The following is a 72,089-nucleotide window of genomic DNA, read 5'->3' on the forward strand; positions in this document are numbered from 1 at the left end:
AATAATTTTTGCGTTTTACATGTGTTTGAATAGGCGGCGTCGGAGTTGGGCCCGAGCTATAAGCTTCCTCTTAAGATAAAAAATTCGTATATAGGCTACCTAGATCGAAGCCTTCTTATTCAATAATGGACGTCGTTCAGCAGCAGTAAACTGCCCCGTGTGTTCGCTCAGGAGCGTGTGCCTCGGCGCAACAACCTCGGCTCTCCTGCACCAGGATCACGTTCGTAATAGTCCTCACTTGAATTGATTTATCTCCTTCGATACTCCAGTGAGTGTTGGTACTTCTTGCATTCGATCAGTAAAGAATAGTCGACAATTTCGGGTAGTAAATTCCCGAATCGAATACAAATGAAATAGCAAGAACTGTTCGATTCGTAGTTGGAATTTCTGGCATTTGCACCACCCAAATTAGCTACGAAAGACTTCGCAGTTGAAGAAAGAAAAGTGGTGCGGTCGGGTGGATGACATTTTTTCCCATTAATGACACTGCCAATATATAACATAAGAACTTCTATCAGACATAGCACGTTTCGTACGTAAGTTTTACCATCAATGTGTCGCCCAACACTGATTCTTGCCACTCGTGTACAGCGCGAGTGGTCCAAAGGTCTCACAGGATGTTTCTGCGACGGCACCGCATTAAGCACATGACTTCACACTTACCACCCTTCGGTGATTAAATCGTCGCCGATTTCGCGAGTAATAAGACGAGCTACGCAAGCAAGATGAAATGCGGCGCGTGCTACTCAATGGACACAATTGTTGCTCCAATAAGGTGGACAACTGTCGCGCTGTAAAAGTGTTGTAAGTTCGGCTATGTAAGACGGGCTGCTTTTCCCTTCATTATCCAGGTATTTGGAGCCTTCTCTGTGCTCACGTAGCAAGTGACAGCTCACGTCACGTACGGTTAAATACGCTATTTATTTATTTATTTATTTATTTATTTATTTATTTATTTATTTATTTATTTATTTATTTATTTATTTATTTATTTATTTATTTATTTATTTATTTATTTATTTATTTATTTCAGTGTGCTGCAGGCCATACTCGGGCCCGAGCAAGAGTGGATTCACATAAAAAAAGGCACAGCCAAGGATGAGTACTGTCGATAGATGCACTCCAGTAGACAACACGCTCTGCAAAAAAAAAAAAAAAAAAAAGCAGAAAAAAGGAAATTTAAACAAAAAGCAGGGCACATGGTGAACGCTTTGGCGAAAATGAAAACAGTGTATGTAGTCCTGGCACAAAACACACCATATACAAGTGTTAGAAAGCCGTGAACAAACAACAAAAGCGTTGGAATCCAAGTGTCGCGCTAGCTTGATGCAAGGGTAGTCTGGCAGTGGTGTGACGAGCCACGCGCGATGTTTGAAGCTCATTAGCGGGTGAGTTTTCATTCCAGCTTTGGCGCGATGCTTTCTGTCGCCGACGAGATGCACTGGCCGGCGTCAAAAATGTCGCCAAAACGCGCCCTGCGGTTCAGCCATCGCATACACAGCACACGCACATAACAAGCGTTTTTAACAGCGAATTTGTTTAAACAGGAGGTAGTGCGGTGGTGTACGCCCGAGATGTGGGCCGATAATGGAGGTAGTGCAGAAAGGGTCCAAGGGCAATGGCACATATCTCTGTGAACTAGCGAAGCTGTTTAAGCTCGAGGATGGTCCGTCGAGTGTATTCCGCAAAACCTCCACCTGGTGATGACGTCACCATGCGTTGCCTAGCAACGCTTCGCTTCAGCTGCGCCGACCGCGTGAGCCTCGCCACAGCTGCGTCAGCCGTGACGTCGTCGCGCGCTCCGCATCGCTTAGCCTTCCTTTGCCGAGCCATGACGTCACCGCGCCGTGCGGAGTGGATGCCGCGGCTGCGCAGAGGCGCAGCTAAGCCATGACGTCACCGCGCCGTGCGGAGTGGATGCCGCGGCTGCGCAGAGGCGCAGCTAAGCCATGACGTCACTGCGCCGACCCACGGGATATATGTAGCTCTGCGTCGCCGCCGCGGCGACACAAAAACCCGGCCGTCTTCGCGCCGAGCACATCGCCCCGAAGTCGAAGAAGAGCGTCACTCCCGAAGAAGAGGAACCGCGGCGCGAAAGCCGCCGCGCCGCTACTCGAGAGCGAGTGAGACAACTTCGGTCCGATCCCGAGTATCGCGCCGCCGAAGCGGCGGCGAAACGTCGGCGATTCGCAGAAGATCCGGAGTTACGAGCCCGCGAAACCGAGCAAAAGCGTTTGAGCGTCCAGAAGCGTCCGGATACTATAATGACCGAGTGTTCGTTGCTCCTTGTACTGTCGATGATTTCGGGGTGATATTGCGCAAAACGTGGCCGAGACTGGAAGCATAACCTCGCAACAACTTGGCCGAACCGAGATAAAGCTAGGTGGGGTCGCCAGGTAAGCTGTTTGCCCAGTCTTCGCACCACTAGTGTGAAGATGCCCCTAGTTCTTTTTCTTTCTTTCTTTTTTTTTTCTTTTTAGCATTAACAGAATTTGGACGATCGCCTACAACACATAGCACAGTTCTACTTATTCAGCTGGATGACTCGAAGAGGCCGGACACTATTTGCACAAGAAATAAAAATGCATTACTGACTATTTCACAAGATTGCACTAATCAACTCTTTAACTGAATTACTTTAAGCACATTGCAATTTACAAACTGTATCCAGTAAGTTCTCAAGGCACATTCGCTTGAAGCTAGTCGTTAACCTGGAGCCAGTTTTGTGGTAAGCGCCGTCAAACTTGCGGTAAAAAAGCGTTGATCCAATGATTTACCAAAACATTTCTTTACGCATTAAACGTCATAAATAATTAGCATAAATAATTAGAACACCACTGTGTTTCTTTGCTTATTTTGGGAACGAATATCTTGATACTGGTGTCATCCTCCGAATTCATTTCAAATGGATATGGCTTTCGAACTCGCCGGCTACAATTCGTGAATTGCATGACGTGCGTAGACTAATCAATTTCAAAAAAGTTGATTAGCGATAGTATGACAATTAGTCGTTATTCATTTCACTTTGTGGCGCAAATACCGCCTCTCACAGTAGTCCAGCTCGAGGAGTAAAACTCTTCTACATGCATGGGTGATCAAAAAATATATTTAACTTATAAAAAATGCAGACGACCCTTATAGTAATCTTCACCCTGTTGGCTCCAAAGGTGTTTCCCTGTATGTCCCCTTTTACCTCACTTCTTTTCTCTCACTGTGAGCGTCTGCTCGGCGAAGTGTCTTGCCAAACGCGGAAACCATGCTCACTATGCCTAACTTCACACTTGTAGCCTAGAAAACAGAAAGAAATTCGGCAGAGACACTTAAGACTGCTTACGTGTGGTAATGCGAAAGCATTATATCGTTTGTAGACCTCGGGACATCACGAACGCGCTCATTTTACACACCCATGACGTGGCGCCACCTCCTCCCCATTGTCTCCGCCATCACGTGTGCAATCACGCACGCACTGGGCACACCTTTAGTAAGGCAGAACCGCGGAGCTGTTGTGGCTTCGGGGAAGCGCGCTCGTCTCGCACCCCGGAGGGCCGGATTTGATTCCCACCCAGACCGAAATGAACTAAATTTTCTATTCAGAGCCATTAATTTACTTTATTTGCACGAACCTCCCTGAGAGATGTCACCTCAATCCGAGCATTTTTGACGTGTTTTTACCCATTGCAGCGTCGGCCATTTTTGGTACCATCTTTCGGCCACGCCGACGCAGACGGATTTTCGCGTAATGGGGCATATAATGCTGTCGCATTAATAAGCTTCTTTCGTGTGATGCGTAATGCAGGTACGACTGCGCCTTAGCTGGCGCCGAACAGCGCTGTGGCATGCCCACGGCGCAGGCGCTACTTGAGGCGATGCGCTTCCTCGGTGTACGCCTGCATCGCGTGGTTCCCGGTCGCCATACCAACGTGGGCCTTCCTGACTCCAGAGGGCTGTTTCTCGGGCACACTGGGCGAGCTGCAACGCCGGTGAGCATTCACGAGGTGTGCGGCGCGGTGGGCACCTCGAGCGAGCCCCTAACTTAACTTGTCTGCCGTGGTCTCATTTGCACGCTCCGAGTGACATCAGAGAGGAAGACAGTCGCCGAGCGGAATGCTGAACAGTTTGATGATAGAGGGCGGATGAGGTTGCTAAAGAAGGTTGAGGTTGCTGAAAAAAGCAGGGTCCTGCATATTTCGCTTGGCGTGTTCGAAAAAAATAGTTTGCTCTTAGCCTCTTACCGCTGCACTGTTCCTGATAAAATTTTGCAGAAAGGTCACGTTTTGGCGTCCACGTCATTTAGTGCAACACTTGGAAGAATTACGCGCGTATTTTTCAAGACAAGAATGAGAAACTGCTTTCGTCTAAGCGAAAAATGGCGTCTGCAAAGCCGGCCCTATATATAGCACAGACTTCTGTCGCCTCCTGCCGGCAGTAGCAAAAAGGAGCGGCTACCGTGTAAGCGGCCGATTTGAAGATGCCATTTCGTCTGCTTTATCATATATGATCTCAACATGTCCTCGCTAGCTTTGTTGCAAAACGAACAGAATAACGCATTTCTAATCCAAATGAACTTATTTTGTCCGCAGATATTTCCTGCAATGGCTTTCGTGTCACATGTTTGTCTATAGTCTGTTTGTCTGTATGTTTGTCTGTTTGTCGTGTCGTCTATAGCGCCTACATGCCCCATGTGCCAAGGACGCAAGACGCCACCTCAATATGCCACCGGCCCCTTGCAACCTTTACCATGCCCCGCCCGAGCGTTATAGGGTAACTCCGATCGCGTCCGCATTAACCTATAGGGTCCGCTTCTCAGTATTTCAAGCGCCAACCGCTGGGTTATTAGAGCGTTACAGCTCAGCGGGTTTACGGGCCAGCGGAACGAGCGGGCGAACGGAGAGGGCAGCGAAGAGCCGCACGAAAAGAAGAGCTTTAGCTCACCGATCACTCGCTCGGTTGAACTCAGTTTCAAACTGAGTAAACTGAGTAGGGAGCCTACACACAACGCCGTTTTAGGGTGGTGAAAGCCTTTGTAAGGGCACTTGCCGCCGCCAGCTAAATTGGCGGGTTAAATCTGGGGCACAAAATGGCGAAAGACCAGGGTTGTGATAACTCCTGTTGGCAGAATAATCTTCTCTTCTGTTCTGTCACCATTCCCTGTTCGATTTATGTTGCATCTCGCGAGGCCGGGACTCGAACGACACATATTTTAAGCAGTAGAGAAGCTCCTCGGAAGTGGACGGTGCTTTCACCTGGACTTGTCGCTGGCAATCTTTTGTCATCCCTAATATCACTAGTGACACGACAGAGGAATATAGAAGCAGCCGAAAGACCACATTTCCTGCAACCCTTGATGACGTGAAATTAATTAACTTCTTTTATTAACTTTGGCCTCGGCAGCCAGAGACGAATGGCGCGTCTGAGCGCCGTACACGGCACGTCTATGTTTTAGTTAAGACTAGTAAGTACAGTCTTTATTACAGCACACTTCGCAAAGCACCCTATATATTATGTAGAATTGGAAGGCAACGACAATGCTTAATGCAGTTCACATTCTTGGCGTGAGATAATGCTACCACGAGCACGCCATCGTGCCTTATAACTTGTTGCTTTACATATGTCGCACGACATGCAATAGAAAAGTAAGTTTGATGTGTTAAAATAAAAGGAAAATGCAACTAGTATCTTAAAGGTGTATGCAGGTTTCTTGTGCGCATTGGCGCAAAACTAAATTAAAGAAATTTAGTAGATTGCGTGTCAACATGAGTACATCAGAGCGTGACAAAAAAAAAAAAAAAGAAGTCAGAAAGACTGGGGACCAAAATGGCTACCCACCAAATTTGGCGGTAAATAGCGGTCAAAATGTTGGTGTTGTCACCACCCTAAAACGGCGTTGCATGTAGGCTCCCTAAAACTGAGGGCTTTGCTGCGCCACCTGTCGAACAAGGTTGGAGTTAGCGTCAGCTCGGGGCCAAGCGCTCGCTTCGGGTTCTCGATCGCGGTCATCCACTTCAAGTCATCGCCAAACGGCCTTGTTGCTGAAACCTCTCGCAGTATACAGAGGTCCTTTTCAGTGGTGAACCACATCTGAGGCTTCTTCGCCTGGAGGCGAGCCAGCGCCGCGTTTGAATACGACGCCGACGACATGCGGCTGTTCGCGCGGTTCGTCGCCATGCTTGTTTCGCAAAAACGCTGGTCCGCTGCGCGCACTCCGCGGGGGGGGGGGGGGGGGGGAGAGAGGAGGAAACCAGCGGAGCGAAGGGCCCGCTCCGTAAATGCTGGCCGCCTCAGCGTATTAGCCATGGAGGTCAAAAATACTAGGAGTACAGTGTACTAGGAGGGAGTGTCACGTGATTTCGCTAGCCTCGGCAAGCCAACCTCCTCTGAAGCCACCCCTCCCTCTCTCAGGGGCCCCGTGCGCGGTGCCTTTTGGGTAGGAATAGGCCCACAAGGTTGCCGGAACATTCGTGATTGTTTGGTACGTGGTAACTTTTAGTGGCGCCTGCCGTCACAGGCTTGGAGGCCCGTATGCGGGTGGTGGTTTTCTGCTACTGCGCGCGTCGTTTTTCGCTTCAAATGCGATGCCTTGAAACGTGGAGCAAGACTGGGGCGTCTGACTCATGAAGACAGAAAATTTTCAAGGCGTCACTTGCGCTTACCACCGCGGTTAGTTGAGTTGCCAGCGCTCGCGGCTCGAAACCCGTCCAGACGCCCGAGTGAGGTCTATTTTTCCCACGTACTCAAGTTTCGTCAAATCAGCCGTTGTGCACCTTAAGCTGTGGTGCGTATTATCTTGCTAATTTTTCATCCCGCTGTCTTGCTCCTAGAAAGAAACGAGATGTTTTGAGGGACACTTTTTTTTGTCGCATTTTCGCTTAATAAAGGCTGGTGTGCGTGTTTTATTTTGAGAGAAATGATTTTTGTCACGCTACCTAGAAAGAAACGAGGTGTTTTTGAAGGATACCTTTTTGTCGCATTTTCGCTTAATAAAAGGCTCTGGTGTGCGTGTTTTATTTTGAGAGAAATAAATAGCATTAGCCTGCATTCTAAACGCCGAAGTGGTCGCCGTTTATTCAGATTTACGTGTACTATTTTGCAAGATAGTGAGGTGTGACGACGCTGTTGAGAGGCGCCTCGGGGATCCATTTTCGTTATATAATAAAGCAAATGGACGGAATTTATGCATTATCTGGAGTTTATCCAGCTGTTTTCGAATGCGAGTATAGCCTCACAGCATAATTATGTCCAAGATTCAAACACTGCCAGGGGGACCCTTCTTCCTCTGCTAGTGTGAAACGGCATGAAAACTGAATACATAGCGGCAAGGGAAAAATGGCAGCATTCATTTGCACTTGTGGATTCATTGTGTTGCTGGTGTACTTGTACTATGGAAAGCACATTTTTATGACAACAGTAATTGTTTCATTCTTTATTCAGTGTTTATTGCACCTAGAGAAGCCAGAAGATTTCACACAAATACAGAAGGAAGCCACATTTATAATTTAAATGAAGTACATTGCAAAGATAATACACAAAAGAAAATTATAAACAGCAAGTAGGAAAACTTATTGGGCCACTGCTCTTCGTTATCAGTATTAGCATACTTGTATGCCACAGGGCATTTGTATAATAATGTTATACAAAGTAAACTATATCACACGTAGTATTGATACCTTTAATAAAACTGGTCAATGGGGATCAGCTGTCCTTGAATGTAGCTGCAGTTTTGCTTACAATACCTTGTATGCAACGCCTTCAATACAGGGCTATAATTGTATAATATTTATATCTGCGCTGTCCTCACAAATATCGAAAGGCTTCGGTGATTGTGCTTGTCAGAAAAGTAAGTAATACATATGCAGAAATAAAAAAGAGTGGTAGTTCACAAAGTCAAATTTGAAAGAATTGATGTGAGGTCAGACACACAAATTAAGTATGTCAACATTAAAATACAATGCATTTTGCTGCAAGTAAAATGTACAACAAAGCTTATGTTGTATCACATACCTACAAAAAAGTTAGCACCGTCGAAGCTGAGCCAACACACCGCAAAATTAGGAGGCGACGGCTCCATTACGTTGTGAACCTCAAATGAATGAATATTTCATGGTATTTAAAACACTGTTTAAATTTTAGCGGCTTCACCATTTCCTGATTAGATTTATCTGGTAACTGCTATCCTTTTGACCATGTGATGTTTTCTTTGCTACGGTTTTTGCAATCACTTATATATATGTTTGTTATTCCCAATAAAGATTTAGTTGTGAGTTAGCGCTCGTCCTGTCTTCTTCCGCCTCCGTCCGTGTCTTCTTTGCGCTTTTATCAAGAATATGTTAAAACACTCATTGAGTGGTATACACCAAATATTTGTGGTTACAGTGAATCTGGCATCATAAAAGGCTATTGTAAAGCAAATGAACAGAGTGAGCACATTAAATTATTTCAAAAATAGTAAAACCAACGGTACTCCAGGTAACAGTGGCAGATTTCCACAAAGGTCAGGTAAAATATATACAAGATAAACATTAAAAAAACATTGTCATCCTCAAGCGTATACTTAGCTCACACATAATCCATTGAGAGCATTCACAGCATGTCCATGTCATCACACAGTTTGCTCTAGTGAAATGTAGGCCAGCTAACCTACCGTCATTGTCCACACTGTTTAGCTTGGGCTGAACAGAACAATTGTTAAAGCATAATTTGCATGCAGGTGATTCAAGCTACAGCATTCAGCAAGACAACAAACATGTACTTGCAGAATTTACAATAACGTATCACATTTTCCCTCTATAAAAGTTTAACATCTCCATACAACGCTCTTGAACAATATATGCACTTTACAAAGTAACTCAAAAAACAAATGCATTAACATAAAACCTGGTGGGACAGCTGAAGTTGATGGATAAAGGAATTAATTGTGTGGGCTATCATGAACATAATTCACCCACGAGAAAACTTGTGTAGCAATTCTTCCAGTACTGCGAGACACAGGCACCCAAGCTCAGACACCCTGCCTGCGTCAGCAGAGTAACCATGATCCTGTAAAATTGCTTCTGTGAGTGGTTCACTGGCTGCAGGGCTTCTCTGAGGGGCAGTGAGGTTAATTACATCGATGGAGTAGGATTTTTTCAGAGGAGCGTACAAAAAGAATTTCGATGTGTTCCAATAGAAAGCAATTTCCGCCATCATTGTCCTTGACCTCATTGCGAACTATCAGACGCTTCAATGCTGCTGCAAACTGCTTTGCTGTTGGGTTGTCATTGCAGCCCCCAAATGATTTCATTGCAGCAAAAAGTAACTCAAGGTGGTCCTGACTGAGCTTGGAAGTCAGAAGATATGCTAATAGGCGATTTTCTAGGCCAAGTGGTTGTATAGACGGTTGTCTAAGCACACCACAAAGCGAATAAAGCCTGTCTTTTGGTTGGTCCCTGTCATTAGTTTACCAGCTGCAGACTCCCTAAGCCAGCAAACTTTCTTTGACATATAAGTTCTTTCTTTGACATACGCAGTGACAGGAGCCACATTTTCAGGACACAGCAGTCCTTTCTATTCTTTTTGCCTTGGATGTCTTGAATTTAAAATGTCAAATGCTTTGTTGACATGTCTGATAAACTCTTCTGTTGGCAAAGAATTTGAAAATTTTGAGTTTTTTGAGCTCTGCAGTCACTAACAGCATCTGCTACTGCTTGACTAAACGTTTGAGCCAACAATGAGACTTTCATGGGCTGGTTTTTTCCAGGTAATATGTGCTTGCCTAAGTTTGTTTGCCAAATGTAGGCCCTCTGTGTACTGGATTTCATGCAGCTCATCAATGTGTTTCAACAATATGAACTGTTTGTTCGTATCACAATAGCCTTTTTATCAAACAGGGCGTGCCGCAGTAGCTTCAACATGTGACAGGGATCCAACATGGCAAGGAAAAGCTTTGTCACTGGATGCGGAAAAGAAGCATCCAGCTCAGTCAGGTCCATCTTGCAGCCAAGGCTGTGCAGCAATGACAAATTCGCTGCAGCGCCATTGCAGGTCAAACTCACAATGTGTGCACCTTTTTCGTGAGTGGAGCTAGTAGCTTGCAGCACCAAATTGCGCCTCTGCTCACCATCAAGGCCATGCACTAGAAAGTAGCCAATCGGCAGCTTCCGTCGGCCATTGATTGCAACAAGCATTAAAACAAATGCATCTTTGGCAACTGGAAAGCTGTCATAATCGACATCAATGCCCATGTCAACATATCCATGGAAGCTTTTCCCATCCCACACCACTTCTCTGAATGGCCATCTCATCCACAACCAGATTGCATAATGTGGAGATCCGTGCTTTACCTTGATAGCCAATGCAGTCATTGCCTCTTTTGAAAAGCCAGCAGCCCTATCAATGGATTTATATCATTTACACAGTGTCTTTGGATGCGGGAGGCATGTGTTGAAAACAGCTCGTACATATCTGTATGCTCTAGGGGAATAAAAATGCAAAGTCAGTGCAAATGGCCTTAGCTCTGGCGAGTAAGCGGGTGACATTGCTGGCACCAGACTTATGTGGCAGTTGACGCATGAGCAAGTCTTTTTGCCCCACCAAGACTCTGCAATATGGCGACATCCTCATTTCCTAGAATGCGATTGTCAGATAAAGCTTCCATGACATCTTCGAGATGAGCAACCTTTTGAAAAAGCTGTTGATGGGATTGCCGTAGAGTCTTCATATTCTTCTTGGTCGCAGTTTGTAATTATGTAACGCCATACTTCATGCCTCAGAAAGGCCTTTTCAGGTGCGTCTTCTGCTGGCTGTGGCTGCAAAATATCACACGCTGTAACAGGTTAATGAGCGACCAACATGACACAAAGCACGTACGCAGAACAAAGTCCTTATTGTTGTGGCATACACTCTTGTGCAACCTATGAATATAATGCTTAATTTTAGGTCATTACCTTGGTCACGACGGTTTCCGTTTACACTTTTGTGAACTTAAAAACTGTGGGAGCATAAAACTGCCATCCACACGAGCTTGCTAGTGCCAATTAATTTTGTTTTTTTATTTATTTGCTAAATACTGCAGGCCCATCTGGGCCCAGGCAGGAAAGGTAGAAGTACAAAACAACTAACACAGAAGAGGCCAATGTAGCATAGTTCAATAAGAGATGTTTCACAGAAGCCTTTAATTTGAGTGGGCAAAATATACTGAGCTCATATATCACCGCTCATTGTGACCGATCGAACATATAAAGAGCATAGAAAATTGTGAAAAACCTGTTGGTCTTCTAGTTATTGTGTCATTTGAACGGAAAAGAGAAATTTAAAACGGATTATTGACCGCTAATTGGTGTTTAATGCAAACTCTCAGGAAACTCATACCGCTGCGGACGAATATGAATGTTTCAGTATTTAATTAGATGGTTGCCATGATCATAAATGTTAGTGTCCAAGTGCGGTTCACTGAGTGACATTTATTATGCTTCAGCTATTAAAGAGTTGCCACAAAAATATATGCTATTTCACTTGCAGTTACCTAAGGAAACAAGTATGTAAAAATTGTAGTGGTCGAGTATTATCCTCACCATAGTATGCCTTGCTGTTCGAGGTGTCACTGGGTTGTGTGTAGGCAGTGCTGCAGAAGCTTCACCCTTGAGCGTCTTGGAGGGCCTTGGACTGGGAGACTGGACAAAATACACCAAGTGCGATGAGGAGGGACTGCTTACTGCAACATAACTTGAAATTGCTGACCGTGCAAACGAAACACCAGATGCACAGTTGAAGCTAAAACCCAGGACTAATAGCGACACCATTGGCTTCATTTAAAATTTAAGCACAATAATGACCAGCAAGCAGGAAATTGTTAGGGAGATCAGTGGCTGTGGCTATATACTGTATTCTTTATCTACTCTCCCAAAAAATGTTGATAAAACTTACCAGCACAGTTGGCATGTTATAAATTTTATTTCGGTTGCAAATGTTTGAGCCTAGCAAGGGTGTTAATAATGTGCGTAATGAGAGGACATGGCTGGAGTTTAATTCAGAGAAAGAGTGTGTTTTCCTTATTCCAACTTACTGAAAAAAAGTGGTTTTTCATCTTACATAACACTGCTTTGCTGCAGTTTGTTTTATTTTCCTTATCTTGTACTTATCCTAGATTGACTAAAATGAGATTATGATGTAGCATATATGGCTTTCATTCATTAGCACTTGCTTTTGCCAGTGTTAACAATGAAATTTGAACTCATTATGCTTGTCACCTGTGTCAAAAAAGGGCTGCAATGTAGCCAATGATAGGTTGAACAGTTCTATCTTTCTCTTCATTCTGAGGATTACTAATAGATCTTTTAAATCTGTCGAAAACATCTTACAAAAAGCTGTATGAGAGTCTCATATGCATTTTTGAAACTTAAATAATTACTTTAAAGGTGAAATACAAAATATATATTACAGGGAAACACCAGATTTTTGCAAAGCAGATCATAACATGAATGAACCAAGGCACACATGTGAGAAAATGTCTTAAGCAAGCTCTGTGATCATTACGACAATCAAACATGCCAGGACATGTTGGATTTCGGAAGGCTGATCAGCGATGTCTGAATCAGTCAAGGACGCGCTAGCAGATGTAGCAGTACCCTCTGCTAGCACATCAATCAGACAAGCCCTCAGAGACGTCCATATCCATTGTGGCTTGAGAGAGACCTGCCTGAATATAAGAAAAGCATATTTCACTTCAGGAATGGTGGGGTACATCTACCACAGTCATGAAAAAGGTAGGATCAAACTGGGAACATGCATTATGGCTGCATATACAGCTGTGCATCAACTTACTGGCTCAACTCGATGCTGTTATGTTCCCGTGGATGTAGCTGCTTCACTTTAAGGTTGACGCATTGCTGTGGCATCGTCCTTAAATTTGCAAGCGTCTGCAGTTAAAGAATAACCCACCAGATATTTTTAAGGTCCAACAATAACATTTGCTGTGGAATGCATTTACACAACCTTTGCAGAGTCATGCAAAAGACCTCGCATGATCTGTGCATGCTTTCCCTACACACCGCATCTCCTTGTGTAGAAAACTATGTTTGATCTAAGTGTGCTTGTAAAATACACATACAGCTAATTGAATCTTGGGGAAAATGGAGCTGTAGTAACTTTGCAGTGCATGTTTCACACAAAAATATCAAATATATAGCTGTAACACATACATAATGTAATGTAATGCCCCCTTTGTAATGCCTCCAGGCCTTCAGGGTACTACTAATAAATTAATGAAAATGATGTTCACTCCTGTAATTTAAAGTAAGAGTGTGTTATTTCATCTCAACTGTCATTTACCTGTTGTTTAAAATATGTCAACCAACATCATATCTTCTGAAAAAAAAAAAGAAAATGATATTTAGCCTCAACATGGGGAGTGATTGAACTTTGCAACATGATTTTTCAACTTTGCACTCACAAGCCGAGTCACTACGAGCAGAATATTCTCTACAAAATTATTGTTCTTGGTGACTATTGCAAAATTTGGTATGTTATGTGAAGACTAATCTTTCATGGTTTCTTCAATTAATTAGTTTTATTGCAAGTTTGATTGTTTTCAGCCACAAGAAATACATACAAAATTCAGTCAATAATAATTTTTATAGCAGAAAATGTAATTATTCGACAATAAATAGTTTCACATCGTGGGCTTTTTAGCAGTGTACGCTAGCTGATAAAAGTACTTTAAGGAGAAATAAATATTTAGCACTTAGTGGGAATTAAGACAAAGTTGGAAAAAAATGGCTTGAATAGTATTGCACCACTATTTCGTCAGTTATAATTCACACGAGCACGTAGTCACTAACGATCGCGAATATTGCAGTTGCATTTTCATAAATAACGTTCATTGTGCTTACCTATGGAAGGACAGACCATCGCGCAGTTTTTCTGTTCGATTAGGGCATCCTGGCACACAACACTTCATCATGCAGGTGCGCCTGCTGCTGACGGGAGTTCTCGCCGGTCTGCTAAGAGGCCGAAGGCTTTGAGCAGATCCCGAGCAACAGTGTCGACTGCGCTACCTTAACTACGGGCCGGCACAGCCCTAAGTATGTTCGGAGTCTCCGGCTCGCCAGTCCATCCTTGGGCACAAGACGGGACGAATTTTTTCCCGTAGGGAAACAGTCGCTTCGGACCCGGTACGCTCGCTTAATCGCCTGCACATTTTGCGGGGGCGAAAGGCATCATTGTTTCCCAGAAGACGTCGTCAAACGCAACGAATCGTCGTCGGAAAGGTGGCTTGGTTGCCTTCACACGGTTGGCGAAAGGTTCCCTCGTTTCCCTGAAACCACACCGAAACGCAATCAGTCGCCCTTGAGGTGGTCCTCCCGGGTTGTTGGGCGCAATGCCGGTTAACCGACGCCTTCGTTCGCAACAGCCTTGGCGCCTGTCTGCTAATTAAGCGGCGAGACTCAACTGCTTCACAAACTCGAATTCCTTCACTAACCTCGGCGCGCGTTTGCCACGCCGAGTATGTGCGCATATTCCGAAACCCCCGCAGCAGGCGAAACCGAAGCCACCGAAGCGAGCCGAGTAAAATCTACCGCTTGCCTATCACGTGAGGGCCTATTCCCCATCATCCCATTCCTCTAAATTTTTTATGACTAGGCTTCAAGATTGTCACGTGACGCTCCCTCTTTTTTTCCTCTTCTTCCATGGTATTAAAGGGAAACTGAGACATCCACCCAAATGTAGCAATTTGCTACAATGGAAACCCAACCGGGTTCCTCGAAAGAAAGCCTCGCTGTTGAAGAAAAATTCGTCCTGGTCCGGGACTCGAACCCGGAACCACCGCCTTTCCGGGGCAGCCGCTCTACCATCTGAGCTAACCAGGCGGCTAGCAGATGGCAGGGCGAAGTCGAATTTGTCGACAACTCGAAGCAAAGGCAAGTGTATGGTCCAACCAAGGTAAACCCAACCGAGGAACCCGGTTGGGTTTCCATTGTAGCAAATTGTTACATTTGGGTGGAAGTCTCAGTTTCCCTTTAATTACTTATCTCCACCTAGCGGATTTCCGCTGAACTATTACGCCATCCATGGTATTATTGGCGAGAAGTGGCGCCCTCTACGAGTGACGTTACGGCCAGGACGGCGCTCGCTTGGCTGCTGCGTGTGCTCTTTCCCTTCGTGCATGCTTGGGGTATTGGTGGCTCGAGCCGTACTTATTGAAGGATATGTCGGCTTCTTTTTACTGTCATGTCTGAACGGCAGTTTCTTCTTCAAAACCGCGAGTCGTGAAAATTTGCGGCGTGGATATCGCAAGCTATGTAACATTGAAGGGGTCTACCGGTTTTGCAATGCGTATATGCGCAGTGTCTGTCCATAAACTTTGCGTAAAAAGAATGTCTGAAATTTCAACACACGAAGTTTGTGTATGATGCTCCACGAAACACTTAACATTCCCTTAGTGCTTAGCTATGAGAGACATTACATTTTACAAGGAAGAAAAATCTTGGTATTGGTATTTGGCCAGTTTCCTTCCAACACGCATGTTATAAATGCGTGTTAGAAGTGAAGTAAAGATAACAGTGAAGTGAAGTAAAGAATAACAGGAGCCGGCACAGAAGTAGTTGAATATATATATATATATATATATATATATATATCATAAGAAGCCAACAAACAATGACACCAAGGACAACATAGGGGAAATTACTTGTACTTACTAATTGAACTAAAGAAATGATAAATTAATGGAAATGAAAACGGATGAAAAAACAACTGTCCGCAGGAGGGGAACGAACCCACGTCTTCGCATTACGCGTGCGATGCTCTCACCATTGAGCTACCGCGGAGCCGTTTTCCGATGCACTTTCTGGGGTATTTATGTTTTTACAGCTAGAACTAATCCGGCGAGTGTTAGCCAGCGCCACCACGGTTACCTTTCTTCTCGTATATACATATACCAGTGCAAACAAATAACAGGTATTTACAGACGTTTCGGCCGGGGTCCGGCCTCCATCAAGAGTGTCTTAACACCAGCGAAGGCCGGTTTTTCGTAAGTGCTTCTATTGTTTCAACTATATATATATATATATATATATATATATATATATATATAATACATACACGCTCTTCGCTCTACCTCTACTACGTGACCGGCTTCTCACACTTCGCATAATCTTTTTTTGCACTTTGACACGCCTAATGCTAACGTATTAAAAAAAGAAGACGAATATCAGCTAAGGCAGACACAAAGGAAAAGAGCGCTTCTGGTGTTTGTTCTGGACCTCACCTTTATTTGCATACGTCGGTTGCGGCGCTGTAACTGAGGTCGCATTCGGTGAGTAATCGAGTCTGTGCTATGGTCAACGATTGAAACGCGAACATCGGGGCTCGTGGTTCTAGAGGAAAGCGACTGGTGCGAAAATGTATGATCAATTCTGATTTGCCACGATTTATGTTCGTGACAAATCGCGGTTGGTCGTAAATCTTGGCTCCTTTTCATTTCTCCTTATAGGCTGCCCGAAAACCATGCGCTCAGCTGTTTGCCTTTGAATCGTTCTCTCATGTAGCCTTTCAAGAGATTGAAACAAACGACGGTCTAGCGGGCTTCTGTCGGGCAGCTTGAAGCCGCATGCGCCTCGTGTCACACGCAGGCATTTCGACGTGCACCTCAGCGACCTAGCCCTGGAACTCGGGCGGTTCCGTGCTTTTCTGTTCATGGAGGCGGCTTACCTGACTAGCCTTGACTTCGTGTACGCTGTGCCGGCCGCGGACTTCGGGCCGGGAGCCGAGCAGTTGGCCGCCATCCTACCGCTGCGCCTGTGGCTTTACGCCATCACTGCTGCGCTCGGTGTGGCAGCGATCACGACAATCCTGCGCGTTCCTCCGGTAGGCCGTGCCTTATTCTCTTGCCCCGTTGGACAATTTGATTGCAATGGTGCCTGATTTCGTCATAAGACCAGCAGATAGCCACTGGGGTTATATTAGTGAAATCCGATGTTATCATTGACGGGAACAGATAAAGAGGGTAGTGGCCAGGAAAGTTTTCGTTTTTCCGGGGGGGGGGGGGGGGGGGATGCCGACCAGCTTGTCGAAACCTACCCATATATATATATATATATATATATATATATATATATATTGGCCCATTGAAAAATCCAGTTACTACTATATATATATATATATATATATATATATACCCTCTATCTAACAATTTTCTATTTCTAGCTTTATGGCGAATGCACTTATATCGACACTTCAGGCAAATTGTCGCGGTTGTCGTCACCGTGATGTTCCGCATCAAATCCAAAAGCGATATAAATGAGCTACCCATACACTGTGGATGCGGGGAAAAAGCACGCAACAGTAAGCCGAAAAGGATGGCGGCTTGATGGCAATATTTCCCACCCGCTCAATATTCGGGTTAGTTGTAGGTCACATAATCAAACGCCAATGGGAAGGAGAGCACGCGTCTTCTCTAGCCCTGCCGTATAGCTGTGAATGACTGTGCGCGGCTGACGCTTATGGGGCCCGCGTGCCATATCTAATTGTTAGTAACCATTGGTGGGTGCAATGATAAAGGGCGACCAGAGATGGCTGCTAACTTCACGCGCGCTGTCTTCCTTGCCGGGCTGTCTTTCTGCGCCCCTAGGGTTGCAGAGTTAAGAGACAGAGGTCATCGCAGATCACTCACACAGGCCGTCAGTAGTGGACATAAAAATAGGCAGATAATGATGATGAATCTGATTTTCAGAGTTGCGGTGAATCGCGCGGCTGTACGAACCGTTCGCCTCCGCTGCCGGCGTTCTTCACAATGCTTGCGTTGTGAAAGCGATTGCTGGAGGTCATCCAGTGAGGTATTTACTGGTTTACATGGTCCGTGCATTACACTATGCCTCCTATTTTAATTTTAGGTGAATTTTTACTACAATTTATATGGTCGCTGTAACTAACGTATAGACTCGTGTAAGGGCCACACTTTTTTGTCGCGATTTTGACGAGCCTTTCATGGGACCGGGACAGTTGAGCTCATTTTCCAACTACGAGTATCAAATCCGCCGTAAACCTCCGCGATCGCCTCCTCTCGACATCCAGTAGCGACGCGCGAAAGAACGCTGCACGCAACAATTCGCTGTTGAGCCCGATTAGAATCGGCGCATGGAACGCAATTGCTTCTCGGTTAGATATCTTTTTTTTTAATATTGGCTGTCAAGTTATGGGTGCGGCCCTCACACAAGTGCGATCCTTACACGGATTTACACGGTAAGAATCTTCCTTCGTGTAATTGTCTTCTACTTCGCTATCACTAATACTGCTTCGCCTTCTCGGCCAAACTGCACTCCTTTTTATTTTTTTAGTACTTTGAGTCCGAGTATAAGCGCTGCTGCGCATGACTTCTAGACTTCTTTTATTCTGATTTTGAGTGAATCCGGCTTGGCATCATTTCGATTACTGAGTGAATTCTATATGCAAGGTGTTGCAGGGAACAGTTTCCAAAATTTTTAAAGGTGGCCTGTGGCAGATAGTACAATTCTAGTTCATGAGCTCGTCTACTCGAAGAGGCGGGCATTACGTGCACAAAAAATTGGAATGCATAATCGACTAATTTACAAAATTAACCAATTAAGTTTTTGGCTTATGGCCCATGGCCTCATGCCTTATGGACCATGTTGGCCCACCTTATGGCCCATGTTGCAATTTAGAAATTCTAGCCGTGGAGTGCGGATCCACATTGAACTAAATCTCAGGCTGACACCAGTGTCGAGATATTAATTCTCTAACTTTGCGGAGAAATACATTGGCGTGCCAGTCACTTTCTCAACAAACCGTCGTTTTATGCATCAAAACACAAAAGTATGAAAACAACACATTATGGGATTTTACGTGCCAAAACCACGATCTCATTATGAGGCACGCCGTAGTGGAGGACTCTGGAGTAATTTAGACCACCTGGGATACTTTATAACGTGCACCTAAATCTAAGCATACGGGTGTTCTAGCATTTCGCCCCATCGAAATGCAGCCGCCGTGGCCGTGATTTGATCCCGCGACCTCATGCTTAGCAGTCCAACACCTGTGGGGGTCTTCCCCAACCCGTAGCGCGTGTAATCGCAGCTACGTAGGGTTCGGGCGAATAAGGCAACCAGCGAGTCAACTCAACAACGTTTATTGCTGTCAGCAATAAAACACACTTGTAGAGGGAAGTCCGCTCTGTATAACAACTAATAAAATAGGCTTGCCTCGTCGCGTGTGGTAGTCACGCGAACGAGGTCACTCACGGCTTTCAGCAGGTAAAAATCCGTCCAGGCAGAAGGTCAAGCGAGGTCAGAGAGCCCGGGGGTCTCTCGGTCGCGCTCTTTTATGCCTTTTTGCCTTTCCGCGAGGGGAGTGTCCTCCTCGCCCGCCGGATGCTTTCCCTCTTCCCGCGCGGCACGCGCGTCGCGAGAGGCGAGCGAGAACCGGGAGAGGGCAAAGTGCATTTCTCCCGTGTTCGCCCGGCTCCCGCAGCGCGCGGTGTGCGCGCACGAGATGTCCACCCGGCTGCTGTCGCGGGCGCTCCGTGCGCCGGCGACGGGCGAGCGCCCGCGGGAGAAGGTGGCAGCGTGTGCTCCCCCACACACCATAGCCACTAAACAACCACGGCGGGTAAGCGCAAAAGTAACTGGAACGCCAATGCATTTCTCCGCAATGTTCGGGAATTAATATCTCGAAACTGGTGCCATCCTGAGAATTAGTTCCTAGTGCATCCGCCTTGCGAATTCCACGGCTAGAATTTGTAGATTACAACACGGGCCATAGGTAATATGTTAGAAACCTAATTGGTGATTTTTTAATTAGTCGATTATGCATTTCAATTCTTTGTGCAAGTAATGTACACCTCTTCGAGTAGACCAGCTCATGAACTAGAATTGTGCTATCTGCCACAGGCAACCTTTAAAAATTTTTTTGAAAGTGTTTGCTGAAACACCCCGAATTTATGGCCTCTGCATGCAAGATGCAATGTTTCCATCCCTAATGCGTAAATGTTGTAAAAAATTAGAAGAGCTTTTTTTTTCTTTTATTTTGTCGCCAGTCGTTAGCATTGCCTACTGGAAAGAGAATCAATATTGCGACACATATCACTCACGTGCTTTTTACACGCCGTTGATAGAAGAGTCTGCCGAAGGGGTCACTGAAATCTGCAGGTTTTTTTCAGGGTCAAAAAAGCGCGCCAAGTAATTTGAAGTGAGGTGAACATACATCAACATATTCATTCTCTAGGTATAGGCTATCCATTTAGTTGGCTACCTCCTTCTCTTTAAAAAAATATAATAAACCTTGTCCTTTGTATATATTTAAATGTATTGTGTCTGTGCGTAGTGTTCTTAGCGGAATTTTTAAAAAAACACGGATGAGGTAGCCGCCGCTGGTGCTTCTAATGCGCTTGTGCTCCTATTGTCAGGATTTGTCGAAATAAAGCGAAAGCATAAATTAAAAGCCGTACACGTCCGCGCCAACAATGGTGTCGTAAGCTTTTAGCCACAACAAAAGTGAAAATGTGGAGGCAACGCAAGAGAATCCTCAAATTATGTGGGTTACAGAACTCCGGTAATGACATTTTAGGGGCGGGGGGGGGGGGGTAGGCTACGGATCTCCGGGGGGGGGGGGGGCTCAGCCCCCCCCCCCCCCCGGGAAAATTCCGGAGGGGGCTGAGAAACTCTTCGCGAAGAGTTTCTTGAAAACTCTTCGCGAAGACAAGCATGCTAGCGTGGTACTTAAAGCCAGAGAGAATGGTGTCCATCATTCCCTGAGAGTGGCTGTAGCAGAGCAGAAGCCAAAAGGGTACACTCGAATTTCGTACAGACCGTCCGGAATGGCAGACTGAGTTTTCACGTGGTCTGGCTCGTCGACTTCAATCAGCCAGTATCCAGGGCTGCTGTTGTTCAATGGATGAAAAGTACTGAGCATGCGCCAACCGGTCAGGGGAGTAGCCGACGCGCGGCAGTGAGGAAACATCTCTTTTCATCACCTTATTTAGTTTCTAGCAAACGACACCGAAGCGTAATCTTTCGTCGAGATTACGAAGAGCTGAATGGCTGGATGACGAATATCAAGCACTTTCTTTATACTTGTGCCTGAACAGTCTCGCGCTATTTTGTGAAAGAATGGTCAGGAAAGGTGAGGTCTGTTTGGCAGAGACGAAGAGGCCAAGCACGACTTAAATTGTGTGAGAAACTCGTAGACTTCGGTCTTGCGGGAGTTCGAAAGACCTGAATAGAATTCGATGGTATCAGAGAACTGCAGAACGGAAAGTTGGGTGAGCTGGTAATTATTCGTAGTAAAATTAACTAGCGCGCACTAAGAACGAAGGATGAGCTATATTAGAAAAAGCGCCATCAACCGCGCTGAGATGCGAAACATTCGGTGACATCGGCTATGGTATTCCATGGCATTGCCGAAAAAAGGCACCGGTGTTATATTAGACAGTTTTAGTTTAGCGTGTTTATCGTATTAGCCGGCTTACCGGAATAGCGGGATCGAAATGCGCATGCGCAGAACGCTAAACGACTCATACCGTTTAGCGTACGCACGCTATTTCAGAGATTAGACAGTTTTAGTATTGCGGAAATGGCACCACGCTAAACGCAATAAAATAGCGGGGTCAGACTGCGCATGCTCAGAACGCTACTTCAGTTTTGCGAGTAGCGTGCGTCCGCTATTTTTCAAATATAGCGGAGACGCTAAACGCTCGCTAAGTTTTTAGCGTTGCAAACATCGTGGAACCCTCGGCCCGAGCGTTTGACATGCAGGCTCGTTTCAAGGCTTGGCGTGGATCCACACGGCTAGTTTGGTTGTCGAACTGCTCAGTTTGCTGCTTTGACTACTCGCAGCTAGATGGTTTTGCGCTTAGCGGCGCATCGTTGTCTTACGCTGTACTAAAACTCTATCGAACAGCGTTCCGCAAAGATTTAGCGTGCGTAACACGCTAACGCTAACGCAAGCATTTTCCGCAATACTAAAAGTCTCTATTTAACGTTACCGTAATTGCGTGGTTTACGTAGTTTGCGTTAAAACATGGCGGCGGTCCCGGTTGCCCGCTTCGATATGAATATGTCGTTGTTGTAGAATTCACTTCGTTCGTAGCAAATGACTGTGTAAGCGGCTTTCGCTTAGTCTCAGGCCGCTTCGACGACAGAGTATTATGGATAACCTTGAGGAATTTTCGACACCGCTTCTAGTTTCAAACGCGCCTAAGCCCAACGAGAGAAATTTTCTCCGAGATGCGAGCGCCACCTATAGGTAAAGTCGGGCGATAGGCGCGACGACGGCATATGGCCTCCGAGATCGGAAGATTTCGGAGGCTATGGTAGACAGCTTGTACTGCTTGTCTGTTTCGCTGCAGAGCCGCGGACATGGGAAGTAAAAATACAACCACTCCTGGCTTCCATTGCGCTGCCTCTCGCAGTTTCCGGACGCACACACACATAGAATTACTTAGGTGCTCTATGTTTGCGAAATTCAAAGCCTAATAGAATAGCGTCCCGCACGTAAACTACGCTATCACGCTATACTAAAACTCTCTTTCTGCAAAGCTCGTTTGCGCAACGCTAACGCTATTTCACGTAACCCCGCTATTACGCTAACGTTAAACTAAAACTGTCTATTGTTGTTTATTAGTAAGTGTAGAAAAACGGAAAGGTAGGCCTCTTTGGGACCACCTCTTCCAAAGTGCGAAAAACTAAAATATTACGGGGGAAAAAAGTAAGAAACATATTCACACTGTATTTACAAGAATGGCAGCGGCTGACAAGATCATAGTTAGCTCGCGAAGTCCAGAGCGTCATCTTCTTAATTCAAGTCATCTGAAAACGTCTTCTTCATCGCTCCGTCACATGACCTCCGGCGGCTGAAGCACCGACCCGGTGCTGGTTAGGAGGCGCTCGAATCATACGGCTTAAGACGTGCGACGTGGACTACATCGGAACGAGGCTGAGCAACGGTGGGGTCAAGAGGGGCGATTTCGTAGGTGACGTCGGTTACTTGACGCAAGACGCGGTAAGGGCCAGAGTAGCGGGAGAGGAACTTCTCCGAGAGGCCAACGCGTCGCGACGGAGACCAATGGAGAACCAGGGCGCCAGGTGTGTAGTGGGCGTCACGATGGCAGGTGTCATATAAGCGCCGCTGATTTTCCTGCGAGTCCACAAGTTGACGTCAGGCAATATGGCGTGTCTGTTGTGCCTGGAGTATGGCGTCCCGGGTGTACTCTGATGTGAAATGCAGGCTATCAGGCAGAAGGGTGTCGAAAGATAGCGTAGGGTAGCGGCCAAACAAGAGGAAGAATGGAGAGAAGCCTGCGGTATCGTGGCGAGAAGAATTATAGGCAAAGGTAACGAATGGTAATGCAACGTCCCAGTCGCGATGGTAAGCGGAGACATACATGGACAGCATGTCAGTAAGGGTCCGGTTGAGACGCTCGGTTAGACCATTCGTTTGTGGATGGTAAGCAGTAGCAAGTTTGTGTTTAGTCGCGCACGAGTGTAGAATGTCATTAACAACTTTAGAAAGAAAGTAGCGGCCTCGGTCGGTGAGGAGCTGTCGAGGGGCACCGTGGTGGAGGATGACGTTTTCTAGTAGGAAATCGGCGACATCGGTTGCACAGCTTGTCGGAAGAGCCCGTGTGATTGCGTATCGGGTGGTGTAGTCTGTTGCTACAGACAGACAGACAAAGAACTTTAATGGAGGTCCTGAGAAGCTCTGTTGCCCCCTCTCAGGGAGGCGACGAAGCCGCGGGCCGCACCCACGTCGGGACGGGGAGACCAAGCTCCAGCGCCGCATCGTGGGCTCTCTGGACAGCCCAAAATTGGCGTCTGTTGCTACAGCAATCCACTTATTTCCCGAAACAGACGTAGGAAAGGGGCCTAAAAGATCAATGCCTACACGAAAGAATAGTTGTGATGGCACGCCAAGTGGTTGAAGGTGGCCAGCAGGGAGTGTGGTCGGCTTTTTTCGTCGTTGACAAAGGTCACACGCAGCGATGTAACGATAGACGTCACGGTAAAGACCAAGCCAAAAAAAAAAAAAAAGCGCCGACGAACGGGGTCGTAAGTCCGTGACACCCCAAGGTGACCGGCAGTCGGCACATCATGAAGCTGGGGGAGAACAGTCCGGCGCAGATGCATAGGGACAACTAAGAGTCGGTGAGGTCCGTCAGGGCGCATGTTACAGCGGTACAATATGCCATCGTGGAGTTAAAACATTCGAAGGGAAGGGTGGGGCGTAGTTGAAGTCAGCCGGTGAATAAGGTCTTGTAAGAAGTCGTCCCGGCGTTGTTCCGTTCCGATATCGTGAAAAGCACTCAAAGAGAGAACGGTGACAGGAATGTCAGCCATAGAAACGTCAGGTGGGTCGACAGGATGGCGCGACAAGTAGTCCCCATCTTGGTGTAACCGGCCGGTCTTTTATACAACTGAGTAGTTGTATTCTTGAAGGCGCCGAGCCCAGCGGCCAAGGCGCCACACACAGAGACAACACAGAGCGTGGTGGTCAGTGATGACTGTGAATTGCCGGCCGTACAAATAGGGGCGAAATTTTCCCACTGCCGAAACGAGAGCCAGACACTCGCGCTCAGTGGTAGAATAGTTGCGCTCAGCAGGGGAAAGAAGGCGGCTGGCGTAAGCAATAACACGTTCTTGACCTTGTTGTTGCTGGGCCAGGATAGCTCCAATACCGTGGCCGCTGGCATCGGTACGGACTTCTGTTGGAGCTGATGCGTCAAAGTGAGCGAGAATGGGAGGCGAAGTAAGCAGCCGGATCAGCTCAGTGAAAGCACCAGCTTGCTCACGGCCCCAAATGAAGGCAGCGTCCTTCTTGAGGAGCTGAGTAAGAGGGCGTGCAATGTCCGCAAAATTGCGGACAAACCGACGAAAGTAGGAGCAGAGGCCCAAGAAGCTGCGAACGTCCTTGGCGCACGCTGGCACGGGAAAGTCCTTCACTGCCCGGATTTTATCTTGATCAGGACGTACACCAGAAGAATTGATGAGATGTCCGAGCACAGAAATTTCACGACGACCGAAGTGGCATTTGGACGAATTCGTCCCAGTAAGGTCGAATAAATCCCAGTACGAGGCAAGGAGGCAACGCAGTTCATTGGCACACTGGGGCGGAAGGTCGGGGGCAATCATTTTCATTGGGGCACCAGCAGAACAGTCTATCAAGGCGGAATGGGCTGAGAGAAAGTCAAGTCCCAGGATTAGGTCGTGAGGGCAGTGTTCTAGGACAGAATAAAACAGAAGTATGATGATCGGCGACACTCACACGAGCTGGACACATGCCAATAACGGCCGGCATTCCCCCGTCGGCGACTCGGAGCACAGGCGACGGGGCAGGAATGAGGACTTTCTTGAGACGATGGCGAAGCTGAGCACTCATCACAGATACGTGCGCGCCAGTGTCAATCAGAGCCGTAACAAGTACACCATCCACGTTCACTTTGATGAGGTTCCGATGTGTGGGCAGGGTCAGAAGAGGATTTCGGCGTCGGGTCGGTATAGCAGCATCACCTCTAGGTGCTGCACCCGTTAGTTTTCGGAAAGCGTGCGCCGGAAGGAGCTTGGGGACGGTGACCGACGCGATGGGGGCGAGCGGGAGAAGCGGCGATGTGGCGAAGGAGAGCGGCTAGAGCGGGTGGGCCGAGAAGTGTCGCCAGGAGTTACATGGTTGTGTGTGCGGTGAGAAGCGAGAAGCAGCGTGAGGCGGACGGTCGGATGGGAAATAGGGCCAAGGGGTCGAATTCCACGAAGAGCGGCAGTGACGTGAAATATGACCGATACGGCCACAAGTGAAGCATATTGGCCTGTGCGCCATTCAGCCAGGTTGCGATACCGCGGAGGGGCATTCACGTTTAGAGGGCGCATGGCCGAGGTGGACGAAGCGTAGTCAGGCCGATTAATGGAGCAGACGTTGGTCAAGCCAACGTTGGCCAATTCCTGGCGTACGACGGTCTGGATCAGGAAAACGGTGGCCTGGCAATTGTCGGAGCCAAGGGTTGGGGTTGGGGTAGGAGATGCGGCTTCGATTTCACGCTGGATGATGTGGACGATGTCATCAGAGCGATTGGGCGTAGACAGACTGCGGAGGTCTTCGCAGGTGGACGTAGCTGCCGTGTTGGGGAGGCGAGTGGGCAATGCGGCGGCTCTTGGCTTCTTCAAATCGCCGGCATTCGGTAATTATGGCTTGTACAGTAGAAGAATTCTTAAACACAAGGAGGTGAAAGGCATCATCTGCTATACCCTTCATGACATGTGCTACCTTATCAGCTTCGGACATTCTCGGATCCACTTTGCGGCACAGAGCGAGCACGTCCTGAATATATGTGAGGTAGGACTCGGTGCACGTCTGGACTCGCGAAGCGAGGTCTTTTTGAGCGGCGCGCTGACGTCCAACAGGCTTTCCAAACAAATCCCTGAGCTTCTGTTTACAAATGTCCCAGGTGGTAAGTTCCTCTTCGTGGGTCTGAAACCAGACGCGTGCCGTTGCCGCGAGATATATTATCATATTAGCCAGCATGGCGGTCTGGTTCCAGTGGTTGCTCGTGCTCACCCGCTCATAAAGTTGAAGCCCATGTTCAACATCCGTGTTGTCAGTGCCGGAAAAGGTGCCGGGGTCGCGCGGTTGTGCCAGAATGACGGTTGGCGTGGGGGCCGACGAGCCCGAAGCATCCTCGCCTTGAGCTGGCATGGTATATGCAGCCAAGGAGCGCCCGCTGCGTAAATCCGTCTTGCGCTTGAGCCCGCAAACTCCACCAAAAATGTTACGGGGAAAAGAAGTAAGAAATATATTTACACTTTATTTACAAGACTGGCAGCGGCTGACAAGACCATAGTAAGCACGCGAAGTCCCGAGCGTCGTCTTCTTCAAGTAATCTCAAAACGTCTTCTTCATCGCTCTGTGACAATATATAGAAAAAGATTCGGTAGTACCCATCTCACAATGGCTGTCGACGTTAATGCGTTTAGCATTGAATCAGTGTAATGACAGCACAATCGAAACGAGTATGTATGAGGCGTGTACTGCAGCGGGAATCCCGCGATTTGATGATGATTATTATTTACTCGCATGCGCTTTAAAACGAGGCGTTGACAAATAGTCACCTAACCTGCTTGATTTAATCAGGTATAATGTACATGTTTCTCATTCTAGCATTCTTGTATACATCTCCATTATCTTTTATTTACCCTCAAAACTTCTTTATCTATCTTGTATAGCTACCTATGCCTGTAACGGATCCGGTCGCATCGATTTTTTCCCTGCTTTTTTTTCCACCTTCCTTAAAAAATTCAGGAGATGCATGGCACGCCGGTGCGTGCGAACGCTGATGATTGTTCCCTCGCTTGCCGCTCACTCAGTGGCACACATACAATGACCATAGTTGGTGAGCATGTTCAATGAAGAGCGGTAAATACCAAGTGGTACAGCTCGCTAATGCGTTGGCGTGAAAGACGTTCATTTAAAAGGGGCACATACCCAATGTATTTGTGGCGCAGCCTGCTAAATCGACGGGTTGTTGTCCTTGAAGAACCCGTGCGATGTGCGCTCGATTCCGCCCAGGATAGGAGACATTTAAAGAATCGTTTTTGTTATTGTAGTGTGGCACACACCTTCTGGCACATACCCTGTTGCCCAAGCTGGCATCAAAAATGTTTATTGAAGGCCAGCACACAGCGATTGGCACATGCCCAGCGCTTCCAGTATGCGCTTCATTTCAAAAAGTTTCACTGAAGAATGGTACGCACCCATTCCCGCATCTACAGGCACCCACGTCTACAGGAAAGGGGTTCGTTGAAAGATGTACACATTGCCACATACGCAGTGACTGAAGTTGGTCTGACGGTTGGTTTCCAACCCTGTTCCCTCAGCACAGCCCGCCCGATGCTCCAACCATTCAACCATGGACTGCACGGTGACTCAGGTTGGTGGTAAAATGGTTAGATGCAAACACACATAGACACAGATGTCCCGGAAAGTCCGTGCAGTATCCTAAGAATGCTAACGCATTAAACTTGAGTTTCATGACTTACATCAGGGACGCGGTCGCATTTGGTTACGTGAAACGCCTCTTTCGTGCCGCAGACGATGCAGTGGCACTGTACGGAAATGGCGTAACAAAATAGAGAAATTACATTTGTTCACACATTAGAAAGCTTATATGCCTAACTTATGGCACAGGTAGTCAGAGTCTTGCCTCTAATTTTGGAACCATGCTAGCTCCCTATTTGCAAACCTATTTGCAGCGGGTTCATTTGTTTTCCAGAGGGCGTTTCGGTGCTATATTGCTTAAAAAATGGCCCCCTTACTGGTGGCGCCCGAGACCTAGCCCACGGTGCTCAAGCCCGCCGCACTCGTATATGGATGGGGCCCCTTCCCTTGGCTCAATCTCCTGCGCTTGTGCTCTCTACATATGGAGACGGACACGTTCCGCCGTGGTAAAAGGGTTCGGATATTCCTCTATCTTGCTTCCCGAGTCTCTCCACGTCATTTCCGGACCGCGCGTATCGAACGACGTGGTGCCATAGCAAAGCAAGCGCGACATTTGTGCAAGAAATTGCGAACTTGTAGGCCTTATTACTCCTGATGAGCGCAGGTTTGAGTTTGATGGATTACACGTACTATGGCTGAGTAAGCTCTCTCAAACTCGACTACTTCCACTCGGATCGACAAACGTACTGCCAAGATATATATATGTCTCTGTGAATTGCCGAGCGAGAGACTAAATTTAGGTTCGATTTCGTCATGAGTGACGCGACAGCTGTGTCACATGTGCACTCGGTTCATGCATGAACGAGTAACGGCTTCCTTCCTCTACCGGACGATACCAAAGTAAGGCATGTGGCTAGTGCGGTTGCAAATATATAAGCGACATGTTTTCGTCATGTGCAATTTTAGCAAGCGACCCCCTCTGACTGATATTAAAGAAGTTTCACGTAAAAAAAAACGCTGAAAAATACGAGACTTAAATAACAGATCAAGAAACAGCAAAACAACCACTGTGCATACTCCAACACAAGCCTCAAGCATATAAATAGGGCCATTACGGACATTGCCACTGGAATCATGGGCGTTGTTATTTGGTGCGGTGACAGTCATGAATGACAGTTAAACTTGCCTGTACACTTAATAAGTGAAACATGAAACTCGCACTCTGAGGCGGTCCATGCGATTGCTGCCCACAAAAAGTAACGAAGGGCACTGACGGCATGCCTTAGCTTATAAGGGCTTGACCGCGGACCAAGCACTTTGCTCACTGATAGAGAGCATCCGTCAAGAGGGTGCAAACGGTCACTACCGACGTTCGTAATTGAAATTCCTGAAAACCGTCTATGACCATTTGTGCTACATATAGATGAGGCTCGAATTGATGCATGTGCCATGCAGCAACAAAAGTGACTCGTTGCTTTCGGCGACCGCCGTTCCTGTCCCAAAAACCTTCGAACGTGATCGAAACCGGGACACCCTCTCGGGGAGGTAATGTGACGCTGTCGTCAAAAAACACGCTGCCTGGGTTTACGTCTGCTTTCTTCGACTCGCCCTGTCGCTCGTTCCATCGCGAAGGCGAGCACGCGCTCACACTTTTAATTGTGTCGTACTCATGAAGAAATGGGGATGGGGACGGTTTCAATGGGGATGCTCGACGGCCATCAATACTCGGGCCCGCTTGTGCTGATCGTACTACGGCCAAAGATTGGGCGTGAATTGCGGCTGTTAGAGCTGGACAGGGAACGGCGAGTCGCAGAGCTTCCGCGTACTGAGCGTTTGCTGAAGCTGGGGAAAATCCTGCCACAGGTTGCGCAGACCTTCTAGAGCTGTTCGCGCACGACGGAAAGGAATAGAAGAGCTTCTTGTTAGGCCTATAGTTGGTCCGAGGAATAGCTCGCGAAGCTGGTCGGTGGCTCGGTGCTGCTCCTAAAGGTTGCGAACATGTCGAGAACTGACACTTCGTTTATTTGGCCATTGAAGACGGTGGACTGCTGATGAAGCATCTTCTTTATCATGACGGCTTCAGTCAGGAACTGGCAGAAAGTACTTGGGGGGTCATCCATATTTTGCCGTTGTACCTTTTTTCTTGCTTATACCGGTGTGATGTTCGTAGACAAGAGAACTCGCCGGGTACGAACAGAGGATGTGTGAGTGAGTGAGAGAGATAGTACTGAGAAGGGAAATGCAAGAAGTTTAACCAGGCTGATGGCGATTGGCTACCCTGCCCTTTTTAAGGGGGGTAAGGGCACTTTAACATTACAAGTTCACAGTATGCACGCACACACACGCAATGAAGCGTTCATCGCTGAGTCACAGGCTGTAATATAAGTTTTTGGGCTGCAAGTAGCACAGCAGCGCTTTTCTGGCCTCGCACATTGCAGTCACACGTGACCATGGTCCCAGTATCTTCTAGTTTTTCTAAAGCAGTATGAAGGGCATGCCTTCGATTCTCATATGGCTGGCAGAGACACAACGGTTGCTTGAGAGTTTCTTATGCAGATAGTGCCACAAGTGTCAAAATTAGCACTGTTTTCCGTTATCATTAGGAATGACCAGCTGTGTTCGCAAAACAAACATTTATTCTCAGGCGGCAGAGCAATCTTCACGTGGAATAATTACGTGGTAAGAGTTGTAATTTCAGATATGGATTCATTTCGTGCAAGCCCAGCTTAATGAACTCCGGCGGGTATATTGTCTACACACACGTGTACTTGTCTATCTTTCGCCAGTGACCGCTTTTCACCGGCTAACAAATGTTAAACGTTATCGCTCAGCGCAGGACACGCCTGCATGTATCGGAAGTTATTAGAATGTTATCGATGGTTCTATCCGCTGTCTATTGTCACCAAACCTTGTGTAATATGATTGTATGCGCGACGCGAATTGTGTAGTACTTTCTGGAAGACACGCGGGCACCAGCGATAACTCTGGAACCTTTGACGACTCATGTATAAAAGCCCGCGCGCTTGACCCGCTGACCAGATATTTTCGACGACCGCTGACTGTGCTCCCCGCTATCGTTGTTCTTTGAGTGTAGCCTATTTTTGTGGGCACAAGTCCGCCCACTAAAAAGCTAGTTTCGTCATTCGCAGTATTGCTGCCGTTTTCTTCATCGTCACTACTACGTGACATATATATATATATATATATATATATATATATATTGTAAGGGGGTTTATTTACAAGCAGGTCTGCGCTGGCGGTACGGAGGGACAATCCCTTTGATGTCGTCGTAACCTTCCTAAGCAAACGGCAGCGTTTCATGTCTATCACTGAAACTGCAGCACCAGTGTCCACAAGCGCAAGGGTATGAAAGCCATCCACAAAAACGTCGATGAGGTTGGCCGGAGAAATGTGAGGACTTGAATTGATCGACGACGACGCAGTTCGTGCCTCGGGAACTGCGGCATCTAGTTTTCCGCGTCAGAAGGGCAGGGACGACGGCGCATAGGTGAAAGAGAGCGACGTCGAGGGGATGGAGATCGGTGGGTAGCGGACGGCAGGCGCTCGGGCAGGCGCTCGGGCGAAGAAGATTGTTGTAGCGGCGCTGTGCCATCAAAGCGTCTAGAATTGTACGCAGACGGTCGCATGGCGTCTATTTGAACAGGAGGGCGACGGCGGCAGAAGCGTGCCACATGTCCTTCATAACCGCAAGAATAGCATATAGGGCGATTGTCCGCAGTGCGCCATGGATTTGAAAACGTGGGGACTGGTCGACTGAACGGAACAGGTGGTGGTCGAACGGCTGCCGGCGCGGAAGAATAGGTTGGCTGACGATGCAACCCGGCATCGACGACTTGCGCGTACGTCAAGGGCGCAGACTCCGGAGGTGTCGGACGAGCGAAAGGCAAAGCGTCAGTGACCTCTTCCCGGATAACTTGGCGTATGACTGGGGCCAGATGTAGCGCCTGTGCTGGCTCGGGCGTGTTCGATAAAATAGAGAGTTGTCTGGCGACCTCCTCACGCACGAACTGCTTGATCTGAATCAACAGTGCATTCTGGTCACCCAGAGTCAAGGCTGCGATCGAGTCGTTCTGTTCCAGAGGGCGTCGAGTTTGGGCGCGTTGCTTGCGCAATTCGTCGAAACTGTGGCACAAGCTGACAACATCTGCGACGGTTTGTGGGTGCTTGGCCAATAACCTTTGAAATGCGTCATCGGCTATTCCTTTCAGGATTTGCTTGATCTTATCCGACTCGTGCATCGACGGGTTGATATGCTTACACAAGTCGACGACGTCTTCAATATAGCTGGTGAAGTTCTAACCGGGTTGTTGAGCGTGTTCACGAAGTCGCTGTTCTGCGCGAAGCTTGCGTAACGCGGGGCGGCCGAAGATTTCTGGAAAAGTGGTCTTGAACGAGGCCCAGTTATGAATCTCCGCTTCGTAATTGCGGAACCAGAGACTGGCGACGCCGGTCAAGTAAAATATGACATTGGTCAGCCTAGTCGCATCGTCCTATTTGTTGACTGCGCTCACCCTCTAATAAGTGGCCAACCAGTCCTCGACGTCTTGGTATTCAGTCCCGCGGAATATCGGCGGGTGACGCTGAGGCACCACGCCGGGACAGACGGTGGGTTGAGTCTGAGAGGGGCCTTGGGTGGTGGTTTCTTCAGCCATCGCTGGCGCTGGAGGCAGGGTACGGCTTCGTAGTTCCAGGTTGGGTGACTAGAAGACTACCCCGAACCTCCACCAAACTGTAAGGGGGTTTATTTAAAAGCAGGGGCTACGTAACAACAGCCTTGGCCCAAGAGCGTCGGTCGCTGTCTCGCGCTCTCCGGGCTGCCGGACGTCGTCGTCCTCCCTCAATAATTCTTGACCCTCTTCCCCACTACAATATATATATATATATATATATATATATATATATATATATATATATATATACAGGGTGTTTCAGCGAACACTTTCAAAAATTCTTAAAGGGACACTAAAGAGAAACAGGAAGTTCAGCTGGAATAAAAGAGGGACTTTCAGGAATGCATGAAGTTTTTGTTGTGTGCAAAAATATGAGTTATTAGCGGAGAAATTCGTCAACAAAGACCAAATATTTCTTCCTCAATTTCTCTCACCCCAGATTTGGCGCTGAAGCAGTGTCGTCACAGATTGCATTGCTCTCAGCGAATCAGAATGCGCCATGATACGTCACCGCTTGCGTAAACGGCCGAGGCGCTGGATGCATCATGGCTGCATGCATGGTCGCTGCGTTTGCGTTCGCCGCGATGGATACCGTTGCTGCCGCTGAACCTTGCAACGAAGAGCTTGCCAGGGAAGCAGGACTGCATTTCAGCGATATTCAGTGAAACGGAGCGCGAAATGATCCTCCGTGCTCGAGCGGTAGGTGTTTCCGAGTGCGATGGCGGTGAGCCGCCGGCCGCGCCGGCGGAAAGCAGAGCTTCGTTTTCGTCGATGGAAGGCGAAGCGTGCGGTCCGCCAGGCGACGATGTTACCGACAGAACAAGCGTAGAAAGTTGCGCACGTACTCGGTGTGGTTATTTCGTGGCTTTATTTAATGACATTCAGCACTCACCGAGCCGCCAGTTTGCTGCTGCAGGGGCACCGGTAGGGGGTTTGATGAAGGCCGCAATGAGGGAACAGCTGCTCGAGAAAGAACTGGCCTCTGGGGCACGCCAAGATGCTTTCCGAGGGCAAGATTATACACATAATCGAAGGGCGAGAAATGCAGAGAGCACACCATGGGTTTCTCTGGCTCTTTTGCCGTTTTATCATCGGCAGAGCACTGAGCCATTGCGAACGCCGGGGAGCCGGGGCTCTCCGCGCGACACCACATGAAAGGACACAATTGAGTCAACACTGCCACTACCCCTGAACAAGCAAGCGCCTTGGGCCATTTATACAGCCCTCAACACTACACACACGAGGCATTTTCTGGCTGTTTCCAGCGAAGTCAACGTTCTTCGAGCCACGCAACACGCAACCAAACACCGTAGAGCGGAACAGGCGCGGGCGACGATGCATTGACCAAAAACGAAACTACGAAACTATCATGGCCGCATGTATCGCCATGCCATTTTTTCTTATTTATCTAATTTTGTGCTAAACTTGTACTTCCTCGCTTGAAACGGTTTAAAAAGTTGGCAAATGCTGTTGATGTACGTTTAAAGCGTATTTCATTTTGCGTTTTATTAACAGTGATAAATCGCTCTCGACCAATCGCGACCAGCCTGCATTTGTAATCTCCGACGTCACGAACGTGTAGTGCGGGAATTTCGAAGGGTCGTCAGCACCTATCCTTCAGTTTTTCGCTATTTTCTCGCTTATTAAACATCTGTTCGCAGTAAGAATGGTATGGCTGTGATCGTGAAAGGATAATCTACCATTTAAGCTCAACTTCCGGTTTCTCTTTAGTGTCCCTTGAAAGGTTGCCTGTAGCAGATAGCACAATTCTAGTTCATGAGCTGGTCTAATCGAAGAGGCGGACATTACTTGTACAAGAAATTGAAATTCATAATCAAATAATTACCAGAAATGCACTAATTAAGTTTTTAACTAATTACCTGATGTCCCATATTGCAATTTACAAATTGTAGCCATGGAGTTCGCAAGGCGGATCCAATTGGAACGAATTCTCTGGATGACACCAGTTTCGAGATACTATTTTCCGAACTTTGTGGAGAAATGCATTGGCGTTCCAGTTAGTGTCTTAAAAAAACGTTGCTGTATGCATTGAAGCACAAAATTAACTGGAACGCCAATGCATTTCTCGGCAAGGTTCGGTAATTAATACCTGGAAACTGGTGTCATCTTGAAAATTCCAAGTGGATCCGCCTTGCGAACTCCACGGCTACGATTTGTAAATTGCAATATGGGCCATCAGGTAATTAGTTAAAAACTTCATTAGTGAATTTTTGTTAATTAGTCGATTATGCGTTTCAATTTCTTGTGCAAGTAATGTCCGCCTCTTCGAGTAGACCAGCTCATCAACTCGAATTTGGCTATCTGCTACAGGCAACCTTGCATAAATTATGAAAATGTTCGCAGAAACACCCTGTATATATATATATATATATATATATATATATATATATATATATATATTAGCGTAATGGTACGGGAAAGAACACTAATTTGCAAGGCTGCGGCCGTTCTAGGCAGCTGAATCGAATTGCTTTCGGCTTTTGTATGTGCCGCGCGTGCAGTTTTATCGGTACTTTCATTGCCTGTGACTCGAGGTGCCTGGGAAACCATTGAAGTGTTATTATGTGTCCTCTGTCCACAGCGCAAGGGTAATAAATTCTTATCTACACTAGTTGTTTATGTGGGTCCCGGTGCAAAGAGGGCAGGAGAGAGCCTTTGAATTGAAATAAATATATAGCCAGCAATCAGGCGAATGTTGAGTAATAAAAGACTGCGCTATGGAGGGCGAGAATTTCGGGCCCTGTCGACCTTATGCCGCGAGAAATTTTGAATTTCTCGCGTGTCGTCATCGAACGGAATAACCACCGCCAGTGGAGCTGGTCAAAGTCGAAGAGCCATCTGCGCAATGGTGAATTCGATCGGAATACGCAGCATGCAGTAAGTGGAAAGCGGCTTGCTTCAAGGCAAATGCGGGCAAGTCAATCTTTTTCCCAGTCCTGGAAAACTAAGGCGTACTTGTGCCTCCCGGAAACACCACAAAACAGACTGTGGTCCTGCAGCAGGCGCGAAACCAAGATGGAATAGAGGAAGGGTACAGGAGGCGACAGTGTTCCGAAATGTCCCCTCTGGTCTACTTTCCGAAAGAGAAGCAAGACGTTTATACTGTCGCCGGCAAAGGTGTAGAAAAAAAGTACGTTTTCAGCGTGTCTGCGGCAACATACGTAGTGATGGACTGATGACAATTGTAGTGGCAGTTGAGGTGCATCAAGGGACAGACCAAAGCAGGTTCTATGCGCTTATAGCCTTCCATGCTCTCAAGCACTCAGACAACTTCCTGGCGCTTAACATTACTGAAGTGCTGTAACGTAAGAATGCTACGAAGAGCGCTCTGTACAGTTGGAGCATAGAAAACACCGACGGTCCCAATGTTTTCCCTGTGATGATATGGAAAAGATGATTGATTGGCATGAGTCTATTTCTGGGATAGAACACATGGGTGCTCCAGGAGAGGTACCGGTCGACAACTATGCATAAAAATGGATGGGTTCTTTTATGCGAAATAGGTTTGCCATTTATGGATACCGGATATGAAGTCATCGAATTTAGTGTAAGGCGACTAAGGCACTTTTTTTACGTTTAGATGCTGACGCGTCTGTCGCGATAGGCAGACGTCAGCGTTGACGCCTTTTGTATTCCTGCGCCGGCCTGCCAGCGAGTCACTCCTGAAGCCAAGATGCAGATGTGTACTGCGTAAATTGACATAATGGCAGTTTGTGGTACGGATTCCACCAGCTCAAGCAGCGCCATACGTTAGGTCAGCCTAGTCGTGTGTGGGCCCAGCCGAGCGCATATGCAAATTTTTAGGGGTGTTTCCTGGCTGAAGGAGTGTTTGCCACTTGTGTCGCAGGCCTCGTAACATGCAGCTTTAACCAACAGGTCGGTTTGCCATAAAGTGAGTGCGCATACTATTGGTCTTCAATTTAACAATACTACCGAGCGGGCGGGAATTAACACATACGCGAATCACATTGTCGTGCGGAGTGTTCACAATGATCTGCCACGACAAGCAGCCACCTTGCAGGAAGTGCTTCACGCACTTCCTGCAAGGATCGGCAGGTTCGACACTTTAGGCGAAGATGACATTTGCCGGTTGAGAATAGGTAGGACCGCCGATGCTTCTGAGCGCGCGCCAACCATGCACCTGCAACACCCTGGCGGCCCATGGTATGCAAGCTCTCCAGTTGCACATACTCCGTGTTGTGACCACGGCAAATGTCTTTCACAAAATGCTATTATGCTATAACCTTCGTAAGAAGAAATGCCAGCCAATTTTGATGATGGGCATATCATTGAAAGCCGCGGGGCAATGACCAAGAACACTTGCGATTGAAAAACTTTAGGAATTATACCCCCGATCCTGAGTATCCACTCCAAGGCCAATAAAGCCCGCTTGCTTTTTTGGCTGACTCAGAAACTTCGCCCAGAAACTCGAAGCACGGCAGCGTAGATACAGAGCAAATGGCTTGGAAAACGACTGCGCACTTGCTCGTAAACGCCAAGTGTCGTTTACCGGTGCAAATAAATATTTAAAAAAATCAGTCCAGGACGAGCGAGGTTCAGCGTGTAGTACGTGTGATGGTCTGCTTTCTGTCGGGCGTGTTTACTGTTTTGAAGCGCCACAAGTTTACTTTAAGAGAAGCGATTCCAGGTCCAACTTGCGCAAGAGTGCTAATTTGGACCAGTTGGTTGAGCGTCCACGTACTGAACAAACAGTGCAGACAACAGGGTTGCGGCAAAATGGCAACACAGGTACGGGAAGAAGAAAATAGGTGCGCTGTGTGACCATGTTACCATACTCCTATTATCTGCCCTATTTATGCAGTATGTCCAACTTGGTCTTATTCTGTATACCAGCAAATGGTCGCTAAACAACAACAGCATTCCTCGCGAAAACAACTGAAAGCTGTGCTTCAGCCGTTTCACACAGCTCTTGCGATCCGCATGATTTTGTCGCGTACTTCTAACCTAATGGACCGAAGTGCCACTAACGTACTCCCTTCGGTGGCCCGGCATTATCGAGAACGTGGGCATTTGAAATAGCTCCTGCGCACTAGTACTATATGAGTGGTACGTGTTCTTGAGCTAGTCGGTTCATACTGAACAACTGGAGAGAATTTGTTCGCAATTGTTCACAAGTACTATGTTTTCTGCTTAAAAAGCACAAGTCTCGTATGATATACAACCAACGAGGTGTATGATCGTTTGGTGGTTAGCTGAATTTATACTGCAATCTCTTGCAAGTTATTTATTGCAATGAACTGTTGAGTTAGACTGCTAGGAAGGATGGAGATTCTTACTATGATAAGTTATCCAGACATTTTCTACACATGTATCGGCAGTAATATGGAGACTCCTGGCTTGATAACTCCTGATTGGTAATTGAACATTGACGGCGATGATAGTATTGAGGGCGCGAAATACCATTTATCACCCCCTGCCCCATTTTTTGTACATGCCACTTTTTGAGCAATGAGCAACATGAATCGGTAAACGATTCGTGCTTTTTCGTTCCTCACGTAGCGTTGTGATTCTCTAGCAGCGTGAAAGGACAGCAAGACGAATGGCGGCGCTGGCCTCGGAGTACCTGTCCTTCGCGGTGAGACTGGTGGCACTGTGCTTTGGCCAGCCTCTCGGTTGGCGGGACGATCTTCTAGTCACCAGGCATCAGGATCCGCCGGAGCATTTGCCGTTGTGCTCGGCGTCGTTAGAAAGCGTCCGTCGTCATCGGCGACCGCCTGTCGGCAGGACAAAGCGAAAGTTCACCGGGCAACTGACTCATTCAAGAAAGTAAGTAAATTGTCACTACCATGCAATGACCAATGGTCGAACAAGACATGTCTCAAGCTGTAGCCAACGTTGCGGCACCGGGACTTGTCTTCGGGAGGCATATGCACTAAAGCGCGATATATATGCACTAGACCTAATATAAAAGGGATATCGGACGCACGCGTTTCTCTCCTTTTCGAGACGCTGCAGTGAAATTTGGTAGCAACAGATATAGCTGGGTGCGTCATTCTGACGAGTAAGAATGAAGCCAGCTGACACCAACACCGAAGTAGGCATCAGAGAAATGAACCCCCATTATTTAATCAGAACGTCTAGTGATGCAAGGGGATGGTAGATTTGTGTTCGTGGTCATATTATAATAAAGACTAGAGAAATGAAAGTGTAAGAATGCAGAACTTGCCGCCGGTGTGAGCCGAATCCGAAGCTTATCATCCGCACGCGGCCACGCCGATGCTCTGGGTCATCCGCGCTCGTGATACATGACTGTTCATGTCCTTCGTCTTCGGGAGCGTTTTGCTCTGCTGCAGATCCGGATTGAATGAACTGAAGCGTATGTGTCGTTACTACGTCGCCACGATAGACAGACTACGATAAAATCATTACGTTACTAGGATAAACGCGGTAACGCATGCAGAGGGCTTGTGATTGCTTACCGTTTTGAACAAGGCACAGTGCACGGATGCTGCGGCCTGGTGTGCAGGTGTGCGGCGCGCCTGGTCCTTTCGGTGTGGCTGCTGTCTATCGTGGCTGTGCTCACAGCGGTGCAGTCGCGTCTCATCTCGCGCCTGCGCAGCCCGCCGGTCCCCTCCGCTTTGGACAGTGCCGAGCTGCTGCGAGACGCGCTGGCACGCGGCGTCGTGCGGCCCTGCCTGGTCAGCAAGACGGGTGCTGCCGAGTACGTCCTCCAGAGGAACATCCAAGAGCAAGTGTGTCAATTGTTTGTCCTTAGATGATCTTCTTTCTTTCATGGTTACCAAAGTGGGTGGTGTCCGCATCCCATCCTCACATTCACTCTTGCCTTCACCCCCTCCCACCTTGTTTAGCGATGGCATGATCAGAGAAATCGAAACCTAAAGGGACTTAGCATCAAACGGAGCGAAAGTTAATTTAGAAGCGACTATGTATTGGCAGAACACTAGATGGGGTGATGAAGTTAGGAAATTTGCAGGCGCAAGTTGGAATCAGCTAGCGCAAGACAGGGGTAATTGCAGATCGCAAGGAGAGGCCTTCTTCCTGCAGTGGACATAAATATAGGCTCATGATGATGATGATGATGATGTATTGACGTAATTAGTAACTCAAGGTCGAGAAACAGGTAAGGAAGGGATATGCAGCCGCTTTATTTCACAGTAAGCGCTGCCCAGCGTCAGAATACTGGGACAGAAGTTCCTATAGTCTTACATGGCCTCCGAAACTCCTGTACACTACTGTTGCAACCACGCGGCGACCTATAATCTCAAAGGCCGTGCAATTTTGGCGCACAGCGATGCCACCGCTTAAGAGGTTATACCGTATATACGTAAACTCCTTGGTCGCCGCTTGACCTACATTTGCGCATTTGCATGTGCGCTGTGATCGCGCATGCACAGAAAATGCTCAGTTTATTTTGACTGATTCCGTGCATGGGAGGCGTGAGTAGCCAAGTGCTGACCCAACCCCTAATACCCCCCCCCCCCCCCAACTCAAAAAAGAAAGAACGATTGGTATCTGCTTACCAGGGCAGCCATACTAGACAGTGGGCGTCGGAAGCGACCTGTGGAGTCATGACCGCCATTTTTGTGCTCCACATATTCGTTCGTGCAAACATGGCCGCCTGCATGCACACTGTAATTTGTGGAGTTCCCAAATACAGTTTACATCTCGGGACTTTCCAAGATGGAAACGGCCATTTAGGAACTCAGTCAGCCAGCGCTCTGGCCTTGCCTATAGTTTCTCACATACGCCAAATCCGAGGGCCCACGCCGCGCAGCTCACCACCGGGACAATCACCGGTTGTACGTAGAACGGCGCTCGTAGCAAGTAAATGTTTTCTTCTTCATTTCCATCTCAGGTTGCCTTAAAAAAAGAGAAATTGCACTTTAATGTAAGTGCAGCCAGTGTTTAATCTGGCCATGGCGAGGACTCCCAAACAGGCTACATGTCACATCAGGACAGTGTGATAAGCTGTGCCAATAGCAGTGGGACCGGGAATTCCAGTGTCGATACGCGGCACGTCATGTGGAGCACCTCTGCAACTAAGGAAGGAAAGATTGGAGGAGGAAAGACAATGAGATTAACCAGTTTAGCACAACCGGTTTGCTACCCTACATATGGGAGAGGGATGGGGGAGAATGAAAGATGGGCAAGAGAGAGAGCACATAGCACAGCACACTCATGGTCATTCACAGTCCGCCACTCTTGCGTGGTACGTGACATCACTGTCACAGTCGCTTGAACCTCTGCAAGAGTGACGCTAAGAAAGTTAGGTGGCTGGCGGTATATGGCGTTTCGACGTTCTTCGAACCATGGCTAGCGATATCGTATTAGAGTCGTTTATACAAGCCTGTCTGTGCAGTGTTTATTCAAATGAGCGCATCACTCAAGTCATTGTGCACTGGAGGTATGTTGAACGTTGTCTGCTAGAAAATGTGGAAAAAGAAAATAAAGAACGCGCCATGAAATCGAACAGTTTAACTGATAATGCAGGTTGTCGTCGAACTGGGTGATTTTGTACATCTTCCAGCTGGCGGTGTTGTCCTTCATTGTGGTTACTCTGTGTACGTTTTGTTTCGAGAGCATTGACCAGAAGGCATGAAAACACACTCCAGATATTCGAATATTCGCTTTACCATCATGCACATCCCACGCACTGCGGGAGTCGGGTTTAGCTAAGTGAAGCTGCGGTGATCTGACAAGGCGAAACAGCGCGTCTCGACAGGAGACGCGTGGCGTATAGACACGGAGTCCCCCACTAAGGCGCGCCTCATAATCAGATCGTGGTTTCGGCGCGTAAAGCCCCATATATATATATATATATATTTTATTTTACGGCAAATAATATCAAAATGGTTATTCAGCACTTTCGTAAAATAATTGTTTTAAAAGCAATGTAAGATGTTTCGAAAGAGTTACGCGGCGTTACTGTATCGCAGTGTACCCATTATCAGAGCGATCGCTCTGATAATGTGTACTTTTGTGGTTTAATTAAAACCAGTGCTGCCATTCCGATAAAGTGGGATGTTTCACTAAAACAGCATTCAAACTCTGCTAAAATGACCTACAGATTCTTCAGGCGCCAATTGGCTAACGGTTTCTTCTTTCGCTCCACCATGGCAAAGTACCGTGGTATACTTTGTTGGGGCCAAGTTAGAACGTATTGATGACTGTGTGTGGTCTTTGCTCGCACCGAGGCAGGCACCCAGGACGGTGGCAGATCTCGCCGTCCTCGACCAGCTGCGTCGTGTGGCAATGCGCAACCTGACGGAGAGCGTGGCGCCCACTCCGCTAGACTGCCTGGCCAAGGTGGAGCGTGGGACGCACGTCTACGTCGACTACCGTGCCGCCCTGCAGATCCTCCGCTGGAGAAGGCGACGCCCTTCCACCGGACCATCGACATCTCCAGGTTCGTATACACAGCTCTTTGGCATCGGTTGACTGATTTATTTGACTATATCGGGCATTGCCGGCAACTTTCGTCGACGGCCCTTTTCCACAGCTCGTGGTTGCATGGTGAACATAAACGATATATGCTTCTATCAAAGCAGATAATTGCTTGAGTAATAATAACATCGAGATGCTCACTGTCCAGTCTGACCAGCCTTGCCTTTTCCGTTATAGATCGCCTCCCTCATCGAGCTCTTCCAGCTTTGTTTGTTATTTGAAGCCTTGTGTGGAACTCCCATCGCCAAGCGAAGTTCCTTTCTGTGCACTGCCGCCAAGCGCTCCAATTGACTCAGTGATGGTGACATCAGCGGAAGCTGTTGGAGGATGTGGCTAGTTATCAGTGTAGCGTTCAGTTTAAGCATGGACATAGGATTGTTTCCCCAACTTACACCTGCCAAGCGACTAACGTTGACTGTTTGCACTGATGCAGCCACAACACTTTCGACCGCGCGTCGCCATAGTAGCTCGCTGTCGATGCTGACGCCCAGGAACATCAGTTGCGCGGCGAACTGGATAGCCTCATGATATTCAGCGTCAGGCTTGTTGACTTGAGTCTCACTCCCGGGAAAAGCATGAAGGCAGCTTTTTCCGCTGATAAAGATAGGTCAAGCGACGATAAGTGGCATTCGATGATGGAGATTGCGCCCTGGGCTATCCGGATAAGCCATTCATTTTTCGTGAGTTGGATTTGGCGCTTAGCAAATTAAGAAGACGCTGTGCTGTGTGTCCCGATTCGATCAGCAATCATATGCTGACACATCTGCCATACGAGCGAATACGAGCCCTTCTGGACATACTTAATCACGTCTGGAGCACAGGAGACATTCCAAGAAGGGTGGAAGACAGCATGGGTGGTGCTAGTGCTCAAGTCCGGAATGGATCCTGCGAACCTTGCCTCATATCGGCCTAGTATCGCTAAGAACAAGTGTATCAAGCTTAACTTGGTATCTTGAGCAAAATGTAACAATAGTCCACCGCGTGTTACAGCTACGTATTGTTCTGTTTGGGATTTCATTTTAACTAACGATGGCAATTTTTATCATTCTGGTCGCATTGCGGCAGACATGAGCGATCACTTGCCTGTTTTCCTGCTCGTTGAAGATCACCATGGTCACAAGATTACTACCAAAGCCGGCAAATGATTTCACATATCAGCATCGACATAGTTAGGCAGCGCATTGCTTCACTTGACTGAAGTTCTGTTTATGCGTATTCTATGGCTGATGACGCCATATCGCGAGTTTCTTCGCCTTTCCTTCCCATTTACAATGACTGCTTTCCAATCGCTGACATTAAACCACGTAAAAAGCTATGCATGCCTTGAATGACTGCTCGTCTCATGCGTCTAGTAAAAAAGAAAGAGGGGCTATTTGGTTAAGTCATTAGGGCCAAACAAACACAATTTTTAACTAGTTTCAAATCATTGTGCAACCAAATCAATAGCGAATAAGATCTGCCAGCAAAATTTTTACAATAATTAATTCGATATAGCTCTTTCACGTAACCCGAAAGGTAAGTAGTGATACCTGAATGCGCTAGTAAATCGCAACACTCATTCCGAAGCAATTACAAGTTTAAGTATAGATGGCAGGGAAGTGAAACGGTCAAACCTAGCTAATGCTTTCAACAAGTTCTTTTCTGGGGCTGGTGATAACCGTCACAGTATTGGCATTTTTCAATGTCTATGGGACACAGAATCCCTCTTTCTCGAACCGACTTATGAGTACTAGGTGTATTCAATTTGTACAAACTTACGAGATACATCTGGCCTCAACTGCCACAACTTATTAAGTCGACTTGTAAAGTGCGTGCTATTTTTTCTCGCACCATGTTTGGCGCACATTTACAATAATGCACTGAGTACTGAACAGTTTCGTGCTGAGATGGAACTTGCCAGAGTCGCAGCTATCTACAAAAAAGGCGACAAGAATATTTTAGGTAATTACCGGCCTATATATCGATACTCCCGTTCTCTAAAGGGCTACAGCAAGTAATCCGCGTCCGTCTCAACTTCTTTACAGCGGCGCTGTCTATGGCTAGAGTCCCGATATTTCTCCGTGGCGTTAAGTCGACAGAAAACGATCATCATCAATGGCCAATACCTCCAAATGCAATGGCTCAAACACCCGTAAGGTACAGGCTACAAGCACGCAGCGAAGTGAAGCGAACAGTGCATACAGTCTTTGGAATCACGCATACAACATACAGAACAGCATAAGTTTCAATAAAGAACAAGCTCAAAACATAAGCTCAAGCATCCGAACCACATAATTGATGATAAGGCGCTCCTAAGCCTACATGCAATCTGAAGCACGTGGCGCTCCCCGCAAACATTTCCCGGTAAAGATTACTGTTGCGCAAGCTGGCGCGGCGACGGCAGCTTGTGACGTCCCTAGCCTTTCTTATATAAAATAACCAGCCAATCAACTGATTTCAACCTTGTTGCAGCACCGCTACGGTCGGCGGCGTGCTGTCAAAATGACCATTACTCCCATTGCTACCATTACTCTAACATCAATACCATTACTCCGAAGCCATAAAGCATTGCATCTCAGCAGTTGTAGTGGTGGTTTTCAACAGCTACACTGGACACCCACTTTCGCAGGGCTAGGATGACGAGTCAATTTTTTAAGTCATTCTGTAATTACTGATTGCTAGTATGGCTTTACTAAAAACAAATCAACTGAACACGCTTTGCTCGATGAAAAAGAACACATATTGAATAACTTTGAATCGCAGCTCCTCACTCTCGACAAATATTTAAAGCCTTCGACACTTTTACCCATGAAGCTATTTTTCCTAAATTTGATCATTACGGCGTACGGGGGTATTCAATCAACTTAATTAGGGCAAACCTCAGTTCTATCACTCAATATGCAGTAGCGAACCAGTGCGCAGCGTATGTCTTGCAAATTATAAATGGCCTGCCTCAAGGCAGTCTTTTAGGGCCACTTCTATTCAATGTATACATAAATGAAGTGATTAACGTAAGCAAGAAAACAAAATGTATTATATATGCGGACGAGACTAGTTTCTTTGTTTCTTCTCATGACATTCAGCAGCTATAACTGAACCGCAAATACGGTTCTGGGTCCTTAGCACAATGGTCTGCCGTTAATTCTCTAAACATAAATGTTGAGCAAACAAAGGCCATGATCTTTCGTCTGCGAGGGAAATAAGTAGTGCACACATCTCCGCTCTTTTTGAATGGCACAAACATAGAGTGTATGTGAATGAATTTGCGTCCCTTGGTGTAGTCCTCACGCCTGCAATGACTTGGGATTTTCTACATTTCTAAGCTTTGTGTTACTCTATAGGTGCATCGGGATTTTGTCCCGAAATAGGCATATCCTGCCTGTTCACACAGAGTTGAGTGCTTATTACACTTTTACAGCGAAGCTGTTAGCCTCTCGGTGGTCGGCATTTTTCGTGTCCGCGTCCGTTAGCAAAAGTGTGGGCCGATCGCAGTGGCAGTGCAGGGCAGGAGCAGTGGCTCGCACCCCCGTAAGCCAGAGGTTACAAGCACTCAGCACATGGAAGCGAAAAGTGGATACATTCTTTGGAATCACGCACAGAACATACAGAACAGCATTCGTTTCAGTAAAGAACAAACGCAAACAAGCATCCGAACCACATAATTGATAAGGCGCTCCTGATAACAATGCAAAGCACGTAGCGCTCCCCGCATACGTTTCCCGGTAAAGATTACTGTTACGCAAGCTGCCGCGGCGACGGCAGCTTGCGATGTGGGGAATGACGTCTCTAGCCTTTCGTATATAAAAGAAGCAGCTTAGCAACCGATTTCACTGTTGTTGTAGCACCGCTATGGGTAGGCAACGCATAGTTAGGACTCCCGAGGAGCAGCGAGTATACGTGGAACGGCAAATGGCAATACGACCAGCGGGGGCGTGCTGCCAAAATTGCCATTACTGCCATTACTCCAAAACCATAAAGCATTGCATATTCCCCTGAGCAGTTGTAATTATGCAATCAGCCCACCACGATTGGTCAAAACATGTTCGGGCCACTCCCAACTTCGCCTGTCTGTCAGGCGAGGTCTCGAAAACCGCGATAGCTCCCCATCTCATACAACGTGTACACACTGATTATGCATGATTAAACCGCACAAAAGAAACATAGTCCCTATAACTTCAGAAAAGTACCGTCATCCTTGTAGCGCACCCAGGATCTCTGCCAGGGGGGGGGGGGGGGTTGACAGTTTGCCTTAGTTTGCCAATACCGTCTAACAGCACTATATAATTTCAATTTATTCACGGGAAATTGTCAAAAAATGCGCTCTTTGCGCAAGTTTGTGAGTGTGCAGACGATTGTGCGTCTTACATCTTAGTTGCAGTACTAAAAAAAGGGGGTTTAACTCGGCCTCAGGGCAGGACCCGCCTGCATGTATCGGAAGTTATTCGAATGTTATCGATGGTTCTATCCGCTATCTGTTGTCACCAAAACTTGTGTAATCTGATTGTATGCGCGACGCGAATTGTGTAGTACTGCCACCGACCCCGTGAACGAGGCGCAAACGCCGGACCAAATTACAAAGCCGAAATATCAGCTTCCGAAAATAATCGCACGAAAGCAAGGACAATTAGTAATGGGCCCTCTGGGCCCATTACTAATTGCAACCAGCGAATGCCGGTTGCTGCCCAAAGACTGAGTCAGAGCCCAGAGTTGTCAAAACAGAACAAAATAAATTCTTCACACAAGGCAGTTACACACACACGTGCACACTTAGGCTAGGACACAACACAATACAATTCGGATGGGTATTCAAAAAACACAGGAATATAATTAACGACAAGCACTAGGAGTCCAACACGTAAACTACAAAATGAATAGGAACACTAAGTGTCCAATCGTATTCACCCGTGCTGGTCTTGAGTCAGACGATCTCGGCGTAGTTCGGGGCAAATCTCGAAGAAGGAACTTCTTCCGGAAATGCAAACGCTCGATGAACTTGTCGACTAGCTTGCCGGGGAATCTCCTTCTTCCGCAGAAGGTCAGTCTCCACGTTACATCTCTTCATCGGAGCGGTCTGAACCCCCTTCTGATTCTCGCACGGAGTTTATAAAGTCTCCGCCGGGGATTCTCGAACCTTGCTATCGGGGTCGTGATCCCGTAGCATGGCCAAAACCTGCGAACCTTCTAGTCCATTCTCGCATCTTCGACCGCCGCCGTCGGAGGGGGGTGGTGAGTCATCCTGTTGGCGCATGCTCACGCTGTAGTAATCTCTTTCTCTCTCGACTCGCCGGGTAAGAGGGTGCCTCGGCGCCCGCGCGCGCGCTCTCTCTCTCTGTCTGGTTACCGTCGCCTGCCTCATCTTGGCTTCTAGACGTCTAGACTCCGTTGGTCGCGTCGGCTGTTTGAGGCGTATGCGCTCTCCCCCTCTGTTGAAGTTGCCGCGGGGTCGGCGTGTTCTCTCGCTGGTTGCGTAACACGCGGCACATGCTTTGATTACGCGCTCTTTTGGGACAGAAAGGCATCGCTACAAAATACCGGCCCAGATTTAGCTGGCGTGAAATGCCTCGTGGATAATACTAGGATGGCAATGCCGCGACGATGCTGTGCAACACTCTATGTATCGCAAGAAACACCCCAAAACAGGCGACGAGACCAACTGACGGCGAAGGCACGGAGGCGAGGCCGGCAGGCCGGCGCGGCTAAGCTTACCGCACCGCGAGCGACAGCGCCACATTTCCCCTGGTGGCATCTGTGCGCAATGGGGTCACGCGCGCCCGAAGGAAAGCGCCGCCGGTATTCACACCTCCCCAATCTAGCCACCCTAGTTCAGAGCCGGTATTTTGTAGCGATGCCTTATGACTTATTCTATACTAGTCTTATCATCCACCGCTCACGGCCGGCTGATCCCGTTGATATCAAAATCGCTACAAAATACCGGCCCTGTGCCGGTATTTGTAAGTCTAGTATAGAATAAGTCATAAGGCATCGCTACAAAATACCGGCCCTGGGTCGGTATTTTGTCGACAATCTCTTTCTCCGCCGTGCGTTCGCTCCCCGCGAAAGCGCGCGTCCCTCGCCCTCGCTCGCTTTCACTCGCACATACAGCATACGGCCAATGAGAGTTTTTTTTATTGCGATAGCAATTATATGGACACTCAAAAGCAGATTTCTGCCGTCGGCGTCGCCGTCGCCGTGAGGTTCCGTATGACGTCAATGGAAATGAAATCGTCGCCGCGCGCCGATGATGATGATAAGTGGTTCTTGAGGGAAAGGGAAAGGTTGGCCGCGCGCCGCCGAACGCTGTATGTGCGAGTGAAAGAGCGCTAGGGACGCGCGCTTTCACGGGGAGTGAACGCACGGCGGAGAAGAAACGCGCGTTCTGCGCTGCGCTCCCTTAAGGGCTGCAGAAGTAGGCGTCTCTTTGCCTCCTCTACAATCACCATATATGTAGAGCAAACGTGCCTTCTTCCGACGCACGAAAGGCCGTGGGGGGGGGGGGAGGGAAGGGAGGCGACGTTTAGCTGCGGCACCAAGTGCCTATTTATATCAGAGGCTCCGGCAACAGTCACCAACGCCGCACGCATTTTGAGCGAACGCGGGCAAAACGCCGGCGGCGTCGACAACAGTTCTGCGTGTTGCCGGTGCTGCTGCATGTCCAAGTTTATACAGCTGATAAAGCTGCTATCATTACTCCGTATAGTTCTCTTCAAATTTGCTATCGCAATTGATGCTTCGCCTTTCAGGTGAAACTGCGACAACTTTTTTCTATTGCCGGACGCGACAATCGAAAGGTGAGCCCTTAACAGCTTCGCTGTAAAACGGAAACCTGAAAATTCTGCAATTTTTGGGGCGTGGCTGTGCAATATCTCCGGGATTGCCCCACGCAAGAGGCCGCGTTTCTACCAGAAAGCTCGCCTTCGTGCATATATCGTTCGCCGCGAGTGTTTCCTGGTGACCATTACGGTTGCTTAAGCTGCAGTTGTCGGGAAGCGTGAGAAGCAGTCAGGGATCTTTGAATGCTATCGCGTTCCACTCTTAAAAGCGAAGCTTAAGCGTCCTCCATCTTTTTCTGCGTCTTTTCTGGCTTATATGCGAAGCCTCTTCACACGGTAAGAGCGTTTTATTATTATGTGTTTTGGTATTATAGGAGGATAATTTACTAATGTAGCTTAACGTATTATTATTATTATTTTCTCTATGGCGTACCTTTGACGCAACGCTCCTTTCCGGTGCAGGAACTCGCTGGTGAGCTTCTTCGGGGCGCCGGTGGCTGCCGTCGGCTGGCCGCACGCCAACCACATGCGTCGCCTAACGTCGCGCGTCTTCGAGACGGGCATGGTGCAGTGGCACGAGCGGCTCAACGCGAGTGCCTCTGAACGCCCGCGCAGAATGCACCGCCTGCAGTCCGGCGAACCGCAAGTAGGCGGCGAGCGTGGAGGCTTCGTGGCTCCGTTGACTCTGCTGCGCTTCGCCGCCGCCTTCGGTGCCCTGTTGTGCGGGTGCACCGCGGCTGCAGTCGTGGCCTGCTGCGAAGGCCGAAGGCCTTCACCACGGGACTCACGCCAGGGGCGACTTCAATGCGCATACGTGTGTTAGACTCACGGCGGTCGCACGAACTGCGCGCGTGCTCGTCACGGTGCCCAATTTCTCATTTTCCTTTCCGACAACTCCAACTTGAGCGCTTGCTTTCCATGCGACACTGCCATCCATATGTGTATGATAGCTGGGCAAGTTTGAAACGGTTGCATTCTTCAAAAAAGTCGCAGTTTCGCCCGAAAGGCGAAGCATCGATTGCGATAGCAAATTAGCAGAAGTCATACGGAGTAAGGATAGTACTTTTATCGGCCTTATCGACTTGTAAACATTCACTCGCTAACTAACTTAACAAGCGTAGTGTCAGTGCGCACAGCAAACATGAACGGCGGTAGCGCGACGGTGCGGGGGAGCATGACGTCATACCATCTGTGGCGGCGGCGATGGGCGTCTTGCGCTGGAGGATGGATGGATGGATGCTATGAGCGTCCCCTTTGAAATGGAGTGGTGGGTTGCGCCATCAAGCTCTTGTTATTATTTTGCCTAATGTCCTACCTTTATTTTTGAGAAACGCACAAATACAAAGAATTCTAGGCGTCACCCTTTTTGAACCATTACTGGGAACTCTGTTTCCGTACGTCTCCGTTGTTTGTGGACTCCCTACTTTTCTGCCACCAAACCTCCAACCGCCTCTTACTAATCTCTACAGCTTACATGTTTACTTTACCCGTGCTATCCCTGAACCCAAGGACTTCAAGGAGGTTAGAGGAGCCTAGACTTGCAGCTGGGTATATTATTCCAATAAAACATGTTCCGCCGTTTCGCTAGCTTTACCACAGCAAGCACATGCGGCTCCGTTCTTGGTGTACTTCGCTTTATAACTGCGCGTTCTAAGGCATCCTGATCTCGCTTCGAAAAGTAAGGAGCTTCCCTTTGAGTTATCATAAATTGTTTCTTTCCTGATTTGTCTTTTTCGTTTGAGGTAGTTAGTCATAACAGGTTTCTTTTCCATTGCCGCCACCCATAACCTTGTCTCAGCCTCTCAGTTTGCGTTTGACGTTCTTTGTTGCCATGTTGCTGGCCATACCAATCGCATATTTAATGGTAAGCTTCCTAGTTCTTTCCTCCACTGTGAGTCAATGTTTTGCCTGTACAGATACCTGAATACCCTTGCACCCCATCTACTTTGTTCCATTTTCCTCAGTCGTTCTTCAAAATCAATTTTACTCTGAGCCTCACTTGCTTCAAAATGTTTCCAGCCCATATCACCCTGCAGAGCTTCATTAGTAGTCTTCCCGTGGGCGCCCAACGCGAGGCGTCCCACTGACCTTTGGTTGCCATCGAGTCCTGATTGTACTCCTGACTTCAAGCAAACAACCGCATTTCCAAATGTAAGCCCTGGAACCATTACACCTTTCCACATACCCCGGAGTTTGAGGTATAGTAGCGGCGCCTGGTGGTGACGAGAAAAGTTATCTGGGTAGTACCAGCTTTGGTAGTACTGAGCCCTAGCTGTGGCGAAGCACGTTTCTAGCCCGAGTTTTGCGTCGATTCGTAGTTTTTTCTGCCCTGTTGCGAGTGCTCGTCACTTCTCACAGGCTCGTCACTTCTCACAGACCACGCCGACCACGCTGCGAGCTGGCCGCAGCCTAGTTTAACGAAAGCGGACTCTCCGTGTGCCGTGGGACGTAATGCTGGAAACAGAAGGAATTGGCGACGCCGATCCGACCGAGAGATCTAGCTCAGCCTCAAAAACCGGCACTGTCGTTACTGCTGCGTCGTGGGCGGCCACGAGCAAGAAGGCCTGAATCCCAACATCAGATTCTATCGTTTTTCTTCAAGGCCTCACGCAGCGGAGCGTCGGGCGCGCTGGATAAATTCACTACCCTACTACGAGCAGCACAGGTTTGAGAGTCAAATGTGCTCATCTTTGACCTCAAGCCAGCACGTTGAGGCAGCGCAGCAAGGTAGTATTTATTACAGCACATCGATGTTCGAACACTGTCATTAAAAGCTACATCAAGCGAGCAGCGCGATTCGCACGTAGTACGTTACTGCGAGCTCATATGTATTGCATCAGTTATTTATCAGTTGCTAAAGGGACAGATGGCCGCTATTACAGCGCAGGCATAACTACTTTTCTAGCAGAATGCAGTCAACAAAGATTGCAGGAGGCCCGCCGTTTCGCTGCATGCTGAAAGAACACTGCCGTCGCGGCGCGCACGATCGTGCGCTCGAGCAGTTCGTACATCGCGGCATGCTGAAAGACCGCTGCCGTCGCGGCGGGTACCGTCGTGCGCTCGAATAGTTCCGTACACATGATGGCTGCTTATCGCTGCTGTGAATTCATTTATAGCAAGCATTTCCTCGCGTTTGTGCGCCTGAATCTAGCAACGTGCAAACCTTACCTGAAGTTCATCTTCGTACGCGGCTCGCTTCACTTGCGATTGACACCGCTCTAAAACTTCGCTTATTTCTTGAACGGCGTACACGTATTCGGCGTTGCATAATTTCTTGCCTTTACGCAGTGTGCCACCCCTGAAAAAATCTCCGGCGCCCGATATTCGCTGCAGGCTGTGGTACAACGCAACCGAAAGTGGCGGGTCGATATTTTAAACGTGCTTTCCGAAGCAGACGACCGAGCTTGGTACTACCCAGTTTAGGACAGAGGGCGCTCTTTAGCACCATTTTCGCAGCGCCCCCTGGGCAAAGCAGGAGCCCCATAGCGCGGCGGTGGCGTGATGGCGTGGCGCACCTTTCCAGTACTAGCTCAGATGACGTACACGAGTATAGGCCTAGCTACAACCAAGTTTAAACCTCGACATAGCCAAGTTCAACCTAGCTACAACCAAGAGACGCAATCAATCGGCCAGCTTCGCGCGGCCTAGTGCAAGCTTTCGCCTTTTTATTGCGATAGCAATTATATGGACACTCCAAAGCAGATTTCTGCCGTCGGCGTCGCCGTCGCCGTCGCCGTGAGGTTCCGTATGACGTCAATGGAGATGAAATCGTCGCCGCGCGCCGATGATGATAAGTGGTTCTTGAGGGAAAGGGAAAGGTTGGCGCTATCCTCTGCAGCCCTTGAGGGAGCACGGCTCAGCGCCAAAACGCCGCCGAACGCTGTATGTGCGAGTGAAAGGGCGCGAGGGACGCGCGCTTTCACGGGGAGTGAACGCACGGCGGAGAACAAACGCGCGTTCTGTGCCGTGCTCCCTTAAGGGCTGCAGAAGTAGGCGTCTCTTTCCTCCTTTACAATCACCATATATGTAGAGCAAACGCGCCTTCTTCTGACGCACGAAAGGCCGTGGGAGGGGGGCAGGGAAGGGAGGCGACGTTTAGCTGCGGCACCAAGTGCCTATTTATATCAGATTGGCGCTGAGCCGTGCTCCCTCAAGGGCTGCAGAAGATAGCGCCAACCTTTTCCTTTCCCTCAAGAACCACTTATCATCATCATTTATATCAGAGGCTCCGGCAACAGTCACCAACGCCGCACGCATTTTGTGCGAACGCGGGCAAAACGCCGACGGCGTCGACAACAGTGCTGTGTGTTGCCGGTGCTGCTGCGTGTCCAAGTTTGAACAGCGGATAAAACTGCTATCCTTACTCCGTATAGCTCTCTACTAAGTTGCTATCGCAATTGATGCTTCGCCTTTCGGGTGAAACTGCGACAACTTTTTTTAAGCAGGGGCTCGGCCCCCGCTCGGCAGGTCAACTGTAGCCCTGCGGCACCCATTCGACAAGCGTCGGAGGCGACTTTAGTACCAGTGGTGCCTTTTGCATGGTAATTCTGGCAGCCGTCACTTGTGCTTGGGGTCAACCATACGAAGGCATTGTCCTGTGTCCGATGTGCTCTACTCCTGCGTCGACTGCAGCGGATGTCCGCCATCTACTTTGTACGTGTCCTGGGACAAACGTACGTAATTCGAGAATGTGATTGAAGAGCGATCAAGTCGAAGACTATGAAAGATGGACTATGGACCAGTGTTGCGGAGTTAGCACTCCTGAATTGGAATGACCCCGGAATCATTCCACATTTTCGCGACCGCGGAATGGAATGGGCACGGAATGGCGACAACGCTTAGAGGAATATAATGGGAATGGAATTAAGCGCCTTTTGCCCGGAATGGAATGGGAATGGAATTTTGTGTTTTTCCGAAAACAGAGCGCTTTTTCGTCTACACTCTGTTTTTTTTTTGTCAAAATATGCGGAAGAACCAACCAGCCCACGTTCAAACATTAGTAAGTCACGCAGAGTCTCGAGTTTAACAATAAAGCAGTATATTTAAAATGGCTTGGCTGATTACAAGTACGGTACATTTAGAAGCAACGCGCCTACCACAATTATGTCCACTGAACTGCTCAGAAGTTTGCCGCGATTCTTCGCGTACCCGTGGCTCTCTGCCGTTGGTACCCGCCGTGCGGAACTACGGCGGCGGCATACTCCCCCGCCCCCCTTCCCTTTAAGCCTTGCGATTTTTTAAACCTCGGCGGCGCCTTCGTCCCGGCCGCCTGCTGTCTCCCCCTCCCCCTTCACTACTTTGTTTTATTGCGATAGCAATTATATGGACACTCAAAAGCAGATTTCTGCCGTCGGCGTCGCCGTCGCCGTGAGGTTCCGTATGACGTCAATGGAGATGAAATCGTGACCGCGCGCCGCCGAACGCTGTATGTGCGAGTGAAAGGGCGCGAGGGACGCGCTCTTTCACGGGGAGTGAACGCACGGCGGAGAACAAACGCGCGTTCCGCGCCGTGCTTGCTTAAGGGCTGCAGAAGTAGGCGTCTCTTTTATTGCGATAGCAATTATATGGACACTCAAAAGCAGATTTCTGCCGTCGGCGTCGCCGTCGCCGTCGCCGTCGCCGTCGCCGTGAGGTTCCATATGACGTCAATGGAGATGAAATCGTCGCCGCGCGCCGCCGAACGCTGTATGTGCGAGTGAAAGGGCACGAGGGACGCGCGCTTTCACGGGGAGTGAACGCACGGCGGAGAACAAACGCGCGTTCTGTGCTGTGCTCCTTTAAGGGCTGCAGAAGTAGGCGTCTCTTTCCTCCTTTACAATCACCATATATGTAGAGCAAACGCGCCTTCTTCTGACGCACGAAAGGCCGTGGGGGGAGGTGGAGGGAAGGGAGGCGACGTTTAGCTGCGGCACCAAGTGCCTATTTCTATCAGAGGCTCCGGCAACAGTCACCAACGCCGCACGCATTTTGTGCGAACGCGGGCAAAACGCCGAGGGCGTCGACAACAGTTCTGCGTGTTGCCGGTGCTGCTGCACGTCCAAGTTTATACAGCTGATAAAGCTACTATCATTACTCCGTATAGCTCTCTACAAATTTGCTATCGCAATTGATGCTTCGCCTTTCAGGTGAAACTGCGACAACTTTTCCTCCTTTACAATCACCATATATGTGGAGCAAACGCGCCTTCTTCCGATGCGCGAGAGGCCGTGGGGGAGGGAAGGAAGGGGGAGGGAAGGGAGGCGACGTTTAGCTGCGGCACCAAGTGCCTATTTATATCAGAGGCTCCAGCAACAGTCACCAACGCCGCACGCATTTTGAGCGAACGCGGGCAAAACGCCGACGGCGTCGACAACAATTCTGCGCGTTGCCGGTGCTGCTGCATGTCCAAGTTTGTACACCTGATAAAGCTAATATCATTACTCCGTATAGCTCTCTACAAATTTGCTATCGCAATTGATGCTTCACCTTTCAGGTGAAACTGCGACAACTTTTTTGCTTTTGTCGCCGTCGGCGACTCGGATGCATATTCGAAAAAAGTTGTCGCAGTTTCACCTGAAAGGCGAAGCATCAATTGCGATAGCAAAATTTTAGAGAGCTATACGGAGCAATGATATTAGCTTTATCAGCTGTATAAACTTCGAGATGCAGCAGCGCCGGCAACACGTAGAACTGTTGTCGACGCCGTCGGCGTTTTGCCCGCGTTCGCTCAAAATACGTGCGGCGTTGGTGACTGTTGCCGGAGCCTCTGATATAAATAGGCACATAGTGCCGCAGCTAAACGTCGCCTCCCTTCCCTCCCCCACGGCCTCTCGCGCGTCGGGAGAAGGCGCGTTTGCTCTACATATATGGTGATTGTAAAGGAGGAAAGAGACGCCTACTTCTGCAGCCCTTAAGCGAGCACGGCGCAGAACGCGCATTTGTTCTCCGCCGTGCGTTCACTCCCCGTGAAAGCGCGCGCCCCTCGCGCCCTTTCACTCGCACATACAGCGTTCGGCGCGCGGCGACGATTTCATCTCCATTGACGTCATACGGAACCTCACGGCGACGGCGACGGCGACGACGACGGCGACGGCAGAAATCTGCTTTTGAGTGTCCATATAATTGCTGTCGCAATAAAAGCGCTTCTCTATGTAAGCTGTGATGCGTGTTTATGCTGGCGCGATGCCTGCTTGTGTTCACTACAAGCTTTCGCATACCAGCCTGCGCGTCGTCTCACCTCGTACTCCTCCCCCCCCCCCCTCCCAATCCTTTTGCAACACTGCCCCCCCTGTCTAGACAACAGACGCCTTTTCCCGAAACTCTGTCGACAAAGGTCTGCAGGTCAGCGCAGCACACAGTCGTAGACGGTCAACTGTGCGCCCCTTCCCTCCATGCGGAGAGAGAGAGAGAACAAACTTTTGAAAGCATTGGATCTGCAAGCCAGCCGAAGCAGGAGAGCCCACGTAACTGCGGCCACGGCAGCGCCTCCCCGAGCCCCGACGCGACGATTCGCGCCGAACATGGAGGTAGAAAAATACCTCAATAAAGTTATAAAAATAAAGTTTTTTCATTCCTCCATGGCGCCGAACAAAACCCGCGTTCGCTCTGTTCTAGGAAGCTCTGTTCTAAGGTGGGGGAAGGGGTGGGGGGAGAAAGGAAGGAAGGTCCGGGTGGCGCAGCCGCCGCCGCGCTGGCGCCTGTTGGCGACTAGAGTAGCCCAACGGTTCATTTAGTAGTTCGCTCATACCGTGAATGCTAGGCAATGCTTCGAAGTCACCCTCTGTGATACCATCCCCACCCTCCTTTCCAGCCTTCTATTGCAAATAAAAAACGCTTCCATAACGCACTGCAATACTGGCTCCTGCGCCCAGCGGCTCACGCACGCATTACGCCCGCCAACATGGCACATCGGAAACAATCTTTTGAAATTACCCGTGAAGAAAACAAACAAGCAGCACGCTGGAAGCTTTGCTCCGAAACATGCTGTAGTCGGAGTTTCATCTCATTTGGGGAGGAAGATGAAGTCACCAGTGGGATTTCCTTGCTAAATTCTTAAATTTTATATGAATAAACTCCTTTCGTCATTCAATAATTTTCAAACGTGATCCTTATTAGACTCCGATAATTGTTTTCCTTCAATCACCCGATTCTTGGCCAATCCTCCATAGTGGGTACGAGCCACTATTGAAGGCAAGCAAGCAAGCGAGCGTACGCTTCTCACATCGGCTCCGTTGACTTATGAGTGTTTCCGCAGGTTTTTTAATCCTACACCCGAAAGCGGCACATCATCGGAAAGAGCAAGTCACCACGAACCCAAGGACACCAACTTTTTGGGTGAGCGTGAACTTTACGTGTTCTTGTGGCACGAAAATCACACTAGTTCCGTCTGAGCACGGCCAGGCCTAACGACGGTTGGGCCTGGCGCATCCTTCGTTGGACTCAGAGATTGAACGAATTACCACTGAGATGGAGACAGACGAGGCAGGCATCGCACGAACGCCAACGAGATGGCGGGAAAGGACGACAGCCGATCGCGAAGCCCGATGTGCCGAGGCGGTCGAAGCAAAGTGAACAAAGTTCTACGAGCGAGTACGATGTCCCGACTATCCAGGGATGATATCAAGACAATTCTTCGACCGAAAGACGGGCTGAATATAAGGAACACCTGCGGAATGAGTCTCGACGAGGCGATACGCAAAGAAGGGGTAGTGGGCGACGACGAGATGATCACGATCTGTCCCAATCCCACGCAAAACATCCTGGTAATAAACACACCGCACGAGACAACAGCGACGAAAATCGCTCAGATCAAGGTTTTGACGACCAACGGAAAGACGCACGAGACCAACGCGTACGTTTCGGCGCCAGAGCAAATGGTAAAAGGAATTATCCGCAACATTCCCCTGAAGTATACCCAAGACCAGCTCACGCATGCGTTGGTGAGCTCGAGAAATCCCTCTTTAACGTACGCCAAGCGGCTTGGCAGGACGACCACCGTGATATTGTTGTACGAAGGAAACAGAGTCCCCACATAGGCCTACTTCAATAGAATCATGATAAGAGTATTCCTGTATAGGAAACAGATTGACTTTTGCAAGGAGTGCGGCAGGCTCGGCCATCGACCCGACGTGTGCCCAAGACCGGAGATCAAACTATGCCAGACCTGCAGATCGAAGAACCCAAGCAGCGAACACGAATGCACGCCCAAGTGCCGGATCTGCGGCGAGGCGCACCCCACGGCCGAGCGAATGTGCAAGGCAAAATACAAGTTGCCGCACATAGTGAAGCAGAGAAGGTGGCGGGCGAGAAGCAGAGCAGAAAGGGAACGCACATTGGAAGAAGGAAAGACGACCCCTCAGCGGACCCCATCACCATCGGGGTACAGTATGGCGGAGGGAAAAGGCCAAAGTCGCTCGAGATCCAGATCCCTCTCACCGATAAGAAGACGGAGCCAAATTCATAACAGACGTAAGAGCAGAAGTCGAAGCCGGAGTCGGAGTGGAAGCCACAACCGGCACCGAAACCGCCCCCTGCCAGACGGCGTGCGGGCCACACGCGGCGAGACACATAGCCCAGCTTCCGGGCTATGTTACGTGTGGTCCCCCCTACGAATGCATGGGAAGGGACGCCAGGGTGTGCACCCTGGTAAAGCGCGGGACGGCCTTCATCGAACACGAACTCGTGCTCCACGAAGAGTTGGACATAGACCACGTCCTGATCGAAGTCGTGCCGAGTAGTGGAAGAAGGAAGACCGGCCTCTTCGTGCCCAACGTATATAGCTCCCCCTCGCAAAGAAACCGCACTCACACTTTCGACACCCTCTTTCGCGAAGCGATGTCCAAGGCCGCCTCCAATTCCTTGCTGATATGTGGAGGCTTCAATGCACAGCACACGCAATGGGGATACGGGGCCGACTAACCGAAAGGGAAGAGGCTAGCCGGACTGATGGATGAGCTCGGCCTGACTGTACTAAACTAACCGGCTTCGCACACCAGGATCGGACAGGGAGTGTGCCGCAACACATCCCCCGACCTCTACGTCTGGTCGGGCGCGGACGTGGTCACTTAGTCAAACCATAGCCTCCTCGATAAACTCTGTGCCTGTCAAGATGCCGAGACAACAATAGGGAGGCGCCGTCGGCAGAGTTGCAAACTGCCGCCGCTCATTTCGCTGAGGGCGCCACCGACGTAGAGTGCCGCCGCGTCTCCCGTCTGCGCGGCGGGCGCGACGCCGACTGTTTTAATTGCCGCGATGGTGGCACAACGATCCACTGGGTGACCAGAGCCTTGTTTATAGCGCTGTAGAGCACCATGGTAGTGTCTCGAATACAGTCTGTGAAAGTGCGAGCGCGGTTGCAGCAACTGCAGCGTCAAAGTGGATCGCGCGTCACACATGGCAAAAAAAAAAAAACCCCGATAAAAACGAAAAAAAAAACGCGAATTTGTTTATTGTGGTTAATACGTCCTTAGTTACTGTAGTAAAGTGGAGAAAGTACGCAAGTCGCCAAGCGTTCTTACAGCTCTATCTTGTCAAAAGCTTCTTGCGACGCTGCTCTATAGTGAGCCGTCCTTCTTATATTCTTCTTCTTCCTTCATTCTTATAGTGAGCAGTCCTTCGGTCCTCGGCGCACGTAAAGTCTCTAGATTTTAAAGCAAAAAAATATCTAGGGACTTTAGGCGCACGTTAGTAGCATACTATTTTTACGACTTTCAGACAAGTTTTCCCCAAGTTCTTTTGCATATCAGATGAGCGTTGTGGCCGACGTGAATATTCATACCCAGAAACCTTTGCACTTTCTACCACGTCCGTGTGCCTTGGCGACCAGAAAAAATAGAAACAAGTATTTAAGGACCTAGAAAAAGCGCCGCATGCCTTGAATAAGCAAGATGCGAGCAAATATTTTATTGCAAACGCTTTGTTGAACGATGCATGCAGCTCAGACATACAAAATACCGAGATGCATACAGTTCAGACTTACAAAATCACGAGGGCACTTCTGTCACTATATGCTTTGTCATTATATGCGTTGCTCGAACTTACATGTATCCACGTGAAGAAGTTCATGGTGCTTCACCCGCACATGATGTCTGTGAACCAGCGTGGCCTCTTCGAATGTTTTTTTTTTTTTTTGACGTGATCGCACGTCAAAGGCATCTAGCAATCACGGTCGCTCAGCGTTAAGCTCAGGTCCACGATCACTCAAGAAAGTTTAAAATTTGTGGACCGTACCAACGCTGCTAGGTTTGACCGGAATGCACGAGAAAACTCGACAAAAACAATGCACCCGACTTGCGATCCCAGCGGAGGTAACGGAGAGACGGAGACGCGGGCACACGGCAGGAGTCATGAGCTAGTCTACGTCGGTGGCGCCATCTCTCGGTAGAAACTACCAATGGGAGAGGGAAAAGCGACGGCCGATCGAGCGCCGTTTGACAGGCACAGAGTTATCGAGGAGGCTATGGTCAAACTCATTCGAGTACCTGGGGAGTGACCACAGGATCCTGTGTGGGACCGTGGGAGAGAATGAAAGCGAGGAGGACGTCTGCTGAAAGGCCAGAATCGTGGACTGGGATAGATTCCGGAAAAATAGAGAACGAGACAAGAAGGACGGCCCGATTGAAGACATCAGCGAATGGTGCAGAGAACTACTCGCGGACGTAGAGAAAGCCACCCATAAGATCGAATGGACGGATTGGCGACAAGAACCCCCCGGAGAAGGGGGAGACAGGTCCCGCGGCGCTGGGGACGACGACGCTCCCCAACCGTCCAGAGTGGACAGCCGGCTGCAACATCTGGTTGCGGCCAAGAAACCCATGCAACGGAGAGCGAGTAAGCAAAAACTCAACAGGAAGGTACGCAAGAAGATCGCCGAAATCAACCGGGAGATCGAGACGCATTGTGGCCGCCTGTGCGAACAAGAATGGCAGGAGCTGTGTGACACGATGAACGGGAACATGAGCGCGGGACGCACCTGGAAATTCTCAGGCACCTGCTCGACCCGGAAAGCACCAGAATGGTGACCCGTACAGAGATGGCCAAGCTGCGACACAAGTACAAGGACGACCCGGAAGCCTTCGCGGAGCAGATCGTGCAGACGCACCTCGCTCGACCGGAAGGGAAGAGTCACCCCGAGTACTGCGGGGCTCCCAACGAGGAGCTGGAGGCGGACTTTTCCGTGCAGGAAATTAGAGCGGTCCTCCAGCTATTGAAGACCAAATCGGCGCCTGGTCCTGACAGGATCACCAACAAAATCCTGAGGAACCTGAACGACGACGCCATCGAGAAGCTCTGCGAGTACATCATCTCGTGCTGGAAGGAGGGCCGAATTCCGCAAGAGTGGAAGTCCGCGGACGTTGTACTCACACCAAAGCCGGGCAAACCGCTAGAGGTCCGAAACATGAGGCCGATCTCCCTCACGTCCTGCGTCGGGAAAGTGATGGAGCATGCCTGCCTCAACAGGGTGACGACGCTCCTTGAGAAGCAGGAGGCCTTCGGCACCCACATCATCGGTTTCCGGAAGGGACTTTCCACGCAGGCCCCATGCTGCAGATAAAGGAACAGGTCGTGAACGCTTCGAGCACGAACGTGCGCGCCTTGCTCGGGCTAGACCTCAAGAGCGCCTTCGACACGGTGAAGCACATGGCCATATTGGACAAGATCAGCCGACTCGATCTCGGGGCGAGGTTCCACCGATGTCAGCAGCTTCCTGAATGGGCGCGAGGCGACGGTCATGATCGACGGGGCCACGCCGCGAACGGACCTAATGGACGGTGCGGGAACGCCGCAGGGCTCCGTACTCTCCCCTATGCTTTTCAACCTCGTCATGATCGGCCTGCCGGAGCGTCTCGATGTGATAGAGGGCATCAATCACACGAGTTACGCAGATGACGTCACGGTGTGGACCACGGAGAATACGAGCCTCGGAGAAATGGAAGACCGGCTGCAGCGGGCCGTCCGAGAGGTGGAGCGGCACCTTGAAGACACGGGACTCGTCTGCTCACCCGACAAGTTAGAGATCCTACTCCACAGACCGCGCAAGAAAGGACCCCTCCTGCAGGGCGTGCTTGACGCCCGTCGTTTGGGCGTCCGCGTCACGACAAGGGAGGGGACCCGAATACTGACGGTGTCCAAGTTGCGAGTGCTCGCCTGTGGCTCGAAGAGAACGGTGCCAACCGCGAGCTGGTTGCCCGACTGCAGAAGAAAGTGGCCGCCGCCACGCACCTTGTGCGGTGGGTCGCGAACAAGAGGAAAGGAATGAAGAAACACAACGTGACGAAGCTAATACAGGCCTAGGCGCTGAGCCACGTATCGTATGTCGCCGCCTACGCCGACTGAACGTGCCGATCCGCAGGGCGTTCAAGACCGCCCTGGGGGTACCCCAGTACACGCCAACCCACAGGCTCCTCGAGCTGGGCGTACACAACACGCTCGAGTAGGTCGCCGAGGCGCAGAGAATCGCGCAGCTGGAGAGGCTGTCGGGCACCAGAACGGGAAGACGAATCCTCGACCTGCTCGGAATTCGATATCACGAGGCACGGGGACTGAAGGAAACACTGTTACCGGAAGTCAGGGACGCCATACAGACGGAAAACATGCCGAAGAACATGCACTCGGTGCATGACGTACAACGACGTAAACGCAGGGCGGTAGCAATCCTCGAGGAGCACTGAATATGCGAAGGCATCCTCTTCGTCGATGCAGCCAGGTACCCGCGGCCCGCCGGTAACGTTGATGGCGACGAGGGACGACGACCATCACCGCCACTACAACAGAATGTGCTAGACGAACCGGGGATGCCAACACCACCATCACTACTACTACTACGACAAAAACGGCAGCAGCAAAAGCGGCAACATCAACGACACGGCCGGCCGACGGCGCCCGCCTTCTCCATGGCAGTCGTAGATACGAAGGGAAGGATCCGAGTCACGGCATCAGTGAGGCTGCCGTTGGCCGAAGCAGCGGAGGAGATGGCCATAGCCCTCGCGGTACTCCACGGAAGTACGGAGGATAGCCTGATCATTAGCGATTCCAAATCAGCGATCCGGAACTACACCAAAAGTTGTGTGTCCGCGGATGTGGCGCGCATGCTCAACGCCAGAGCCGGGGGACTTCATGTCCGGCACGATTACGAACAATGCCCTCAAATGGTTCCCCGCGCACGTCGCGGAGCTTGGCACCACCAAAGACAACAGCCGCGACCACAACGACAACAACAATACTAACGGCCGAAGACACACCGGCATCCCGCCCAACCACAACGAGCGCGCCCATCTCGTCGCGAGGCAGCTTACCCGCCGCGACGCAATCCCCCAGAGGGCAGCCGCCGCCGTTGTTGTGCGGGACCCCAACGGAGGAGTTACCAACACAACCCAAATCGCGGCGGACGGAGCTGAGGGTCACGGGGATATCGCGATATCGAGGAGTTTCCGGCCTCGTACCGAGAGGTTCCTGGTCACTACAAGAAAGAACATAAGAAATATCCACAACCCCACGGGCGGCTGGACAGGTCCAAGGCAGTCGACCTGAGGCGGTTGCAGACAGGCACTTTCACCAACCCCTACCACCTGCACCGCCTATGGCCCGCGCTGCACCCATCGCCCGGCTGCCCTTGGTTCGAGCACGAACGGGCTGATATGGCCCAGATGCTTTGGGAATGTCATCGCCATGAGCAAGATGCACCAAGAAGAAGGGAGAAGACAAGAGCAGGACCTTCTGAAGGCGGGCGCCTCGCTGAGAGATGGCAAGCCGCCCTCCTCAGGGATGCACCCGAGGACCAGCAGTGGGCCGTCCAGCGGGCCAGGGCCATTCCCGAGGATCTCGGAAGATTTTTCTCCGGCGATGGCCCCCTGGCAGCCTAGCCCCGGGAACCAACAGCCATAACCGTTGGACAAATAAAGTTTATTCCTATCCTATCCTATCCATCTCATTTTATTCGGCACCTAAATGAAAGCACGAACGTGAATACACGTTCGTGCTTTTGTGCAACAAGAGAAAGGGCTGGCAAGCCAGCCGAAGATATCGTCGTCCTTCATCGCTGGGTGCAGCTCTGTGCCTGTTCATCGAAAGGCTGCTCTTGACGACGCCATAATATAAGGTCTCCATGAACACTACTTTTCTCAGCATAAAAATACACTATGTCGTCATTTCAGCATTAACACATTTAAGCTTAAACAATATTAAAACATCACAAGCCGTTAAAACATGCTAATACTATAGGTAGCGGGAGAAGTGCCCCTATGAGAATTAGTAGGGTGGTTGTACTGTACCAGGTATGTCACCAAGCTACTTTCTCTCGACCTTGGTAACGTGTTTTGAGTATTTTTGCAGTTCTTAACGCGTCTGATGACATCAGCTTTATGGTGCGTTCATGGGTATCTCAATAAAACTATGAAGATGTCTTTCCTGCGTTGAGGAATTACAGGAATGGAATTGAATTGCCTGGCTCCGGGAATGGGATAAGTTATTTGTTTTAGATGCGAAGCAGCTTATGGCGGGGGCTTTGTCCGTCCCCCCGTCCCGCGGCGTCCCACACCCCCACAGCGCATGCGCGTCCGCTTTCACTCTCTCCTCTCCTACGCTCCCCCTTTCTCTCCTCTAGGAATCCGGAGCAGCGCGCACGACAGGTGGTGCGACAGCTGCATACTACGCTGCGGGCGCCGCGGTAGTTCCGCGGTATGAAAATGACGGAGCGCGCGGGCCTCATTCTCTCTCCTGTGCAGCGCCGCGATTAGCGCTCGGGCCGCTGCCGCGAAACCATCTCCCCGCTGCTTCGCATGCACACATGGTTCCCTTTAGCGGGAGATGGAGTAATTATTTTTCATTCCGAGGAATTGAAAGGAATGGAATTGCGGCAAGTTCTAATTCCCCGGAATAGAAATGGAATGAACTGGGGTGCCCACTCCGCAACACTGCTATGGACAACGCATCTAATAAGTCGCTGTTCCAGTATCTCTATGAAACGTGCCGGCATGCTTATATTGAACTCCATTATGACGTCACGCCGTGTGGCAACCCAAGGGGAAAAAATCTAGCTAACTTTTTTTTTCGATAATGATGTGGCATGAGCAAACGGCTGATGTGGCATGAGCAAAAGCATGGTACAAAAGCCTCGTGTCATACTGCTGTGCATACATTTCCCCGAGGCACGGCACATGACGGTCACCACCCTTGCTCTGCTAAAATTCTTGGCACAGCATACTGTTCCACGAGCCACCTGAGCTAGCGTGAAGCTACCTGCTCGTGCATTAGTGAAGGTTCACGTTATTTTCTTTAGGTTACCAGTTAATTTTCATTTGTTTAGTTGTGCACTTTGAGTGTGAGTTATACCATAGAGGTTGCATTTTGACCACTTTTGCACGTCAGTAGGTGTCAAACTATAGATATCGTTATAGTGCCTGAGGTTGGCAATGAAGCAAGGCAACAAATGTGCTGTATTTCAGCTAGACTTATTTGCATTGGGTTCAGATATTTTAACCCTTTACCGCCGGACTTATTTATGAAAAAAAAAAACGTTTCCAAAATGACATATTGTCTAAGTGCTTGATTTTTAGTGCTTGAAGAACTTTACTATTTCTTGAATGTAAAATAAAATTATCCGAAATACATTTGTCTATGCAGTTCCCAAAGTCGTAATTTTTGCTTGTCGCGTGAATTATATAGGGTGCCCCAGCTAACGTTAGCCAAGCTGTTAAAGTCTAGTGACCGAATACGTCGTATGATCCGACCTGGCACCGTGTTTTTATTCTTTGACCTGTTTCACTGTCGGATCCTGTGACTCAGTGCTTCACTGATATATACATATATACTGGTCGCCGGCCTGCGAGGGCCCATTGAAGAGAGACGTCAAGAGGAAGCTTTAGCTCGGGCCCAACTCCGACGCGGCCTATTCAAATACACGTGAAACGCAGAAACGCTTTTCTGAGATAACCCCTGGACCGATCTTAATGAAATGTGTTGCATTTGAGAGAGAAAGTTACATTCTAGTGACTGTTGGAAGCGAAATTTCGATGTAGGGCCTGAATATTGTTAAAATAATTTTCAAACATTTGAAAGTTCGAAAAAACATAGAAGCATGAGGTTTACAAATGTCCGTCCTCTATAACAGATATCGCGGTTCCGTAAACGGCATCCGTTAGATAAATTAAAGCGGACAAATTCGATATGTGAATTTATATCTTACGCGAATTCGTTACGTTGTGTACGAGGGCTCTGAAAAAGCCGTATTTCCATATTACAAATATTTTTGAGATTCATGTGTAACATATCGCTGTTAAGAAGCGCAGAACTCGCTTGAGGAAAAAATTTGCGACATTCATAACAGGCTTTATCTGGTAGAAGACACTATGCGCTTGACTGGAGAAAACGCGTGCTTGGGCGTGTCACCGCAAGTGGCAACTTTAACCGAACGTCTTGACGAGCTTGAAGATCGCTCTCGCCGAGATAATCTAATATTACATGGCATTGAAGACAGTGTTGCCGAAACATGGGCCCAGTGTGAAGAAAAGGTGTGTAAAATCCTTAATATAACGTTGAAGCTTAACCTGGGTACTGATGACGAACGCATATCTCGTGTGCACAGGCTGGGGAAATTCACACCGGGAAAGTGCCGGCCTGTCATAATCAAATTTGCGTCTTCCAAGCTACGCGAGGGCATTCTGGCCGCAAGAGCCAAACTGAGGGCTTGTGACGTGTCGGTTAATGAAGACTTCAGCAAAGCCACAAGAAGTGTGCGCAAAAAGCTTTTTGAATACGGAAAGGCTAGTAAGGAGCAGTTCACGGTACGTTACAACAAATTATATATACAGAAAAAGTGCTTCGTCTACTCGCGAGCAACCGATAGTATTTGTGAACTAGAATCTGACAGTGCCGTAAGTTCAAACAATTTCTCGTCCGCTTCTACGTCTGCAGGTCGTGCCACTTACTTGTCCTAGCACAACAAACGTTTCGCCCTCTGTTCCACGAAGCATATCCTTGCTGCTTTCAAACGTGCGAAGCATAACCAATAAGCGAGACACGTTATCGGCTATCGTTGACTCATGCTCTGCTGACGTTGTGGCGCTTACAGAAACGTGGCTTTCTGCCGAAGTAGCAAGTAGCGAACTATTTGACTGCGATAAAAAATACACCATCTATCGATGTGATCGTCGCACCGGAAAAGGGGGAGGTGTACTTATAGCAGTAGCCGATAACCTAGCGTCACATATGATACCAGTGAATTCTTCCTTAGAGCTTGTTTGTGCGAACATCCCTTTGCGTCATCAGAGTGCTCTTTTTTGTGTGTGCTACAGGCCGCCCAACGCGACGCCTGATTTTTGTGAATTATTACATGACGCGTTGAACTTCTTAGTTGTACAATTCCCGCATGCTCCTTTGTTTCTGTTAGGAGACTTTAACTTCCCTAAAATTGATTGGTCAGGTACCGGCCCTACAAACACTGAAATGACCGTCGAGAATAAACTATTTGTTAATGTATGTTTAGATTTCAATTTCACTCAACTGGTGACCAAACCAACAAGAGTAGGCCTTACGTCTGCTAACGTGTTGGATTTGATCCTGACCACGACACCAAACTTAGTGCACTCACTGACTTACTTTCCTGGTCTTAGTGACCATTGCTGCCTTGAATTTACCTTAAACGTCGACATTTCACCCCGGACTACTATTACCAAAACTATAAGAAACTACAAGAAAGAGGACTATGCAGCGATAAATAAGGAACTGGAACAGTTCATCGATAATTATATGCCTGGCTTTTCTGACAGGTCACTCGAGCAGAATTGGAGCCTCTTTAGAGACGAAGTCGCTTCATTGATCGACAGGCACGTACCACTACAAGTTATATCCAAAAAGCAGCGAGCGCCATGGTTTACAACAAACCTAAAAAGGCTTCTTAATAAGAAAAAGCGCCTCTTCCGGTCTGCAAAGCTCGGCAGCAGTGTTTTTCGTTGGCACGCTTATCGCGAAGCTCTTTCCGCATATCGCACTTCTATCAAAAACGCCAGGAGTGACTATCTCAACATTACGCTTCCCTCGCTGTTGTCTACTGACCCATCCAAGTTTTGGAAAAGCGTTAAACCAATGAAAGACACTGTAATAACACTTACTGATTACGATGGGAGTGCACTGCGCAACGAAGAATGCTGTTCCGTTATTAACAATGTTTTTTCGCAATGTTTTTCTGATTCAAGAGCAATTTCGGTGCCGCAGCTATGCGACCGCGGGTTTTTTCCAATGGATTTTCTCGTGATTGAATTTGAAGGAGTCATTAACTTAATCCGGAAACTTAAGCTGTCGTCTGCCTGCGGCACCGATGAGATAAACGCGAAATTTCTGAAAAACACTGAAGTGTACTCTTCCATAATTTTGTCACACATTTTCATGCAGTCTCTTCAGTGCTCCACTTTTCCACCTGATTGGAAGGTGGGGAAGGTGATTCCCGTTTTTAAATACGGTAACCAACACTCTGCCTTAAACTACCGACCAATTTCGTTAACAAGTATCCCCTGTAAGATGCTTGAACATGTAATCTATTCTAAGCTTATAACATTTCTTGAAACCAACTCATTCTTCAGCAGGTTCCAACACGGCTTTCGTAAGCACCACTCGTGCGAAACTCAGCTTCTGTCTTTTACGCATGATGTCATCTTAGCGCTAGATAATAGAATTCCGGTTGATTGTATGTTTTTAGATTTCGCAAAAGCCTTTGATAAAGTGTCGCACCAACTATTACTACTTAAGCTCAGCACGCTAAACATCGACCCCAATATCCTCAAATGGATAGAATGCTTTCTGACTAACCGCACTCAGTACGTAACAGCTAATGATTGTTCCTCACATCCCTGCGCAGTTAAATCTGGCGTTTCACAAGGATCAGTTTTAGGTCCTTTGCTCTTTTTAATATATATCAATGACCTTCCGCATAACATCAAGTCATCCATAAAACTGTTTGCAGATGACTGTGTCTTGTACCGTAGAATAACTAACGAAAACGATAACTACCTTCTTCAAGCCGACCTTAATCGCGTCTCTGACTGGTGTAGTACATGGCTTATGACTCTTAACGTAAATAAATGTAAAAGTATGGCAATCTCGCGTCTTTCTAACACTTCTGAACCTTTTACCTACACCTTGAATGGAACTAAATTGGAGCAGGTTATTACTTACAAGTACCTTGGTGTTTACATATCCAATGATTTATCATGGCACTCTCACATTAACTACATTACTAACAATGCTTGTCGTACTCTTGGTTACCTTCGCCGAAACTTTCGCCAAGCACCAGCACACCTTAAACTACAGCTACATCAAACATTAATCCGTCCAAAGCTCGAGTACGCTTCAGCCGTATGGGATCCCGCTCAATCAACGCTAATTGACACCTTAGAATCGGTCCAGAACCGTTCAGCTCGATTTATACTCAATAATTATGCTCGTACTGCCAGTGTCACCTTGATGAAATCCACTCTTCAACTTCCAGACCTGGTAATGAGAAGACGGATTTCCCGTCTCCTGCTTTTTCATATAATTTTTTTTTTCATAATCAAGTACTTCGACAGGAATTCATCTCAGAACCTGCCTACTTTTCATCACGTGTTGACCACCCAAATAAAGTAGCCGTTCCTTTGTGCCGCACTAATCTTTTTTTACATTCTTTTCTTCCGAAGACAAGTAGAGAGTGGAATCACCTTCCTCCCTCCATCGCTGCCACTGAGGACCAAGCATTGTTCAAGTCTGCAGTTACCGAACACTTACTGGTGTAGCTGCAAACTTATGTTGTTGTTTTCCTGTGAATTCCTTTTATTGTTTTGTTTTTTTTATTTTCATTGTACCCACCCCCTCTGTAACGCCCTCTGGGTCTTGAGGGTATACTAATAAATAAATAAATAAAATAAATAAATTTTGTCCGCTTTAAATGTACTATTAGATGCAATTCAAAGAATTGTGATATCATTTTTCATTGATGAGTTCATCATCATCATCTTCTTCCTATATTTATGTCCACTGCAGGACGAAGGCCTCTCCCTGGGATCTCCAATTACCCCTGTCTTGCGCCTGCAAATTTCTAACTTCATCACCCCACCCAGTTTTCTGCCGTCCTCCACTGCGCTCCCCCTTCTCTTGGTATCGATTCTGTAACTCTAATGGTCCACCGGTTATCCATCGTACGCATTAAATGGCCTGCCCAGCTCCATTTTTTTCGTGTAATGTCAACTAGAATATCGGTTATCCCCGTTTGATGAGTTTATCAGTTATAGAGTTGTGGAGGCAGTATAGAGCACTGGAGGCATAATGCTAAAGAGACAGCGGATCTGATGGGCACCTAGCTAGTCCTGGCTTTTGGGCTAGGCTAAGCCCTACCAAGTGATCCCCAGCATTTCCCGTAATTTATTTATTATTTCTCGATAATTGATTAGCTATTGATTGGTTATCAATTGGTTGTACTTCATGTTGAGGAATTCCTGCTCGAAACGGCTGTACGCTCCTTTCATGGACTTACGAACTCGACGTCGTGATGCCTCGGCTTCTCTGTAGTCTGGGCTTTCGCGCATGTTCCGCATGCCGAACCGATTTCGTTCACTTTCTCGATCGGCGCATTCGGGATCTGCGATTCTGCGCCGTCGCTTGGCTAAGGCTTCCTCGGCTCTCTGTGCAGGATCAGCTCGACGCCGGCGACTGTATTCTTGTTTGGCCAAGCGGCAGGATTGCCGGAAAGCGGCCTCTTCCTCGGGAGTGCGGTTCTTCCTAGGTCTCCCCATGGCTGCTACTACCGCCCGCACACTAGCAACCTCGCCTTCACACCTGCTACACGAACGTTTGTGGTAAGCGAAGCAGGTCTATGACGCGCTGGTCTAGGCGCGGAGTCTTGCGAAGCTATCACACAGCTGCTATGGGGTTGCTAGGCAACGCAGTGACGTCATAGCTCAGCGAGGTTTTGCGGCTCGCGGCACAACTTACCGCCGGCTTAAAGGGATACGGACACAAAATCTGAAAATTTTACGAAAATGCTGAAAATGAAACCTTAGTGTGTGATTACACCGAAAGGAAGTAGTCACTTAGCTTATTTTTCAGCCGATGGCTTTACTTTTGGCGTTTTTGTGAGCGCGCGCCTCGCCGCCCGACCCGCGGGAGTGGGAAGGCCTTCGTCGGATAGCCAGCCGGCCGGCCGCGGTCATTCGAAGCGCGCCGACGCCGCCATCGCTAGCATGGATTCGAGTTCTGGTGCCTCTACCAGCGATGAGTACATGTCTGAAGACGAGGGCCATTCCAACTTGGCGAGAAATATTGCCGCTTACGGTTACGAGTCTTCCGCGTCAAGCGACGAAGAAGAGCAGGCGGCCGTGGAAGTGCCGGTCAGGTTTTTCGCGAACCGTAGCGCGAAGATTTCGCTCTGCACCAGACACATAAGTATAAACTGCACGCACGCGATCTTGCGCGCGACAGCGACAAGCGACGCGATGGAGATGGCTGTCGCGTTCGCTCGTCGCCTACAAGTCGTTCAAACACACACACACACACACACACACACACACACACACACACACACACACACACACACACACACACACACACACACACACACACACACGCACACACACACACGCACGCACGCACGCACGCACGCACGCACGCACGCACGCACACACGCACACACACACGCACACACACACACACACACACACACACACACACACACACACACACACACACACACACACATGAGCAGATGCTTACAACACAAACGCCCAAGCGCAGCTCTGAAGCATTTATGTAAAGAGCACAGTGGCAGACTTTTTCATTTTTAAAATCACAATTAGCTTGCATGCGCGGTTCTAATCATGACTGAAACCGAAAAATAACAGTTCAGTTATATTTACGTTCATCAAAATTTCTGAGGAACGGGCGATGTCACGGTAACCATAACAATACTCTACTCAAACCGAAATAAATCGGTGCCAGGGGAACTCTGAACCGATAACCAGAGCAATGATAACCCGATATTCAAAAAGGCGAATCAAGATAAATCAATTGTCTAGTATTGCGCACTAACCGTAACTGAAAACAAGTCGTTCTGCCGGGTTGAGTCCCTGGTTAAAATTACTACTGTGTTTTGCAATGATAAACCTACGCGCAGAGTGAAACATTAAGAAGCATTCGATACATCCTTACATTTAGACGGCTTGTTCAGCTAGGGTCTTGATGTCCGAACAGCATACCTCTCGTTGACGGCAGCCAAGGACCTCTCCAAAAGCTTAAGGTCATATCGTCTGACTTCAGGTAGCCATGGGAGTAGCCGTCTTCATGATGACGTAACCCT

General features: G+C 48.6%; 1 protein-coding gene across 1 annotated transcript; it reads right to left on the minus strand.

Annotated features, from left to right (window-relative positions):
• Window positions 1-1,042: 1,042 nt before the first annotated feature.
• Window positions 1,043-39,467, minus strand: LOC125944608 (uncharacterized). The gene is made up of 3 exons (XM_049665122.1): window positions 39,059-39,467; window positions 38,203-38,353; window positions 1,043-1,139 (listed from the first exon to the last, which is right to left on the minus strand). The coding sequence occupies exons 1-2, from the start codon at window positions 39,455-39,457 to the stop codon at window positions 38,273-38,275; spliced, it is 480 nt and encodes a 159-aa protein (XP_049521079.1). The 5' UTR covers window positions 39,458-39,467; the 3' UTR covers window positions 1,043-1,139; window positions 38,203-38,272.
• Between the last annotated feature and the right edge of the window lie 32,622 nt (window positions 39,468-72,089).

The sequence above is a fragment of the Dermacentor silvarum genome, chromosome 4 (genome assembly GCF_013339745.2).
Source record: "Dermacentor silvarum isolate Dsil-2018 chromosome 4, BIME_Dsil_1.4, whole genome shotgun sequence".
Classification (NCBI taxonomy): Eukaryota; Metazoa; Arthropoda; class Arachnida; order Ixodida; family Ixodidae; genus Dermacentor; species Dermacentor silvarum.

Coding starts and splice junctions, on each gene's coding strand:
- LOC125944608 (XM_049665122.1), bottom strand. CDS start 39,457: ATGCCATCGCTAAACAAGGTGGGAGGGGGTGAAGGCAAGAGTGAATGT. Junction 38,354..39,058: donor ACTGTGCCTTGTTCAAAACG/GTAAGCAATCAC, acceptor TCCTGCCGACAG/GCGGTCGCCGATGACGACGG.